The 72,089-nt window shown below is 28.7% G+C and overlaps 5 protein-coding genes across 5 annotated transcripts; all 5 read left to right on the plus strand.

Moving 5' to 3' along the window:
• Positions 1–652: 652 nt before the first annotated feature.
• Positions 653–20,814, plus strand: LOC145192129 (kinesin-like protein KIF2A). Its single transcript, XM_090085320.1, has 27 exons — positions 653–801; positions 2,074–2,168; positions 2,241–2,366; positions 2,814–2,865; positions 4,932–5,081; positions 5,193–5,268; positions 5,379–5,471; positions 5,597–5,648; positions 6,087–6,141; positions 6,631–6,686; positions 9,301–9,359; positions 9,747–9,885; positions 10,081–10,147; positions 10,381–10,469; positions 10,899–10,964; positions 11,062–11,138; positions 11,359–11,433; positions 11,572–11,636; positions 11,774–11,862; positions 12,260–12,325; positions 16,282–16,326; positions 16,473–16,540; positions 16,842–16,983; positions 17,129–17,236; positions 19,134–19,209; positions 20,513–20,575; positions 20,661–20,814. Exons 1-27 carry the CDS (start codon positions 735–737, stop codon positions 20,738–20,740), a joined length of 2,196 nt encoding a protein of 731 aa, XP_089941446.1. The 5' UTR covers positions 653–734; the 3' UTR covers positions 20,741–20,814.
• Positions 20,815–20,950: 136 nt separating this feature from the next.
• LOC145192130 (alpha-tocopherol transfer protein-like) lies at positions 20,951–22,847 on the plus strand. Its single transcript, XM_080069305.2, has 2 exons — positions 20,951–21,936; positions 22,089–22,847. The coding sequence occupies exons 1-2, from the start codon at positions 21,610–21,612 to the stop codon at positions 22,578–22,580; spliced, it is 819 nt and encodes a 272-aa protein (XP_079925431.2). The 5' UTR covers positions 20,951–21,609; the 3' UTR covers positions 22,581–22,847.
• Positions 22,848–23,210: 363 nt separating this feature from the next.
• LOC145192601 (tyrosine-protein kinase SYK-like) lies at positions 23,211–33,736 on the plus strand. Its single transcript, XM_090086556.1, has 12 exons — positions 23,211–24,048; positions 24,207–24,305; positions 24,425–24,565; positions 25,408–25,903; positions 26,124–26,174; positions 26,513–26,653; positions 28,481–28,587; positions 30,330–30,518; positions 30,699–30,848; positions 31,030–31,170; positions 31,959–32,071; positions 33,485–33,736. The coding sequence occupies exons 1-12, from the start codon at positions 23,884–23,886 to the stop codon at positions 33,567–33,569; spliced, it is 1,878 nt and encodes a 625-aa protein (XP_089942682.1). The 5' UTR covers positions 23,211–23,883; the 3' UTR covers positions 33,570–33,736.
• A 668-nt stretch (positions 33,737–34,404) lies between these two features.
• Positions 34,405–47,137, plus strand: LOC145192234 (calcium homeostasis endoplasmic reticulum protein-like). The gene is made up of 19 exons (XM_090086566.1): positions 34,405–34,493; positions 34,774–34,938; positions 35,854–35,972; positions 38,812–38,907; positions 38,995–39,071; positions 39,261–39,498; positions 39,705–39,864; positions 41,725–41,804; positions 41,889–42,027; positions 42,104–42,354; positions 44,141–44,274; positions 44,400–44,621; positions 44,776–44,808; positions 44,900–44,944; positions 45,066–45,158; positions 45,563–45,636; positions 45,736–45,827; positions 46,630–46,699; positions 46,818–47,137. Exons 1-19 carry the CDS (start codon positions 34,466–34,468, stop codon positions 46,838–46,840), a joined length of 2,139 nt encoding a protein of 712 aa, XP_089942692.1. The 5' UTR covers positions 34,405–34,465; the 3' UTR covers positions 46,841–47,137.
• Positions 47,138–70,714: 23,577 nt separating this feature from the next.
• LOC149894824 (uncharacterized) lies at positions 70,715–72,062 on the plus strand. The gene is made up of 2 exons (XM_090066826.1): positions 70,715–71,462; positions 71,579–72,062. The coding sequence occupies exons 1-2, from the start codon at positions 71,424–71,426 to the stop codon at positions 72,011–72,013; spliced, it is 474 nt and encodes a 157-aa protein (XP_089922952.1). The 5' UTR covers positions 70,715–71,423; the 3' UTR covers positions 72,014–72,062.
• The last annotated feature ends 27 nt before the right edge of the window (positions 72,063–72,089 follow it).

Raw genomic sequence — 72,089 nt, forward strand, 5'->3', positions numbered from 1 at the left:
AGTTTTTTAATGCTTAAAAAGTACGTTAGAGAAATCTAAAAAACTTCTTTCTTTTGTTGCATGTTTCTTTGCATTTTGTGAGTTGTTGAAGAAAAAAAAATATATTTAAACATTTTGTTATTGCTAATTTTATAGATATTAACAACAAAAAAAGAATAAAAAAAATTAAGTAGTTTACCATTAGACTACATGAATTTCTTTTTTTTACCTAATTTTTTCTTGTTAATTAACTTTATATCAATCATTCATACCATACTTTTTAAGTAGCTATTTTTGTTGCTCCTAAAATTGTATGTAAAGTGCAGTCAACATAATTATTTAGAAATATTTAAACCTAAATTTTAGATTTGAGAATGAGTTACCTTTAGGATTTGCACAACAAACTTAACATGCATCATGTATTAATAATAAAGTATTCAATATTATATTAATATTAAGGTAGCATATTCTACTGAAATTATGTTTTCATGATTTAATGAATAAATTGATTCACCCATGTGTTCTAAAATTTGTTGCAGAATATTACTAAATAAGTATAAGGTTATGTTTAACTTAATATTAATTTAGCAATATTATGCCTTAAATAAGTTCCACATTTAATCTGAGCAGAGATTCCCAAGTTCTACTAGTTAGAGATTTTTTAAAACTATTTTATAAATGAAATTAATGTTAAAGTTATCATACTAGAAAAAAGAAAAGCAGCACATTACCTTTAACTTCAAAGTTGTAAATTTATGAATGGGAAATTGAACAGAATGAAGCTTGAGGTTGGTGCACAGGTTGATATTCAACGCTCTGATGGTGAGAGTTCCTCTAACTGAAAATTTTAAATTTTATTAAAGTTCAATACAAAATGGTGTCATCTTTTATCACTGATTAATGATTAAAACCCTTTTTTTTTTTTTTTTTTTTTTTTGCAGTTTAACTAGCTAACATAAAATGTATACAAACAGCATTTAAAAATAAATCTTAATAGTAACTTTTAACATAGAAATACATTTTTAATTTGATTTTTCCCACTATCTTTATCATATTGGAATAAGATTTTATGAATCATAATCGTTAGTAAAGTTATGTAACGAAAAAAAAAAAAAAAAGAAAGATGAAATAAAAGTCTAAAAATCTGTAAATAATTACAAAAATTATTTTAATTGGTTTCACATCATTATAGTCCTATTACTTCTTAGAGTAATTTCAAACTTTTAAAAATTCAAATTCTGAATCAAAATCTGTGACTACCTGTAAAATAACTGCCAAGTTTAATATAAGAAAACTCTTGTGCTTTATTGTTAAAAAGACTTTCTAGTTGTCTTTGCAATTTAATTTTTTTACATTTTTTTTCATTTAAATTTCTTAAAGTTCCAAGTTTTGCTTAAATTTAAAATGATTTCTCATAGCATACAACCAAGTACTTCTTTTTTTTTTTTTTTTTTTTTTATTATATCTTTAAAAGTAATTCTCTTTATAAATTTGCATTTTTTGTTATCACTATCCAATGTTTCTGTAAACGCTTATAAACATTAGAAAATATATTTCCAACTGTCATATTGCCATTATCTAGCCACGTTTTAGCTAAATAGCTTTGAAGAAAACTACTTAATAGCTTTGTTCTTGTCTAAAATTCAGATGAAGAAAAACATGGTGTTTGAATAATAAGATGCTTTTCAAAGGAAAAACAAAACTGATTAACTGTTTCATTCAAGTAAACTTTCATTAATTTTAATGTTTTGCTTAGTTTGAACCCTCCATAATGTTAAATAATATGGGAATCAATCAATATTCTGTTTCTGCTAATAAAAAAATTTAATATGAATATATTTCCTAAAATCAGTAAAGCACTAACAAAGGTCTATAATCATAGGTTTTTTTTTCATGTACTTTTCAAAGCAAGTATCATAAGTTTCATTGAATTTGTAACTTACACTAGGTTAAATTGGCTATTATATTATATTATATATTTATTAATATTAATTTTAATATTAATGTTAATATTAATGAATGATAATGATAATAATATTACTGAATTTGATTTTAGCTCAAACTGTCTTCTAAAATTTAAATTCAAAATTATAGGGCGAATACATTCAGCCAGTGTGAGTGGAGTTGATCTTGATGCACAGAATGTGACTGTTGAGTGGTTTGAAAATGGTGAAACTAAGGGAAAGGAGGTATTTATCTTCCATTATTTTTTAAATTAAAACTATATTTAAAAAAATTGAAAGTTGTATTATTTTATGAAGGTCAACCTGGATCAAATTTATGCTTTAAATCCACAATACCAAGATGTTCCATTCTCTCAAGCAAAGATCAGTCAGCGAAATCGTGTTGCTGCTAAGCGTCAATCTTTGCCACAACCTCCTGCAATAGTAAGTTTGATATCTTTCTATCTATTGTTTGTAAATATTTTAGAAATACTTTTGCATGTAAATATATTTTAGTTAAAATATTTGCACAAGTTTATCAAACTCTCTTTCATACAGTGATACAAAATAAGATTTTTTTTTTTTATCTTTGATTATACTGTATCTTACCACATAATTTTAATATTAATCACAAAAAAAGTATTTACCTTTTAATCAAGTATGTATTTATAAGAAGTTACTACTTAATATAAATTAATACTTAATTATAAGCTTATTCCCTTTTTAAATTTCCTCAAAATTCTGTTGAGGAAGTTTAAAAAGAAAATAAGTTAATGATTGAGTTCTTTTTGAAGAGAAAGTTGGAAATTTATGCATAATTATTAATGAAGAAATTCTTAGTCATTTTAATCAAAAAAGATTTTAATGACTTTAAGCAAAAATTACATTTAGAGTGATAATGATCCAACGCCTTTTGCAACACCTGCAATCAAGCCAGCAAGAAGTATGTTTGTATACACATATATATATATTTTTCTGCTTTCATTTTTATAAACCATATATAAAATAGTTATAATATATAAATTTAGTTGCATTAAAGACGGGAAATAAGCATTTCTAATATATCAGATGTCACAGATACCAAGTTGAATCAGCTTGATATTTTCTAACTGCATCATCACTATCATCTAATATCAGTCAGAGGAGTCATATCTGTTAATATGTGTATTTTAAATAAAGATGTATAATTACTCTACTATATTCTAATATGCAACTACATAATCTAATAGGTGAACTTGTTTTCGATGAAACAGGTGTGAAAAAAAACCCAGCTGAATGCAGTTATTTTTAAAGCTCTTTAACCATAAAATGTTAGAAATGAAAAAAGCTAATAGAAGATCCAAATGTTTTAACATGCTTGACAATATTCTGTGAACTTATCATGCATTGTTGTATCATTCTAGAAAGGCAAGTCTACTTGATCAAAAGAATACTGTTGCTTTTGTAAAGAAAGATCTGATGATTGATTGATGAAAATAGGGAAGAAAAGCAGGTAATATGATGATTGATGGAAATAGGGAAGAAAAGCAGGTAATAACCAAAATGACCCTTTAGAGGCAGTTAAATTGAGGCCTAATGATGCTTATTTCTCCACCATAATTTGATGTTTATGCATGATAAACAAGGAAATCAGGAATTGGGAAATTCTTTCTGCTCTCATATTGCAGCACATGTAACTGTTTTATGAAGTGTTAAAGAGAACCACTTATCAGTATGTAGTTTTGGATAAACTTTTAACTCATCTTTTGGAAAATGAATTAGAGAAATCACATCAATGATGTGGAGAATCAGTTGAACAAGTTTTGTAAAACAAAACTGTTTAAAAGCATCTTCTATCAACTCATTTTAAAATTAGCTGAAGTAATTTGGATGAATATTCTGATTTGTTGGATAAAAAATGCAACAGATGTATTTTACAGATATTAGTTTACCTGATTTGAAAACATATACGATAAAACAAATGTATCATTTTTTTTTGCATAACTATTTCAGCCTATGTAAAGAGAATAGGGAGATTTTAGTTGGTACAATCTCTGATGCCCTTATTAGACTCACCACCCATTTTTGATTTATATACTTTAAAATCATTAAAAAAACAGCGTACTCTTGTGAAAATGTTAAAACTTATGTTTTGATTTATTATGCATTATATGGTCTGCAATTTTGTTGCTATTTACTTTGTAAAAATTGAGTCAAAATCCAATTGGACGCGAATTAACAAAAAGTTAAGGTATTTAAAACACATTTGCTTCTTCAAAACGTAACCTACCATAAAAAATTTGAATTTTACATTTTCATTACTACTTAAAATTTTTCAAGTAACAAATACATGTAGCAAGTAAATGTCTGGTTTTTGCAGCTTAGTACAATGGCTATATTTTTTAATCTGTTTGTAACCCTCGGAAGCTATTGCTTCAATTTCCTTACTAAATAAATTACTTATTAACACATATTTCCTCCTTCAATCAAATTCAAAATCAGTTATAAACCTTCGCTTTTCATTTTAATTGCCATTTTGCTCTTGTTGCTTTTCAAGATGATTGAAATTCACTCAATAAGCTACTTAAGTATTTTTATTTCCACCGTCTACTGTTGACTGTACAGTTTAATAGAGATCTATCAAATTTTTTATGTATCAGATCTGCTTATATTTTATAAAAAGGTAATTTGATAATAATTGGCATCTTCAGATTCTTTTGCTCTTTTTTTTCCCCTACAAAACAGTTATAGAAATTGATAACTTCAATTAAATGAATTGAAAAGTACATATACATTAATATGCTGAATCAAACGTTAAATTGCTGAATCCAAAGATTAAAGTTGGTAGTTTATGGCATTGAATTATTTTTTTTCCCATTTATTGCAATCAAATTTTTTATAATTCTTATGTACTTTTTTAATACTTTTACATGTAAAATTGATCATGTAACTACGAACAAAACAGGATTAAATGAAGTTGAGAAATATGCTAACAACTTTCATTTCTATAAAATTATTTTATTCTTTAAGATCTCAGATCAAAATCTATGGTACCAGCTGCTGCAAAAGTTTCTCAAAATGGTTTTAATCAACAACAACAGCAACAGCAACAGCAAGCTATAAATGAAGAAGTTGAAGAAATAAGTGCTTACGAGAAAGAAAACCAAAAGTCATCTCTGAGTGTGTTTTTTTGTTTCATGCTTATCATCCATCATAGAGATATTTTGTTGATACTTAAAAGCTTGCAATATGTTAGAATCTTTTTTGTTAAATTGTTTTTATTATTTAAAGTTAATGCTGCAAAAAACCGGCGATCAAATTGTGTTAAGGAAGTAGAAAGGCTGAAAAAAAACAGAGAAGACCGAAGGTATGACATCAATCAAAACATTTAATAATCACACTATAAATAAACTATAAATCAATCAACATGCCTAAACTACATTTTAAATATTTTGTACTTTTTTTCTCTTATCTAAGAGCACGTCAATCAGAAGTCAGAAATGAACAAGAAAAAGTGAAAATGGAGCTTGATCCAGGCAATCCAAATTGGTTATTTCTAAAAATGATCCGGTAAGTTTTTATTGTTATTTTAAAATTTATTATTTTTTAATAAATAGCTAAAATAGAAAACCTTCTTAGATGAATAGTTAAAATCTTCAAAGTGTTATCAACTTACTTACATTTTGTACTTTAAGGGAATACCAGGCAACTTTGGGAGAACAAACTCAGATGAGTATGTCAGACAACGTGAGTTTTTAAGTAAATACAAAAAATGTTATCAAGTTTGTAAAAATTATTTTATTGATTGTCCCATAACCCTATTTATATAGAAAATTGTAATGATGTTGTGCTTACACAAATTTTACGAAAGAAATTGACAAGTTATATATTGCATTACATATAAATACACTTCATCTTAAAATAATTCATTTGACCACTATAAATTTGCTACTATAACTCAAATAATACTGAGTTTTGTTAAAGAAAATGTTTATTTGAATAACTTCACAAAGTTATCCTCATGATATTTTCCTGCATTGAAATGATGTAGGCATTTAATCCCATCCATACAACAAATAGGGTGTCATTTTTTTTAGAGATTCAGTTGAACTATTCAAAAATATTATACTGGTAATTTTCTTTTATGATTAAAATTGAGTGGTTTTAACATCTTTTGTTTTTTAGATTGTTGATCACCAAATTTGTGTATGTGTCCGTAAGAGACCCTTAAATAAAAAAGGTGATCCATTTTTTTTTTTTATTTTTGCAAAATACAGAGTATATTGTTATAATCATTATCTTTCTTCCTGCATGGCCTTTTTTTAAGACAGCTCAACTTCAATTGAAGTATTAGCTTGGGACCTGCAAATATTCAAGTTTCAATTTGAAATTGAATCAAAATTTTTATTCGATTTGATTTGAAATGTTTCCTAAAATGCTGAAACATTAATATGGGTGAAAATCAACAATGATCTGCTTTTTGAAACTGCTATATGATAGTAATGTAAAACATGGTTTGTCCAGTATTGTTTTTTTTTTGTATGCTACAGTTGTTTTTAAATAAAATTTGCTTCAATGACCAAAAAGTTACATGATTCAAAGTTTGACTTGATTCTGAAATTTTTAGTGGGATTTGATTTAGTAATCTATTTGAAAAAAAATCATGATTTGCAGGTCCCTAGAATTTGCAGTTTACAAATTATCTAATTATTCTTCATTTTCATTTCAGAAATTGCAAAAAAAGAAATTGACATTGTAACTTGTCCTAATAAGGAAACTACTGTGGTAAGTTTTCAAAAACTCTAAAGAGCCAGCTGAAATTAAATAGACCAGTTGTATGTACTTGCCAAATATTGACAATAATCAAACCTAAGTGAATAGCTGAGTAAAAAAAGGATAATATTTACCAACATCTAATTTTCGGAAAATCTATACAACATACTAGTTAGTATTTAACCTTCAAACTCCTAAAATTTGAAATCATAATGATTTTTTTTATGTATAAAACTTACAAAGTGCCAGAATATTATTATTTTTTGACCCAATCTAAAAATAGAATCTTAAAATAAACTTCATTACTTAATTTTGTTAAGAATAAGACTAATACAAAATTTTTATAAAGCACTGTCTTGTTTTGGTTTAAATACTATAAATTTTAAAATAGCAAATAGTAATTAAACTAAATGACTGTTAGGGTTCTTAAATCTTAATATCCATCTTCATCACAACAAAGTTGCTCCACTAAAAGTTGACTGGTTCAAGATTTTGTTATAGAATCATTGGTATTCTAGTGAGATGTCTTGTCTAACTTTTGATATGTGCTGAAGTTTGTTGAGGTTGTCTGTAACTTTATCTTGATAGATTTTGGCTTCTGAGAACAGCATTCTTTTGTTTTATTTTTTTGGCTGTCTTAGGTACATTTATTTTACGAAGTGTCTTCGTAGAGCGCAATGCGCTCTACATAGTCATAAGCTGCTCAGAGCGCAATATTGTACACGCATGCGCAATCATTTTATTATAACAGTGCGATTTATATTTCACAATAAAGCTGGTTAGATAGGCGGTTAGGGATAGGGATAGGGATAGGAATGGGGATAGGGATGGGGATAGGGATGGGGACAGGGTTAACATCAACAAGATTAAAAAAAAAAAAAAAAATTTAGCGCATGCGTACAAAGTATTGTGCTCCGAGTAGCATATGGCTGCATAGAGCGTATTGCGCTTCAAGTAGCAACAGCCTTTATTTTATCACATTAAGTTTTTGCCAAAAGCATTCCAGTCACTGTGTGATTTCTACTTGGGCCACCACATGCATCACTAAAAACATCAAATATCATCTTGAAAAAATCAAAAAGAAAGCTACAAACTTCATTTGGACCCTTTTTGGCTGTCCATTCAGTATATTTATAGAATACAGATATTTATTTTCCAATGTCATGAGAATTGAATGCATACAACCATAACTTATGTAAATAGAACATTTCCTGGACTGGAAGGGGAAGTTTTGCATATAATCAAATATTATAGCCATTACATCACTTCTGATTTTAAAAATCTCAGAAACTTCTTTGCTCAATTTTTGTGAACTACTAACTCTGCAGCTGAAACTCTTTGCCAAATTGTTTAGTGTTGGAGATTTAATTTTAGTGTAAAGCTCTTCACAAGTTGAAAAAGCTGCAGCTAAAAATATTTTTAAAAATATTCATATTTTAGGATGAAAAAGGATACAGGTAGTTACAATTACATATATAGATAACCATGTCAATGAAAAGGGCATTTTTTTTACTGTCAGACCTATAAATAAATAAGTGTAAGATGTACTTCTTTGTAGGGGAAAGATGAAATACAATCATGAATCAGACAGATTATTTCATGTTCATTTTGAAGACAACCACCATAAACTGTGAATTATAGAATTTTTTTCCGGTCAGCGTAAACTGTAAAGGTTAATGTAGTTTCTATAAAATACTATCTTTTATATGCTCATTTAATGAATTTGCCATATCTTTTTTCTACTCAGCCATTCTATTTTTAAATCAAAACACACGTTAAACATGGTGTAGACTCCTATTTAGTTGATACATTTAATGGAGGACAGAACGTGTAGAACATTTACTAAGAACTTAAGTATGTAAAATATGATAAAGTAAAAATGAACATGTTAGAAGTATTCCTACATAAAACTATATGCTTATATAAAACTATAGGCCTATGTAAAATGAGGTTATGTTTTTAATATTATTTTTTTAATAGCATGAAGGAAATACAATGATAAATAATGAATATAAACTAATAAGTATAACTAATAAACAAAAACTAAAAACATTATCAGTTAAAAAATGGCTTTGGCTATAAGCTAAGTTATATTATAAGTAAAATACCTCTGAAAGTATGATGCTAGAGATGAACTGAAACAGAATACAGAGGATTATAAGTACAGATTATTTTTAGACCAATCTCAAAATGTGATTGGTTAATTGATCTGCATCATTAATTGGTATCCTTACTTATTCCAAGGCTTAACACTGAACATGCAGCTTCAGAGATTGCTTGTGTGTATGTATACATTCATACATACATTACATTTATACATACATATACATACATAGTAAGTATATGTATATATCTTATCATAGTTACACTTTATTAGAATGTAAAATGGTAAATGAAAGTAAAATAAATCTTATTTACATCTGACATAAAGCTTTCTATATTCCAGAGCTGAAATTTGTAACGATAAAAATTCACAAGAGAGATTATGATTAAAAAATGTGGTCATGCAAATTGTGAAATCTTTACAAATTAAACCTATTTTATATCTAACAATTCTATTCATGATCATTGTAGTTAAATTTTGTTCTTTACTGTATTTAATTCTATTTACATTTTTCTCTAAAAGGTGCATGAATGTAAACTGAAAGTTGACCTGACTAAATACTTAGATAACCACAGTTTTCGGTGAGTTATCTTTTGTTTTAAAAGGTTTTGCAATTTAATTTGTTTTGAAACAGGAAACAGTTTAACATTTTCATATGGTAATAAAATGGTATTGGCCACTTCAAGTCTTTTATATTGATTTTAATAGTTTATTTGTCTCAAACAAAAATCTTTTATGAATTTACAAATTTCTTTCATGAAGTTAAAAATTTTTTCAACAAAAACTTCTGCTGTTTTTCTTTTATTACACATTACCTTTTGAAATCTAGAAAATAATTTTACAATAAAAAAGTATTAAAAGACCATAATGAAAAATCTTCTTTTCAGGAAAAAAGTTTTACAAAATAGTTTCTTCTTTTTGGGTTAGACTTGATAGATTATTTTACAACAAAAGTTTTTAATTTTAAGTTTTGATTACACATTTGATGAATCTGCTACAAATGAATTAGTCTATCGTTACACTGCCAAACCATTGGTAGACTCAATATTTCAGCAAGGAATGGCTACTTGTTTTGCTTACGGACAAACAGGAAGTGGAAAAACGCATGTAAGTTATTTTATAGATTTTTTGAAAAAATAGTTCTAAGCTAGACTAGCTGGGTTTGTTAACAGTCACTAATTTTGTGACTAACAAACCCAGTGATATAATATAAAGTTAGATCTATTTGTTCAGTTTTTTATTCATGATATAGAAGTCTGTTTCTAAAATGTAATTCTAACTTAATGAATTTTAAAATAACAGACAATGGGTGGAGATTTCACACAAGGAAAGCAGCAAGACTGTAGTACAGGGATTTATGCTTTGGCTGGTATTTAAAAAAAAATTTTTTTTTATAAAAATGATTATTTTTTTTAATTTTGCTTAATTTTTTGTTTTATATTTTTTGAATATATAGTGTGATTGAAAAAGTTGAAAAAATAAAAAATATCAAAAAATAATGATAACAATAATAATAACAGAAAAACTGTTTGATTGTTTTTACTTATAACAGTTTTGTAGGTTAAATTATTTTAGTTGGGTAATTTTTTTAATAATATTCAGCTGCTGACATCTTTAAACTGCAAAAAACCAAATATAAGCATCTTGATGTTGGTGTGTCTGCAAGTTTCTTTGAAATATATAGTGGAAAGGTGATTGTTTTTGATTTTTTTTGAATTTTTATATCATAGTAAAAGTTAAAGTGTTACTTTAATTGATTACCATAAATATTTTAGATTATTTTTTCAATTTCTTTTTTTTTTTGTTTGTTACAAATGACTACTTTTTCGTTTCTCTGGTATTTTACTTTTGTAAACTATTTTGTCTTACTAAAAAGCTTGAGAATTTTAGTACCTAAAAAAAATATACTAAAAAAAAAATTGAAATTTATGCTAGGCTTTTGTAAAAGATTTTTTAATGGTTGGAATGTAAATGTTCACAAAACTTTTTTACATGATTTCTCTGTTGTCAGATTTTAAATTTCAAATTTTAACCAAGCAAAGGAAAACTTTTTTCAAGAATCGTAGGTCATTAACTTGTTTTTTTAAATCATTTACAATTCATATTACTAATTTAACTAGGTGTTTGACTTGTTGAATAAAAGAAAAAAACTACGGGTTCTTGAGGATGGCAAAGCTCAAGTTCAGGTAATATGTAATATGTTTTAGTTTTTGTCAGTTTATTTTTAATTTATTTGTGAAACAATAATACTGCAGCTGCACAGATATTTTGTTGTTATTATAGGTGGTAAACTTGCAAGAAATCATAGTCACTAATGTGCAAGATGTTTTGAAGCTGCTTGACCAGGGAATGAAAACAAGGTGTTTGAAAATTAAGTTTTTGATTTGTTAATACTGTTTGTTGTGTATTGTTTAAGAAAGTTCATTATTCTGTTTGAACACTTTTTTGGAGGTTAAAATCAAAAAATATTTTAAACAGTGTTCTTTTTTAAAATGTTTTCTGATTGAATTACTTTTTAATTAAATACTTTCTGTTTACCTGAGTGTAGAGTAACTTTTTTTAAATTTCTTAATGATATAGAACATCTGGGACTACATCTGCTAACCAAAATTCATCTCGCTCTCACGCCATATTTCAAATTATCCTACGTAAAAGGTAACCTACAGTAATTTTAAAAAAGAAATAAAAAATAACTAACTTCATCAGCTCATTTTTTAAAGTTACTTTAGTTAGAGATATTTTTTTGATTGAATTCTTTTAAGATTTTTGTTAATACTTTTCTATTTTTATCAGGGGTCATGGTAAAGATAGTATATTTGGACCTTTATTTGGGAAATTTTCACTGATTGATCTTGCTGGTTTGTGTTTTAATTATTAATCATGTATCTTCATTTTTTAAAATATAATTAGATCTTTTATTTTCTTCTGAAAATATTGCATATATAAATTATTCTAAATAGAACATGAGTCATTAAAAAAAAATTTTTTTTTATAGGTAATGAAAGGGGTGCTGATACTATAAGTTCAGATCGACAAACACGTCTTGAGGGAGCTGAGATAAATAAAAGCTTACTTGCTCTTAAGGTTCTCATCTTTATTATGTAGAAAAGTAGTTTATAGTTAAAAAGAGAAAGTTTCCAAGGTTTGATAAAGTAGCAATGTTATAAATAAACAGTGTATGAAAACCTAATGTTTCTATACTAAATTATAAACAGCAAGTTTTATTTTTCTGTTCAAACAAATTACGCATTAAGTTAAAACAAAGTAACTCTTAAAAGTACTAAAATAATACAAAGGAATCCTAAAAGCAAAGTAACCATTAAAAGAAAACACCATACATATAATTGTTTAAAATTATACTTTTTGTATGGGAATTTTTTCCTCTGCCTGTTTATTACTGTAACTATATACACAGTTTATTAGTGAAATATTTTTGAATATATTTGCTTTATATAAACATTTTTTTGGGTTGCATTTTTAGGAATGCATTCGAGCTCTTGGAAGAAAAGGAGCTCATCTTCCTTTTCGTGCAAGCAAATTAACACAGGTACACATTTTTGTTTGAAAAAAAAACAACAACAAATATTAGGCTAATGACACCTGGTTTTAATGATAAAAGATTACTTTTCATATAATCATAAAGAGATGTGGATTTTAAAGTTAGTTAGCAATTAATGGTTCATAATTAACCATGGTTTAAAATGAAAATAAAAGTGGTACTAGGATATATTTTTCCAGGATCTTGGTCCAATCTTGAGACAAGATTTGATAGTTTTTGAGGTCTTATATTATACCAGGAAAAAAACAAGATTTTTTTAATTGTACAAAAACCAGATTTTTTAGCTTTATTTTTATACTGAATCACAAAATCATGACAAATCAAAATTGCTTTTTAAAGTAACTTTCGAGACACTTAAATCACTCACAGTTGTGCTAAGCTTTTGCTCTAATCTCTTGTTTTGTTGGCTGCCATCAATGGAGAAGTTTTATTTGCTTTAGATCAATGTGCTTCTAATAAGTTTTAAAGCCTGTTTCAGTTTGGAGAATTTTTTTAGAATCTGATTCCTATTGAAATATTTTTGTTGAAGGTCTTAGCAGAAAGGCAACTAGGATCAACAACTTTTGCATCCATCCTTTGTTTTTGTCTTTTTTGAAACAACATTGAATGTTAGTTGTTGGTTAAGCAAAGTGAGTAACCATGATCAGGGATCAATGATTTGATTGTGAATTTATGGTTGTATTATTGCTCAGTTGACTCAGGTTTTACTTTAATGACTTCAGCATCATTTTCATCACCATTATCCTTGTTGATAAAATGGTGCATTCACTAAAGTGTGATTCTTTCTTTAATAAACCTTTAGTGCTTAAAACACTTCCGCTTTTTACTGAACTAAAAAATTTCAATGAAAAGTTTTCATCACAGTTAAGATTAGCAAGAATTTACAGGATTATATAGGATGCCATGATTGTAACAGATGTGATGAAGTTGATTGGGCAATAATTGCATTTAGTACAGTTGCACCATCCATATTTTGTCTAATTCCATTTTTGTTGTAATCTTGAATATAACCAATCATTAATTTTGCTACCTCAGTAGTATTTTGGTATTTATTACTTTGATTTGCTCAAATGTGGCTGACAGGAGATTTTTGCTTTTTACAACTTCATCAAGTGTCCTTTCTTATGTTATCATTAACAAATGCTGTTCTTTTTTGTTGCTTCAACTTAAGTGTAGCTTTCTATCATATTCTGCATTAATGTATTTGTGATTTAATTTAAGCTGAGGCCAATGCCTGCAGCCAGTTTTGCAACAATTTCATCAATTAAACTGAGGTTTTCTTTGAAATTGTTTATCTTTGGCTAAGAATCAATTTTAACAGAGTATTTTATTTTCTCTGGTAAATAATGAGCTTGTCTTTAGTGTCATCAGGACAAAAGCTGTATTCCATTGTGAATTTGTCAATTCTCTAAGCTTTGCAAATGAAAATCTGAAGTTTTAAATAAGTTCCTTTTGAAAATTCTTTCCCTATTCATTGCAATTTTAATAATTTAAACACTTTGTAAAAAGTTGTTTAAAGTCTTTACAAAGAGTTCTATTAACCAATTAGAAGGTTAAATGAACTCAATGTGAGAATGAAATAAAACAAAATAAATGAACTTCTTGAGGATCTTAAACAACCTCTGACCCAGTTCTATTAACCAATTAGAAGGTTAAATGAACTCAATGTGAGAATGAAATAAACACAAAATGAATGAACTTCTTGAGGATCTAAAACAACCTCTGACCCAGTGATCATAGTGTCCATTAGAGTAAACTCTGTGCAGTAAATGAGCATGACTGCAGATATATTTTTTACTCACTGAAATCAAAATCAAATATATTTTTATGCTTAATTATCTATTTTTAATATTGAAAAATTTTTTTTTGACCACAAACTTGACATTTTAGATGTGTTAATTACCTTTTATTTTGCAATTTGGTGAGGAAAAATAAATATAATAAACAGGTTTGATTTTCAAAAGAAAATACGAAAGTTAATAGGACGTTTTTTGATGAGAATCCAAAACTCTCTCTCCGAAATCATGTTAAATTTGAAGTTCAACTTCTTTTTTTGATTTATAAAAGTTTTGTTGTACTTTTATAATCAAAGAGACTGAGGCTCCAAGACCAGCAAGATCTGGAAATATAACTTAGAATAATAATAATGAAAAGGAAAAAAGTAGTTCTATCCACACCTCAAACTCTAACGGATAACAATTCAATCAAGAAAACCAAAAAATAACAAGGGGGAGGGATTATAGTTAGTGTTAAGATTCAGGTGTAAAACAAAGTTCAAATGCATTTTAGTGAAATTTTTATTTACTGCAGGCACATTAATGCATAATGACGTTTTTAGTAAAAGTTATAAATGTAAAAACTAAAGACTGTCAACAATGATAATCATCCATGGGATTTTGGAAATATTTCAAGAACCTCTTAGTCAATTTTTATTTATTGTTTTAAAGCAAATTTATCTCCTTTTCAAATAATGTAAAGGTAGTTTAAAAAAAGTTGATTGTAAACAAAGAAAATGCATTTGCAAGTAGAAATGAGAAAATTCATTTTGAATAAGTGGCTTAAATAACATAATGTTCAAATAAATTTGCCAGCAAATTATAGGGTTATGAGGTTGCGGAAAGAAAATTGAGAAACCAAGAAAGAGGTCTGTTAAGTATAAAACTTGATGAAAAAGTGATTGGCGGGGGGATCAATACAAATTTAGAGCACTCTGTTCAGGATATCAAAAAAAAAAAAAAAACTGTTGTTCCCAAGTTCAAATTTCAAGAAGTCAATAAGAGATAAAGCTTCAAGATGTACAGAGGCAGAAATTCCCTGGAAGATCCCAACAGTAATTCAGCGAAAACTAAAAATGCAGTCAAAAACTTGTACAAGAAAAGCTTCAAGGAAATCAAAAGTGCATTATAATAGGTGATGAAACCTACTGGAAATTCAACTATCCAATGCTCCCTGGCCAGCAATTTCATACAATTTTGAAAGGTAAAAAGTCTGTTGTTTCGCTAAATGCAATTAAAGCCGAAAAAGAGGAAAGAAAGTTATGGTTTGGTAGCAAATAAAAGGCCATAAAATTATGGTTTGGCAAACCATCTGTTTTTGTTTTTTCAGTCACACTTTTATGTAAGCTGTGTAAGAAGGGCAAAATTGTGGCAGACATCAACCAATTCTGCCAAACTTGGGGTGTTTTTATGAAATTTGATGAAAGCTGTTGTTCAAAAACTCATGCGAGGTTTCTGCACTAAATTAAGAAAATATTTTGATCAGCTGGAGAATGACTATATCTAATAGTTTTATTGTATTTGGAGATAAATTTGCTTTAAAATAATCAAAAAGTTATTGAAATTGATTAGTTAGTTATTGAAATACTTCAAAATTCCCATGGATCATTATCATTCTGGACAGTCTAGAGTTAGCGGTACAAGAGAAGGCTTATGATGGCTTTTTTTTTTTTTTTTTTTTTTTTTTTTTGAAAAAAGAAATTTTATAGAGGAAAACTTTTTTAAAGGAAAGTTTTTTTTCTCTATAAATTATTTCCTTGAATCATTTTTTTTTTCTTTCATCAAGTCTTTAAAAATGAATGTTAAATCAAGATTTACACTAATTCAAAAACTGATAGGGACATTAGTTAGATTGAAAGATTTATAATTTAGATGTCCCAAGTCCTTCCATTAAGTTTTGTCTTCCAGAAAGTACTTTAGACATTCTGTTTATTGTGTTAAGCTTCTTCAAAGGTTTCATTAACTTAAGTGTTTCTTGAATTGAGAATGAAAAAGTACTAAAGAATGAAAACAGTAAACTGCCTCTTAAAACGGTTTTAAAGTTAAAAGATAGCTGCTATAAATAAAATCCTTTGTTTTTTATGTTGCAAAAATTTCCCTAATCCCTCCTCTCTAAATACTTAAAATATGAAGATAGTTTGTTAATCAAAATATTTTTGTTATTTTTAGGTTCTTCGTGATTCATTTATAGGTGAAAATGCTAAAACATGCATGGTTAGCAATTTTTATTTTGTTTAATAAACTGTAATTTAATAAACTGTAATATTTTCTAGTTGTTAAATTGTTTGCTATGGTTATGATTGTTATCACACTTTCAATTGCTGACAGATTTTGTTGTAAAAAAATCTTTCTTTTTAAAGATAGCTATGATTTCTCCTGGTTTGAGTTGCACTGAACACACCTTAAATACTCTTCGATATGCAGACAGGTGAGACCAAGAATAGACCATGGGTAAACATGGATGTGACAGAATTTTGAAAGCTTTCTCTAAAAACATTTTCTTTGGAGAACTACAACATAAATTGGGTTTCAATAATTTAAGAGAATTGTTCATAATTTTCAATCATATTAGGTTTAGTTTGGAATTTAAAATTTTTTAAATTGTTTTATAGAGTTAAGTAGACAATTTTAAGTTTTCCTGATTTTTTAGTTCTATTTGGATTAGATTGATGATTTGTTTTTTTCTTTTTGCTCAATTAAGCAATTATTTAATATTTGTTTTGACTTAGAGCTAAAGAATTGGGTCCTGATGACCAGAATGTTAAGAAAAAAGTGGTTGACTTAGATTATGAAAGTGAAGAGGAAATTCAACTCTCAAACTCCCAGTCAAAATATCGTAACTCAGAACTTGCAATGCTTTGTACAAAATCGGTAACAGTGCAAAGATATGACTATAAAATGTTAATGAATACAAGCTCGATATATCTCTCTCTCTATATATATATATATATATATATTTATCTCTATTTATTATGTTACATTATAATATTCAATTGAAAATTTGCTTCTTAAAAAGGACTCAGCTGAAAATGGAGGGGATGACTTATACAACTTCCATGAAGCTGTATCACTGCTTATGGAAACAGAGGAACAAATGATTGATGAGCATCGAACCAGCATGGAGGTAAAGTGGTTTACTTTAACTTGATAAATATATTGGCAAAGATGAAGCAACTTTTTATATGATTTTAATCTTTTATGTTTAAAAATAAGATAATTGTAAACAAGTGTAAAAGTTGACTTGATGCATTAGTTGACCTTTTACTTTTAATTGAAAGGAATACTTTTATGTTTGTTTGATGTATAAGTCAAGGCTTATTTTCAATAGGCAGCTATCTCTTATATGTTTGGATTTTTTTAAAAATAAGTAAAATATTTTTTTTGAATTTAATGGTAGCAAATCATGTTATAAAAAATCTATGCTGTTTCTATTGGTATTGTCCATAATAAAAGTCTTTAACTTTCCAAGTGTGTTCATCCTCCATGCCATCAAATATATCATTTAAATTTTTTGTTATATTTTTACAAAAAAATTTTCATACCTTTTAACAAATGAGAATTATAACCCAAAGAGCTTTTTCACCTGTTATATTTACGTTTTTTGGAGATATCATACCAATTTATCCACGTTTTTTGGCATAATTTATCCACGTTACCTATATTTTTTTAATTTGGTGTTATAAGGCAAGCAATTTCAGGTACATTCTTTGCCCTCAACTACTTTGAGTTTAAAATTTTAATCTCAGAAGATATTACAGATGTGAAATTCTAATGAATAAGAAAAAAATTGCTAGATTTATGTAGTTTCAAATCACTAACAAAAAAGTAATTTTTGGAGGATAGCAAAACTTTTGAAAAGTTTTTTATCATCAATGTCTTCTTTATGTTGATAAATTAAAGTTATTAAAAAAAAAAACATTGAGTTCTCAATTAAGTTATTTTGAACTTAACTAATTAGTTTATTATTGATATATAAAAAGGTGTTCCTTTTTAATATTGAGTAAATATTTCTCCATTTTTTACTTTTAAAAGGGAAAATCATAAGTTTGTGTGAACTTTGAAGTAATCATGTGACTAAGAAATTTCTAAAAAAGACTTTATAATCAGTTACAACTTTAAAAAATGACATCACAAACAGTAACACTTAGTAGGAAGATGAACATTGATGCTGATAGCCAAAAAAAATGCTTTGAATGTTTCATGATGCAATTAACTTTACACTCTTCAGGAGGTACTCTGTGGAAGTAGGTCATTTGGCAATTGAACATTCGTTAAAGGTAATAGAGTTGTTTGATTGAAAAATTTTAATGGTTACCTAAAATGATGGTTGACCCAAAATGACATTGACATCTTTGAAAAAAACTTTGTGCCATTAGAATCAGATCTTCCTACCATTTTCCGATTATATACTGCGTCACACTGCTAAAACCATTAAGTATTGGTCCCATAAACAAGGCATTGAAATATTGAATTAGTTTGCCTAAAACCCTGACTTAATCAAAACTTTTATCATGATTAAATAAAAAAAAAAAAAGGGCATACAATAGATTATGCAGAACTAAAGATGTCTGCTATCAAACACTTAAGCTAACACTTATCTAATAATATTTAAAAGCCATATTTCAAAACAACAATATATTTAAAAGTCTAAACAATATATCTAAAAGTCTGAGTATTTGTTGTGTTTTTTGTTTTTAGTTTTATTATTATTTTTTTTGTATTTCTTATTGGTTCAACTCATTAAAAACGTTAAATGAAACAAAAAAGTCTTATCTTTTTCGATATTCAAAAATTTTCTTAAAATTTTTTGACTTCAATTTTAATGTTGGAATTTAATAATTAACATTTCATAAATCAACTTTCTTTAAATTGTTTATTAGAAAAGTTTGTAATATTTGTTGTCATACAAAAAAAACCTTATGTAATGGTTTTTTTTTGTGGTTTTTAATTTTTGTTGTTGTTGGTTTTTAAATCCTATTGGTTATGAAATAATATTTCACAAATGATTTCTTATTTTTTAGGAAAACTACAATTTATTAGAAGAAGAAAAAAAACTTTTGGAGAGAATTGAAAATGATGTAGATTGTGACTTGGAAGGTGAGTTACTTTTTTGAATCTATGATTTCAGTGCAAATTTTTAAAAATTTGATTGTTGCTTATTTTAGTTTAAAGACATTTATTTTTTACTTTCTTAATTTTCTTATGTATAATTTTTAATTATGTATAATTTTTTTTTTACATATATTTTTTAATTGTACCACATATAAAGGTCTGTAAGTCAACCTGGTGTGTAAGTTGACCTCCTATTTTTAACTTAAAAAAGTAGTGATAATTTTGTCTACCTACATTCTTAAAAAAATATAATAATGAAAACACTAAATTTTTTTGTATTTGATAATGAAAATGTAAACTTTTTTAAAAAGTTTTTATATATTATTTTTGCTATCAAATCCATTGAAGTTGTCCTTGGCACTATTTTACATTTTCTCCGCTGAAAAGAGTGGAGAAAAGGTTTTGCTTATGAGAAATATTCCAGGATTTTCATATTAGGTGTAGCCTCTCCTTGAATGGTTTATTTCTGCAATTATCAAGCAGTTGAACAATCCTAGTAAGATCTATTATCATTGCCTATATCAGTGTTGCAATCATTTTTTAAAATTAATTTTTCAAATTCAATTAAATGAGGTTAAAAAGTATACCAAAACAGCAGTCTTTTTTTGGAAAGACAGACCACCAGGATGACAATCCCAAATTATTCTAATCCATAACTTAATACATGAATTGTCCATCCATTCTTTTCATGTATGTTAACTACTCTGCCATTCAGTAAATTTTATCTCTTATACCATGTTGTTTGTTTAAATATTTTATTTCTCCAATCTCCAACAAAACATTTGTTAAATACCTTGATTAATTGACTTATATATATTAAATAAACTTATACACTTTTGATGAGTTGAGCCGTAAGATGTCTTTTTAAGTTAGTAGAAAAATTTTAAGTCTATTAAAGTTCTATCAATTTCACTTTTCAAATCTGAAGTTGATAGAATTTCAATAGACTCTTAAAACAAGGCTTAAAAAATATACTTTTTATAAAATTCTGTGTTCTATAACAGGCCTCATTATCTTTCAGGTAGTATGGTATTTTAAAGTTTGTCATTGGTTTTTAACTAAACTGTTAGTGATAGATGATATCTCAAGAACTTATTACAACAAGTTTTATTATGTTTAAAAGTTTTCCCAAATTAAAGAGTAATTGATGAATAAATTACAATTAGATGAGCAGTTCATATCTAAGTTATCATTCAAAAGATTTTGTATGACAGCATGCAACTATCTTTGTTATTTTTTTAAATTCCTATATGATTTTTGGTAATTTTTTAAAAAAATTTTGTTTTAGAATATGTTCATCGCTTGGACATGATTCTAACAGAGAAGATTGAAAAGTTTTCAGCTCTACGCAGTAATTATTTTAAACTTAACAATTTTGTGTTCTTTTGATATTTTAATTATTCACTGAAAACTTTAATTTTTCTTTCTATTTTTAGTAAAAGTTTCTCAATTTAAAGAACAACTTTTTGAGGAGGAGAAAGCAAGTAAAAATGTCCGTCGGCTACCATTTGTGTAAAAAATCTTATTGTAACTCCGTTATTTATTTGTAAAAAGAAATTCTTTGTTAGTAAAACATTGCTAGCAAATATACATAGCTTTATTCTCTATGTTGCTGTTCAAAATTTGAAATTTTGTTAAGCTCAATTGTGCTTTACTTTTTTCCTATTTTTTCTGAAATTCAGTTTTATTTGCATTTAGTGCTTCCCTTAATTTTTTTAAAAACTTTATTAAACATCGATAAATAAAAACAACTTCTTCTATGCTGTTTTTTTTTTGTTTTTTTTTCTTTTCTTTGTTTTGTTTGATGTGAAAAAACATCTCTATATGTTGTAAAAATAGACAAAATTTTTATAGAAAGGTAAACTTACATATGCGTATATATTTCTAAACAGTTAAAAAATCACTGTATTATAAACTTTTAATAAAGTAGAAAACGTGTGCTAAGAAAACTTTAAAAAAAAGTACCTTGTAACTACGACTTCTTTTTAGGAATGATTTTTTTTTAAAGAAAATTGTGTTTGTTTTATGTTAAGCTAAACAATCTTTTCAAAAGCTTTCAAAATCTTCTCAAAATTTTGGTTGAGAAAAATATTGTATGTAATTAAAAATTGTGAAGCATCTACCTTAGAAGATGAGAAGTACCTTTTAAAATTGAACCTTTATGCAGACAAAGGGGTGTTTTTAAAATTTTGTATTGTTAAAAATATCTTTGAAATGTTTTCAAAAAATGATCTTTTTTTAAATAATCATTTTAGCATAAAAACAGTCATAGGTGGAAAAAATCTTATTTTGATTATTTCAAGCATGGTTTGTGGTAATGGTTTTTCATTTTAAAAATAGCAAGTCCTGCTCAATATTTATGAAAGTTCAACAGGAACTTAAAGTATGAGTTTAGCAGTATTAAATCCTACTTTAGCAGCAAAAGCATTTAAGGAATTAAATGAGAAACCTGATAATCGACTTAAAAAAATTAGCAAGTTGCGAGAGAAATCATTACAGCGGCCTGACTTGCCATTTGATAGAACAGATAAAGGTCTCATAATATTTCTGCGTGCAAGAAAGTTTCATGTTGCTAAAGCTTATGATCTAATGGTTAGATATCATGAGACTAAAAGAGACAATCCAGATATATTTGATAACTTTAATCCGTCTGCAGAAAAGTTAACTTTTGAGTCAGGATGGAATGTCACTTTTCCTAACCGTGATTCAAATGTAAGTCTTATAACTCTTTTAACCTATATATGATATTAATAATCATGTTAAAATGATTCTTTTCTTCTCTACTTTTATTTTTTGTGTAAATTTTTAATATTAGTTTGAGTAATACTTATCATTTTCAAAGTTTGAATTTTCTTTACATAAAGGGTTGTCGAATATTGGCCATTCGCCCTGGCAACTGGAACCCAAGTGAGCGTACTATTATAAATAATTTAAGAGCCAACCTGATTGCAATGGAAATTTTAATACAGGAAGAAGAAACCCAAATAAATGGTGTAGTAATAATAATTGATTTTCGTAACTTTGGATTAACTCAAGCAGTAGCAATTCAACCAACTGTTTTTAGGCGTTACGGAGGATTTGTTTTTAATACATATCCCATTCGCATTAAGGGGATACATGTCATTGAACAACCTGCTATTTTTAATATTATATTCCCCATCATATCTTACTTCATGAAGAAAAAAGTGAAAGACCGTGTCAAGTTACATGGCTCAGATTTGGTCAGTTTCTGTAACTTTTTTAGTGCTGATATTCTACCTATAGAGTATGGTGGTACAGGACAGCCTGTTGACTTAAGTGGTTGGGTGAGGTATGTTATAAATGCGGAAGAAGAACTTGAGCATCTATGGACATAAAACATTAGAGAAAACGGTGTTTAAAAAATTAGATTTTAAACTTGAAATTTCCATTTTAAGTTTTAAAAAAAGACTTTAAAGTTTAAATATTTTAATTTTCCATTTTGTGGTACTTCATTTATTTTTAATTTTTTAAAATATTTTTATATGAATTATTTAAAGGCATTTTACTATTTTCTTATACCTTTTTTTTTTATTTATAACTTTATTACTTTTTTGTAACTTTTAATTTATAAGAGTTTTTTTATTCAATTTTTTATTCCAACAACATGCATAACTAATTTTAGTTATTTTTTTTTTTTCTATTAAAACATTTCTTTTTATATTTAATTTTTTTGAAACATTGAAAGGTTTAAATTTACAAAGTTCAAAGCTTTCAAACAAATCAAAACAAATTAAATCAAAAAACCTTTTAAATCAATATTCTTTAAACTTTAAAAAAGTTCAAATGATATCATTCAAAGGTATTCTTTAAATATAGCTCAAAGATATTTGTAAGTAAAGTTCAAAGAGTATCTGTTTATACAGTTTTTCTGATGCAATGGCTTATGAAGCACTCTGTTATTTTTAGCTTGTTTTTATATTTATGTGATGTATTCTATTTCACTATTTATACTTGGACATTTGAGCATAAAAATGTTTTTAACTTTTGTGTAGATAATATTAGTATTAATGTTAATACTATTTAATGATTTGCTGTGTAAATATTTTTTATTTATTTGTATTAATCTAATGTTTCTTTCAAGTAACTTTCAAAATCTCTCAAAAAGAAGTTGAATATTGAATGTTTTTACTTCCTGAGCTTTAATTATTAATATGTAAAGCATTCTCATGCTTTGCAATTCTATTTGCATTACTAGTAAAGTAATGGTCCTCTGTTGTTTCTTTTTTATTCACTCAAACACTTAATTCTTCTGTTTGAAAAATAACCTTTTTGAAATGTTCTGATGGCAAATATCTTTAAGTATGGCTCCTTTTTCCACACTTAAGTTGCAAAGTTAACATTATTTTATAGGTTATGATTTAAGCTTGAGCAGTTAAAAAATTATAGTAGTTTATTGTATTTGTTAATAGTCTGTAAGCAGTTTTCAACAGTTTTGACAATAGATGATTTAGCAGTAATGATCTGCCTGATAACAATTTATATGATATTAGCTAATTATATCTAATTTAGCTATATGCTGCAGCTGTAATATTTTATTACTATCAAATCTTTTTTTCTGATAATACATCTTTCTACAACTTTTTTTTTCTGTTTTTTGATTTAAAAGTTTTGCATGATGGTCTTAACTTAATATTAAAAATGGCCGATCCATCACTTTTGCGTTGGTTTCATGGCAGAATAACAAGAGATATAGCAGAAAAATGTCTTGAAACAAGCACATCGATGGCTGATGGGACATATCTACTACGTGAAAGTGCTTCTGAAATAGGAAGTTATGTGTTATCGGTCTGCAAAGATAAAAAAGTATTTTTCAGTGGTTTTGATTGATTTTGACTAAATTATGTTTTAAGAAATATTTTATGTAACCCAAATGTAACATTGAGTTGCATAAAATATTTCTTTTTTCTTAAGTAGACTAGATTATGAAGAAACAACTTTATATCTAGTGTTACTATTAACAGGTTGTTCATTATGCGATTCAAAAGCAACCTAGTGGAATGGTTGGAATAGCAGATGGACCTCAATTTCCTGGACCTGTAGAACTTGTTAATCACCATAAAGTAATCATTTACCAAAAGTTCTTTCTGCATTTTTTTTTTTTCTCCTCAATTTTTTAAAAAAAGTTCTTTTTTACATAAAACAAACTTAATTGAATACAATTGTTTTGTTTATATTTTAGACTTCATTAGGTGGTTTAATGACAAAATTAACAATTGCTTGTGAACGCCCTGCTGGAGTAAAAGCAACTGCATACAAAGATATTAGCCATGATGATTTAGATGAAGCAACAAGAACTGTATTGCGTGCTGAAGGTGTTGTAGTATGTAAAAAGTTTTTTTGTTAAAATTGATTAGCAATTATCATATATTTTAAATAGTGAAAAAAATAGTTACTTGTAAACATACATATACAAACAAACAAACATCTTATATCTGGTGTACTTGATATCTATAACATTTTAGTAGCTGGAAGAATATATTCAGTTAATTTTCTTACTATCTCAAACTTTTCCCCAGACTTTCAGAAGTTACCTGGATAAATGGATGTCTAATGAAAAGGTGATAGGGTCTCCAACCCAATTAAGCATGGGGAAGGTTCTGTTCTAGTTTGGGGTTGTATTTCTTCATCTGAAGTAGGTGATTTAATCAGAATTGATGGGAAATTGACAGGAGAACACTATGTGAAAATTTTAAGAAATCATGCAATACTATCTGGAATTAAACTAATTGGTAATAATTTCATTCTACAACAAGACAATGATCCTAAGCATTGTTTCCAAGTGGCTGAAAAATATTTACAGGACATGTATGAGAAGGGAGTTCTCAAAGAAATGAACTGGCCTCCTCAAAGTCCAGATTTGAACATTATTGAACATGATTGGGACTATTCAGATAAAAAAAAGCTGAATATAACCCTAGAAATGTCCAACATTTGATTGAAAAACAATCTGCACTTAACATATAAAAAAAAGATATGATATTTGAAAGTCTAATATGCTAATATTAATACTGTTAAATGAGAAATAAATATCTTGATAATCACTTACATAAAAACCAGAATACTAATAAAGTACATCTATCAAATTTATACATAGCTCCTCTCTTATTATTTGTATTTAAATGTTCAGCTTTTCCTCAAAATCTTTTTGATGATTTTCTTTAGAATGAAGAAGCTGTTAGAAAATTCAAAGTCAAAATTGAATATGTAGTTGGAAATATTTTACATAGACAACAGCCATGGTTCCATGGCGTTATTCCTCGTAATGAAGCTGATCGTCGTCTGGAAAGTCTTGGATGTGAAAATGGGATGTTCTTAATTAGAGAAAGAGGGTCACCTCGTGGAAGCTATGTACTTGGTTTATGTTATCAAGGGAAGGTATATCATTATCTATTTGAATGCAACAATCATGGTCAATTATCTATAAAGTCTGGAAGGTGTTTTGACAATCTTATGGCAGTTGTGAACTTTTATTCTCAAAAAAGTGAAGGGTTGTTTTGTACTTTGAAAAAAGCTTGTGAACTTACATGGTTTGAATTCCGACCAAGCACTGAGCTTTATAAAAATATTTTATTGCATCCAGAAATTCAAGCAGAACTTAGAAAAACATTACAATTATATGAGGATGAATTAAAAAAGTACAGGAGGTTGTCACGAGTTGGTAAGAAACATGAAGAAAAAATGTTATTTGTTATTACTAACATCTGATGATTTTGTTGTTTTTGATATGATATAAACATGAAATATGAAAAAGTATTAAAAAAAAAAGAAAAAAAAAAAAAAAAAAGAATGATAATAAGTAAAAATCTTTTTCCTTTTATGCTTGTTTCTCTTTTCATTTTCACTATATGGAATCTGAATTATTGTATTTACTCTTAAAGAAAAACCACCAGTACCATCTAGACCAGCTGCATTGACAGCAAAACCTCCAGGTATGCTTTTATCTGTATCATTTAACAATAGAAAAAAGCAATTTTTCTTTTTATAGTTGCGTACTTGTGTTTTGTCATAATAACTACATTGAAAACTAAAAATCTTTTTGATTTCTATACTTTTAAGAAGTGATTCAGTAATCAAATTGCATACGTTGAAGAAATTCAGTAACAATTATTTAGGCTAAAAAATGTTCAGTTAGACAGAAAATATCAATAACATGCTTTTAAAAAGGTGGTTATAAAAAATCCATTCTTGATCATAACAAATAATATTCTCTGAACATAATTTTTAATGTGTCCCTCTGTATGTTATCTAAGCAAAATATCTCTTTAAGATGTAAAAGAAGCCTGGAAATATGAAAAGATTTATGATGCTGTACGTATAGTTGGAATGGAAGGATTTAATAATCCATTCCAAACTCAAGAGAGAGAAATCGAACTTGATCCAAAGCGGCTTCAATTAGAACATGAGTTAGGTAACTTTCTTTTACTTTGGTAAACTGTATGAATATGTAGAATATCTATTATGTAAAAACAACTAGTTGTTGCATATCTATTAAGAACATTGAAACTGAAATCTATTTAATTCAAAGGTCAACAATTAGAATACACCTCATTAAAAGTAATTGGTGGATAGTAAATATGTAAATTAGAATTATAAAACAAATTTTGTGCCTGTGTACAATAATAATAGTTGTTGTTGTTGTTGTTGTTGTTGTTGTTGTTGTTGTTGTTGTTGTTGTTGTTGTTGTTGTTGTTGTTGTTGTTGTTGTTGTTATTATTATTATTATTATTATTATTAAATACACCTTGACTTGAAGAGCAATTATAGATAATAAAAATGCATATGAAATTTTATTAAATTAGTAAGAGGAAAAGAATTTATTTTAAAAGTTATGAACTATCTGTTACATTCTAAATGAATGCAACTAAATAAAAAAATTCATTTTGTTTTACTTGCTTGTTCAAACTTGTTTTAATTAACATAATTAAGGCAAAGAACATTTTATGTTTTGTAATAATGCAAAATCCTAATGTCAGGAACTGTATTCTCAACTGCATTAAAAAAAATCCAATACTTTTAAATTTTTTTAAATTTGTCTGAAAAGACTGTATATCTTGTTTAGGAAAGTGTAAATCAAGACTTTGAGCCATTTAAGAATTGGTGAAAAAAGTAATCTGGACATATACACAAAGTTGACTTATACAAGAAAGTTGACTTACTATTTCAGAGGACTTGAACATCCAGTCAACTTAAATACCAAGGATTATCAAAAAAAAATAAATATATATATATATATATCATTGTACTTTTTCATTAAATATTTTAAACTTAAAATCAAAACTAAAAGAGAATGCTTTTGGTTTCACTTCTTTGACATGAAGTAAAATAATATCTCTGGTTTTAATAAGTAATATAAAATAACTGTTTTTACAAATATTTAATTGAATTCAAGAAAATTTTTGCTTTCATTTTAGAAATGTTCCATAAGGACACAGTTAGACAAAAATATTAATCTATGGAAAACACTGAGACTTAAATATGAATGATAAAACATTAAGCAGCTTTTTTCATAAAAATAGGAAACCATTTCCTTAAGTAGATGAAGTGTTATTTTATGATATTCCACACCACTCGGCACATACCATCAAAAAGTTTAACAGTATAATATACAAGTTTATTATATGACCCAGTTTCTCACATAAAAAATGCTCTTCAGCTATGATTTCTACAAATTTCGTCAGGTAAATGACATTTTGCACATTTTGAAATTGACTCACTCAAAAATTAATCTCTTTTTTGCTCATTTAGTTACACAAATTCAAAGTCAAATTTGACAGTCTGACTTCAAATTAAGTTTAAACTTGAATTGTTTGGTTCTTGCATTTTGACTCATCTAAAATAATTTTAAGTAGTACATATGTTATAACCTAGTATGGAATTTTTTACATTTTTTGAAAAGGTGTTTTTTAGAATTAATGAGAATTGCTGTTGAGCAGTTGCTTCTAACCCTGTAAATAAATGAGTATTTATGTCAAGTCTTCTTCTTTTATCCCTTATAATTACTGCTAAGTTTGTATTAAATGCAATTAGCAGTCAACTTTGTGCCCTTATCTAGAAGAACCTTTTTTTAAAAAAATCTGTTTTTGTTATTACAGAACACTGTTTAAAAAAGGGCGTGTATCATAATTCTAAATTTTTGTATAGCAATTAAATTTTTAATTTTCAATTTAATTTGAACTTCTTGTTGTTGCAAAAATTTGATAAATTTCTTATTTCTTTATTTTTATATCTTTCTTAGGTCATGGAAATTTTGGTTCAGTTCGAAAAGGAGTTTACACATTAAAGAACAAAACCATAGCTGTAGCTGTAAAAACACTTAAAGAAGAAGATATTCCTGGTCAGAAGGTAAAAATATGTTATTTCCAGTCAGTATATAAGAATAAGATCTCTGTCCAAAAGGTAAGAATGGAATATATTCCCTGTCAGAAAGCATGAAGAGAAAATTCCCAGTTTGAAGAAAAGAACATGATAAAAATATTTTTTTCTGTTTTGGAGCTTTTAAGTAAAGTTTGAAAACAAAAAAAAACAAAAAAAAAGAATTTACCATTAGTAATAAATTTACCAATTTTTAGTTAAGAGAAAACTGAAATATTTGTATTATTTCTATTATACAGGGTGCGGCAGCGTTTTGCGAACTTTTTAGAACATTTTTTAAAATGAGTTTTTAAAGCACTAAAAAATTGTATTCATGGAGTATTAATAGAAGAAAAGTTGAAGATAAATACTTTTCCCACCTTAACATTCAATTAGGCTTCCTTTTTTTTTGACCACTGCCTCAAGCCTAGGGCAGAAGGACTGGCAGGTGACACTTGAGTGGGCCTTTTTGCAAGCCTTACTCTCAAGTATGCTCCACATACTGTAGTCATGGGGATTCAGGTCAGGGCTGGATGGTGGCCAAAAGTGTTTGAGCCAGAAATTAGCCATATTGTCCTGAAGATATTGTTGAGCTTTTCCGGATCCATGACAAGGTGTATTGCCCTGTTAAAAGATGTAATTGTTTTCTGGGAATGTCTTCTTCAGCCATGACACCACATAGCGTTTTAGTAAGCTAATATACACATCAGAAGTAACTTTTTCTTTCTCTTTGATGGAGATTGGTGGACATTTCTCTCCGTTAGGAGCAATAATTCCTATCATCATGATGGACTGAGGGTGCTTGGTGTGACACACAGGTGGTGCTTTGTCACTCATCTGCACAATGAATCTGTCATTACACCTATCTATCACACAGTCAACACTAAAAAGTTTTTTATTTGAGAAAACGTTAACTGCTGACAAAGCATGGCTTTTTAGCTGATTCAGAAGTTTCTTTGATCGCTCCAATTGTAAAGATTTTAGTCTTTCTGTCAAAAGTTGACATGAAGGTCGGGTCACACTGGGTTTTCCAAGTGTTTTTAGAGTTCTTCTGACTGTCCTCTCATCAATATTGAACAATTTTGCTGTCTTTCTAATGGATACAATAGAATTCTTTTCAACATGCTTTTTAAGCTTTTCTGTAATCTTTCTATAAACTTTTTTGTTCACTGAAGATGGCATTTTGGCTCTCTCAGCACTGTCACGTTTTTTCACTTTGTAAACTGTAGTTTTAGACACTCCAGAAACACTAATCACTTCTCGTGCAGGTAAACCCGCGTGAATCAAATTTAAAGCTTCGGTTCTTTTGGTTTCCATTGTAAAACTTTTAACTAAAATGTTTTTTATTCACAATTTTATCAAAATCTAAGATGGTCATTGAACATTAACCAACAAAACCAAATTGCGGAAGTATTTTTTTTCCATCACAAAACCTAGCCAAAAATTAGTTCGCGAATCGCTGCCGCACCCTGTATTATACTATATTTATCAAATTATATATTATATTATACTATATTACAAAATGTTGCGTTAAATTATATTAAACTATATTATATTTATAGTAATATATTATATTAGAAAAATATAATATAATAGAAAAAACAAAAAAGTAAAAATAAAGCTAAAAAAGCATAATGATATATTTTATAAGAAATAAGATAATAAATTAAAAAAAAAAAGTTTGTTTCATTAAATGCTAAGATAACCTAACTTTTTTTAAACATGATTTTTAGTCTGATATTGTTAAAGAAGCAGATATTATGGCCAAGCTTGATCATCCTAATATTGTTAGACTAATTGGAGTCACCCAGTTTCCTGGATTTATGATTGTTATGGAGTTGGCTCCACAAGGTCCATTACATAAATATTTAAAAAAGCACAAAGATATGTCTGTTCTTAACATTCTTGTTCTTATGTTGCAGGTGATTTTTTTTTTGTTTGCTAATTCTGATAAAAAGGGTATAAAGTTCTTAAAAACTATATTTTAAAAAACTATTCTTTTATAATTACCATAAAATCTTAGGAGTTGTAAAAGTTATTACTTCATTATTATGAAACTTTTCCAAAGACACTAAAGATACTAAAATTGCTCATTATACCAGGTGGATGAAGGCATGAATTATCTTGAGAACCAACACTTTGTTCATCGTGATTTAGCTGCTAGAAATGTGTTGGTTGTTTCCGAAAACTTCGTCAAAATATCAGATTTCGGAATGTCTAGAGCAATGGGTGCTGGAAATGAATATTATAGGGTATCAATTATTATGATTTATTGCATGACAATATTGCTGTTTAGTTTTGTGTTAATATCTTTATGAGTGCAATTTTGTTATATTATGAGAGATACTTTTGTGTGGAATGGGGATTGTCAAAAAGTATATATTTTTTAACATAGTTTGGTTTTTATACTCAAATCCATGCATTTTATTTCAGGCTGAAAGAGCTGGTAAGTGGCCTTTGAAATGGTATGCTCCAGAATGCATTTATTATCATAAGTTTTCAAGTAAAGGAGATGTTTGGAGTTATGGAATAACAATGTGGGAATCAGTTTCTTATGGAGGTAAACCTTACCAGGTGAGATGTTATTATTCATACAAATAAAAATTAAAAATGTTAACAAAACTTTAACATTGAAAATGTTAAGTCAAAGAATCATTGAAAAATTCAGCGCTGATAATTACACCGAAATTATCTGTGCTGAATTTTTTATGAAAATTAACAACACCAAAATTATCTGTGCTGAATTTTTCATCTTTACATTTTTAATGTTAAGTCCCTTGGTAAGAAGTTAAACCCCTTGGTAAGAAGTTTTAATTAGTCTGTTTTTAAGTGAGGAATTAATTTTAGCAACTGTTTCTGAATTTAAAAATAGTTAATAAAAACTTGAAATTTTCCTAATAACATGTTTATTTGTATTTGTATTGTCATGTTTTCTGGGTCCATTTTTTCTCTCTCAAAAACGTATTTTTGCAATCACTAAAACTATTTTTACAGCTGCTATTGAAGACAAAAGATGACAAAAAATGCTAATGTTACCAAATATACTCTTAAATCTAAGTTATGAAACTGTTAACTGATTCATTTTTTGAGATAAAAAATTTAAATAGTTGAAAAACTTTAAAATCAATTCTAAAAATCTAACTCCATGTTTTCTTAAGTTTTTTTTTTAATTTTTTTTATTATATAAAACAGAGTTAGAAATTTGATAGTAATAAGTTTTTTAATTAATTTTTTGTTGTTGTTGATTTTCATAAATCAAATTAGAAGTGCAGATCTAGCTTTAACTCATGTGTATCTTAATATCTCTTTTGCAAAATAACATGATATTCAAATATTTCTACTTGTTTTCTTAATACATTTAGGGCATGAGAGGACCAGTTATTGTAGAGAGACTAGAAAGTGGATATCGCCTTGAAAAGCCTGATAATTGTCCAGAAGCAGTTTATACTCTAATGAAAAAATGTTGGGAGTACAAGTATGAAAAATCTTTTTCTAATAAAAAATCTTTTTCTATTTACTATAATTTTAAAACGCATATTAAACAAACCAATCAATTAGTTTTGTTTTAGTTGAATTTTACTTGAATTTCACAAATAATTAGAAACCTTGATGTTTAGTTTCTAGACATATTTCAAAGGGTTCATTCATTTTATTTGCTGCTATGAATTCTAAACTCAAAAAACTTGCTCAATCAAAAACTTGCTTTCAAAGCTGATTGATGGGAGAGAAATGCATTCAATAACTGAAAAATTCTTTTACATTTGTAATAAAATAGTCAAGAATTTAGCTTTTAATTAGTTTTAACTTTTTTTATGCATTGATCTTCATGTTTACATTATAATCCTCTGAAGCAATTTTTAAATGTTATTCTTTTCTTGTTCTAAAGTAACTCCCACGAAAATGTTACCTTAAACTATGGCTGACTCTACTACAGGCCTAACAATTGTGCAGCCAAAAACAAAATTGACCGAATTGAGAAATTCAGGATAGTATTTACAATTTAGTCTCATGAGACTAGTTTTGGGTTTAGTTATATAAAAATTAAATAAGTTTAAACAACTGCTACTATTCTTTGATGCAAGCATTTTTATCTAGGATTTATCTTGGATGTCAACTACATATCAAAACAAAACAAAACAGTAGAAAAATGTTGTTAAGCTAATGTTGTTAACTAATAAGCAAGTGAAAAACTAACAAATAGAGAAATATTTTTTCAAATTTGAATTATATCTTTCTTTACAAAAAGTGAGATAAGAATGTATTTTGCATTCTGCTCTGCATTTTTTTTAGTGTAAGCAAAACAAATAATTATCTGTGATCTGAAGGTGATCACAAATGATACTGATTGCGTATTATAAATTATATTTTGAAGATCAATATCGTTTACATTTGTTACTTTTAAATCAACATGTTACTAATAAATTTTTTACTCTTTTCATACAAGTTAAAGCCGTTAAAATAAATAAATTAGTTTTTAATAGTTGCCATAAGTGTGCTTTATATGGCACGCTTAGGGTAATTTGGCACATAAAAACACCCCAACACCACAACCACACATAATTATTGGATCGGCATGTCCCTTCATATGTCAAATTACAACAAAATAATTTTGAGATAAGTTTCTTCTGATCAAAATGTTTTCAAGAATATATGATTTTCATAAAAAACCAAAATTAACTTATTTCAGGGTATTTTCTTAGTTCAATTTTTTGTAAACTTCTGAAAATTATTTCATAGCATTTTTCAGATTTGAGATTTTAATTTTTCAGCTTAAGTTTTAAATTTTCAAACTTTCAAAACTTGTAATTGGCTGGTAAGACTTAATAAAAATAGACATAGGGAGGGCTACACTCGGTCTCACTTTAATTTTTTATTTGTATTTTGTTAGTCCTGATGATCGGCCATCATTTATGGAGATTGGCATCAGTTTATCACAATATATTCAAAATGAACGTGTCAAAAAAAAGTATTAATTTAGTATTTACAAATTATTGTATTGTATTCTGTTAACTTATTATTTTTCTAACTTTTTTGATTGTAACTTACTGAGAAATTCTTATAATTATTTTCTTATGTCATTAAATAACTTTTATGCACACTCAATACTTTTTATCTAATATTTTTGTAACAAGAGTTCCACTTTATCTCACGTTTTACAATACCAATCAAAAACAAGTTACTTTGTCTTTTTTTTTTATAAAGAAGTTTCTCCTTTTATAAAGAATGTGTTTCTGTCCGTTTACGCAACTCCTAATATTTTTTATGAAGGCTTAAAGAGTATTTTTTAAAATATTCTAATCGATTTGTTTTCAAGTATTTTTTATTCTATTTTTGTTTTATATATTGTTTAAATTTGATTTTTAACAGAATGATTTTTGTCTATTTTTTTAACTTTTGTATAAAGAGACTGATTTTTTTTTTATCAAAGATTTTCTGAATGCTGGGTATGGTTTTCTCTTTTTTTTTTTTTTTTTTTGTATGTGGCTTTTTCTAATACCAGAATTGTTTAACTCTTAAAAATACTTTAGTAATAAAGCTACTATCTCTTAAAAATGCTTCTTTCATATAATTATTTACTGAAGTAGAAGAATATTATGAAATCTAATTTTCACGAGTATTATTTTGTTTATTTACACTCAGTCTTTAAAGAAATATACGTTAAAGTATTTTAATTAAAGTGTTTTTTTTTGTGCAATCTTTGGGATGTTTGCAAATTTCCTAACATTGCTTTGTTGTTGAAATAACAGTTTTGTTTTGTCATTTACACAGGGAAAATTCGTTTAAAAACTATTTCTGATGCGCAATTATTTTAGATATAAAAAAAAAACTTTATTTTAACTCAACACTCAGCAATCTAGTATAAAAACTTATGATGTCTGCAATGAAAATTCCTGATGGTATGATTATATTATTTGGGATTACTTAGTTTTAATTATATTACATTATTTGGGGTTAATTAATTTTAATAGCAAGGTTATATTGTTTTGAATTACATGGTTTGGTAATTAGATTAGGTCCTCATGCTACTTTTAATTCATTTTTGTTTTGTGTTTTGTTTTTTTATTCTAGATTTTAATGTAAATTAAAGTAGTAAATAAATAGGCGTAAACATTTTTCATTTGTTAAGGAAAAAAAAAAAGAGATTTCTATTAGTAATCAGTTATTTTGATTTTACAGATGAAGAGCAAAGAAACATCATTGACAAACTTGCAAACTTTGTTGCTCGCAATGGTCCTAAATTTGAAGAGCTTACCAAGAGTAAACAAAAAGACAATCCAAAATTTGCCTTCTTATTTGGAGGAGATTATCACAGTTACTATTGCTGGAAAGTTGGCTTGGAAAGTTAGTTTTCAAACTACATTTCTTGAGTTATTATTGTGTATAAGTTGAAGATAGAGTAGTTTGGAAATATCCTTTGTATGAAATATGCAATTATAGTTTATTTGATATTATATTTTTACTCTTTAAGTTATACTTAGCAAGCAATTTAAAGTCTTAACTTGTAACGTTGATTTAAGTTTTTAACTATAAAAAAACTGTGTAAAAATTTAATTTCAGAAATTTAAAAGTTATCATCATACTACTAAGATCAGACATAGTTTTAACCTGCAGCGTGGCTGTCTAACCTTGATTTACCTGTTATTGATATCAAAACTTTTCATACAAGGTTGACAAGGTTGCCACAGGCCCTGAAAAGTCTGGATAAGTCTTCTTATTTTATGATATTTTGAAAAGTTTGACAGGAAATTCTGGAAAGGTTGTGGAGTTTTTTAAATAGAGTTCTCTTGTTGAGGCTCCTCTACTTTGAAAACTTTTACTCCAATTCTCTTACTTCAAATGTCCTAAATTTGAATGATAATATTTTTCAAATAGTTGATTATCAGTTTAGGAACTTTTGGTTTGGCAATTCAACCAAATTAATCTGATTCTTCAATTTAAATAATCTGGTAATTCAAATAAATTAATCTGATATAAAATTATTTTTATTTTTTCTATTGATTGTCATTCAAGTAAAGTCCATGGAAAGTTCTTAAATTAGATAGAAAATGTCCTGGAGTTTGTTTTTGATTTTTGCTGTAGCAGCCTTGTCAGAACCCTTTTGAAATTCATTCCTAAATATAAATTCTATTTACAAGAGTCACTAAATTTTACTTGTAGTTTTATAAAAATATTTAAATTCTGCCTTTTAGTCTTGAAAATATTGTATTAATCTTATTTTAAATCAAAAGTTCTATAAAAATGTCTTAATTTCAATAGCCACACAGTGTGAAGCACAAAAGCGTTTGAATCAACAACAAGAGCAACCGCCTCCTCCTCCTGTTTTCCAACAACAGCTACCTCCACTTCCTCCACAGTTTACCATGCAGCCTCCTGAGGTATTAAGTCATAAATTTATCCTTAAGGCAAAAGCTCACAAGAGAAAAAAAGCTTTTTAGAAATGTCTATTGTGAATTGAAAATAATTTATTTGCAATAGACATGTTTTCTCAGAATTTTAAGAATGTCCTTCTAAAAGTTTTTTTTTTTTTCATTTTTATCTTTGGCAAATTAAAAAAGTTTGTGATGGCAATCATTATAGTAGGTCATATGATAAGCACATGGTTAAAAGACTTTTCATTGGCAGAAAATGTCTCTCTAAAGTTCTCTTGTACTAAATTTCCGAAAAAAGTTAAAACTGTTTTCTTCATTTACTACTTAGAATTGATGATGTATTTATATGAGTAAAATCTTGTTATAAAAAATTATTTGATTGCATTCTTATTGCATTAACAGTTTTCTAGCTAAGAGTAGAAAGTTACAGCTTTTAGTACAAAAATAGGAAGAAAAAAAGGATGCAAAAATAGGTTTTTTTACAACACTTTTAATCAATGTTGATCTTTACAGCAAAGAATAAATTGCTGTAAATTTCAGGTACTTATGCTATAAATTGAATAATCCTAAAATATGAAGTAACCAACTGAATCATCAGTTTTGTTTCTTAGAACAGTCCCTTTGAGCTCATTAAATATATGAGTGAACTCTGCTGTATATTGGTTAATTTGCAAGGATGTGCAAGAACTCTGTATAGAAAGTGTCACATCATTTTCTGTTTTACCAGTGATTGATAGCATTACTCCATGCAACAGACCACCTTTGTTTCAAGTGGATGGCACCTGCATCCACTCGAAAACCATTATTTATTGACAGAAGAGTCCTTGAATTAAGTATGAACTTAGTATTGTAGCATTTAATGATGGAAATAATTAAGCCATATATATTAAGGAAGTAAGCCAAATATATTTATAAAGGAAACTAAGTATCATGGGTTAATTAGGAAGTAAGCCAAATATATTTATAAAGGAAACTAAGTATCATGGGTAAATTAGGAAGAAAGCCATATAATAATCAATACATTACATAAGTTGATAATTTTAATAAATTTAATGAATTTTAATAAATTTTATTAAGTATTTAATAAAGTTTTAACATATTTAATGACCAATCCCTGCCAAATCTTTATATTTTGAGCACATGAGAACTTTCAGAAAATTTTAATTTTTCCATACTTAGCAAGATAATCTTTCGCAAAAGATCGAAGCAGTTTCCATCATTAAAGTGTACCACTGATAAGGGGATTTTATACTGATTAAAATTTTCCTTGAACTTTTTGAAACAATTAGATTTAAATAGCAGATTTTAGTCTATAACTTCTAAGAAAATTTACTAAGAAAAAAATTTACTTATTGGTGGTTTTGTTGTTGAGCTCTTTAAATAATAAATTTTGTAGAGCTGTTTTAATAAAACAACTTTCTAAAGCTCTTTTTTTGAATATTAAAATACATATCCATCTTTACAATTAATAACTTTAAAATTTTTTATGGGAAATATGAAACACTTTTTAACAAACAAAAGTTTTAATCAGTTTTGCAAGAGGATAGTTCTTTTTGCTCCTTTAAGCATGTCTATTTGCTTTTATACAAAAAAAAAACCTGCTTTAGATTTTTATCAAGAAAATTATAACTCTTACAAATATGGTGTTTTTTTGTTATTTTTATATTTTGTTTCATTTCAATGAAATACATTCACCAATAACACATATGGTCGAAATATTATCATCCCTACAAAGATGATGCCATCCAAAATTGCTTTTGTGCCCATATGAAAAAGTACTTTTTTCATATATGCCAAATTGCTTAAAAAATACATCTCTGTATTCTTGACAGGTTTAAAAAGGATGTGCAATATACTCGATAAACTTAAATTTCTGCCTTAAATTTAGTCAACAATTAACAATTTGTTAACAACAATGAACCTTTTGTTAAACATTTTAGTCAAATTGTCTCAGAAAAATAACCCAGTATTACAAGACCTTGACTTCTACCTATTAATCAAACTTTTACACTAAGATATTACTGTTTCAGAGTTTGTTAAATCAGAGAAAATTAGTCTTTTTAATCATGCTCACTGTTTAAAACTGGCAATAAGATTGATGTCTATTACTTCAATATACTAGCCTCAGCTGCCAGCTTAACAAACATGATAACTTATACTGTTCACTTGTTTTCCCACAAAGATCAGTAGGTTGGTACCTTTTCAAACATCTACAAGAGATAAACCTGATGACATTATTATTATTTGGATCAACTACCCATTTCTTGTAAGACAAGTGGTACGATAATAAAAGTTGTCAGTTGTACCAAATGTCTTTGGAACAATTCTATGACAAATGCTGTGATTATAGAGCTTTGTCTGCCATTGTCTTAGTTTGTTACTATTCCAGATATTATTCAAAAATTACAATGTCATTGATTTGTTCAATTTTGTCTTTCTGATTTTTTACATTTTTATGGTGATCATAAGTCTATAGCGAACAACCTTAAATACTCACTTTAATGGTTTATTAGTTTTTAGTTTGTTTTTGAGGTTTTTTGTCTTACAGGTTATTGTCTTTAGGATTTTTGACAGGGGTTTTGTCTTGAGGCCATTTTTTTTGTTTACCTTATTTTACAAGTTAATTTATGTAAGTAAAAGTAAAACGTTTTTCACAATTTTTTCATATAAATGTTTGTATAACTTTAACAAGAAAAAAAACATGGCCATATTTACGTTTTTATAAATCTTAATCTAAAATCTTTATTATTTCAAAAGACTGTTTCATGTGCAGAGTATTTCTTTCTTTTACAACATCATTTTTTATGTATGAGAGCGATAGATGGATAAGATTTTTCTTTTTTAGATAATGGCTCCTTCACCTAGAAAGGAGTTTGATTTAGAGGAATTCAGAGTCTTATTGCAAAAGTTAATCTTAGCTTGCACAAAAGATAATATTCAGGTATAAAATTCATCTGAGTTACTTTTAAGTATTTATTACTATATTCTTATACAATTTTTTGTTCTGAGCTAATAAATAACTTGATAGAATGGTAAAACATGGATTGTGGATAATTGCAAGAACCCTGAACAGTTCACAGCGACTGCAAGATTCTTGCTACACAGGTACTTTACCTTTTTTAATTAAGGTTACGAACAAAATCTATGACAAAGCATATTTTCTTATTTCAAGAGCAATCTATTTTGTTGTTATTATCCCAAGCTGTTTTTCTAATTATGATGCGGTTTTATTTCTTACAAATCTTTTTAGTTTCTTTTGTTAATTTGTATTTCTAAAAAAGATATTTTTTCTAGAATGCTTGAAGAATCTCTGCCTTTCCAACAAAAGTTGCATATTGTATACCTCACTAATGATCTTTTGCATCACAGCAGGAAAAAAGATGTCCCTCAGTTACAAGAGGGCTTACAAAACTACATTTTACCAATTGTAGCTGTCGTTCATAATGGAGAGGCTACAGATAATCAACAAAAACTTGCTAAGGTTGTCAAGATATGGGAAACGCAAAGATTCTTCAGTCCAGATATCTTGGAGGTAACTTTTGCTGATCAATTTTTAAAACTTGTTTGTTTTTAAATATTACTTTTGAATGTTGTTAAGTTTTAAAACCTAATGTTGGTAGTGCCCATCAGCAATAAGTTTTAAAACTTAACAATAATTTTCTTTCTTTTTTTTTTTTTTATATTAAGGATTATTCTGCTAAATAATGTTGCTTGTTTCTTACTTTATGAAAACTTTAGAAATTAAGTATGAGTGATAAGTTGTATGACACCCAATTAGATGTGATTGAAAAAGAAAGGGAATTTATGAGGGCTGAAAAAGATAAAAAAAGAAGAGAGCAGCAAGAACAAAGGCAGAGAGAGGAAGAGAAAAAGCCCATAGAAGAACCAGTGAACCAAAGTAAGTCTTTTCAAATAAAATCATTATTTAGTCTTTATTTATCATTATTTATCTTTTGTTTTGGGTTCAAAGCTGTATGTAAAAAATATATTTTTCTTTTGTAAATTTTTAGGAATAGTTATGAAATATATGAAGAGAGGAGAAATTTTGAAACAGACTTTGCTAGAAATACATGTTTTCTTTACACAGAAACTACTAAACACATGCTCTTTTTTTTTTTTCAATGTTCAATCTCTAAGTAAAGAATGATGCCTAATTTGTTTTAAGCTGCAACTTTTATCCTTTACTTTTATTCATTAATTTCATTACTTATCTACCCATACTATCCATTCTTTTCAATTTTCATCCTACCCATAGAAACAAATTATCATTAGAAAGGCTTTATTTATGCAGAAAAAAACAACTGATTTTAAGATTTAAGATGGTGCTCATCAGCTTCTAAAAGTAACATCTGGATGTTATTTTTTTTAGCATGGGAATTTCCTTAGATAGTTGCTATGATCTCTAATTTTTCCGCTATTTTTGTGCAAATTTTGTTTGACAATGACCTATTATTTCTCAATGTGCAATTTGGTTGCTTCATGCTGTTCACTTTAAATTTCATTGTTAATTTAGCATAATGGCAGCTTGCTAGATTTGTCCAGAATGTAAAATGATTATTAAGCCTTTGCATTGATAAGTTGTTTTTACAGAGCATCTTCTGTTACAAATTAGCATTTAAAGATGATCAAGTGCTAATAGCCTGCTGGATGACAAAATTTTTACCATATTTATCTTTTACTATCTATTTGTACTTAAAGTAAACATTGTCATCAAATGTAAAATTGATGGAATCTGTTTGAAGTCATTTAACAAATTTTCATCATCCATAAATAATTGCTCAAGTTCTTGTTTTACAGTCAGAGAATTCTTTGGCCCCCGAGAATCAGTTTTCTTATTGTACTTTTTGGTTCTTTTTAAATGTTTGATCACATGATTCAACCTATAACCAGCTTTAATGCATGTTTTTCTTTTTTTTTTTCAACTCAAATAGCTCTATTTCAATCAGAGAGCTAAGGGTTCACCAAGAGAAAAACACTCTGGATTTCTACTAACATATGTACAAACATATATCCTCTAGTGCAGTTGCATTTCATAACCTTTTTGTATTCTGAATGCAGCAATTTCATTATTACACACAGAAATGTTGGCAAATAAAAACTCTTGTCTAAACTAGAAAATGCATAAATGCTTATTCATATTTGTTAAAGTTAATGTGGAGCAGTGTGGTAAGTTTTCCAAATTCAGTTGTTGAAAATCATCCTTTAGGCAAGAAAAAATGCCCTGCAGCATCAATCAGCATGTTGGAATTGCTACAACTACAAGCAACTTGAAAAGCTGAAGCAGGAACACATACATAAGTGCAAGAGCTTTTCATACAGGCTGAGGAACAACTTCACCATTGAGTGATCTAAAAACTTTTTTTTCTGATGAGAAAATTTTTAATGTAGTTAAGATGTACAAGAGACAGAATGGCAGAATATGAGAATTGTCATGTGCAGAAGCGGACACTAGCAGTTCACCCCATCTGGAAATACATCACTTATTTTCAGAAGATCATTTTCATTTTCCAAACATTATATGACATATGCTCTAGACATTTATAATTTCAAAAAAATTGTGAATGTATGTAAGAACTACTAGAAATTATTAATTTTTCAAAGTTAATAATTTCTAGTAGTTCTTATATACATGAAATATATATGAAGTGTATATGAATTTTATGATTTAAAATATAAATAAGAGTATAAAGTTTTCTAATGCAGGTAGTTATTTTCCTAGTTTTTATTTTATAAACATAAATTTCAAACCTTAATGTAGGCTACAACATGTATGACCATCCTCAAGCACAGGACTATCCTCCTCCCCCTATTCCTGGACACTTTCAACAGTTTCAGCAGGTAAGCTTATAAAAGGTATGTATTTTAAATTCTGTCTTAAATTTCATACTGCTAAATTTAAAGTATCTATTTTTATAATATCAGTTTAACCAATGGCATCAACCACCACCACCACCAGTTGCACAGCAAGATCCGTATCATTTTTATGGTTCAAATTATACACCTTCAGTTCGCCCTCCAGCACCGTTTCCACCACCTCCCAGATTTCCATTACCTGAGCCAGGTATAGGCTTGAGTCTTTTTATATTATTTTTTATCTTTTGTTTTGTTGGTCTAAATTAATTTTTTTTTTCTAATAGGAAATTTTGATCAACCACCACCTGCATTCCCCCCTTTTGATATCCCACCCCAATTCCAAAACCCTGAAATCCAAACATTTGATTACAGTCATCAACGGGCTCCACCCGGTCAAGTACCAACTCCTATGACATTTGACTATGAGCATGGCAGAGCTCATCATCCACCAGAACAAGAGGTTTTGCATGATCCAACTATACCAATGGCACCCTATTATGATCTCCCAGCTGGACTTATGGTACCACTTATAAAGGTACAATTTTTTTTTTGTAGTGTAATGACATAGTTTAATGTGGAAAGTTTTTTTTTGTTAGAAGTTAAAATATGATAATGAATTTACTTCCTACATTCCCCAATAGCCTGTGTACCAAATATTAGTGAAAGTAGAAGTGCCATAAATAAGTTTTCAGTCTAATAAATTTTAATATTATAATTTTGTAGTGGATTTACAGTTTGATTAATGAAAACTGGAGAAAAACAAAGCAGCCACACTTTTTGGTTTTTTGTAAATTTTTTTTTTCTCTTAAAGCTTTATTAAACTTTTTATAAGGCTGGTATGAAAGCTTAATAAGTTCTTAAATTTCACTTTTTGTGATCTTTTTCCCCAACAAATATAATTATACAATTACTATATTTATAAGAGAAGTAAAACCATGACTGCTATTAATAATCTTAAAAAGATGAATTCTGACTAGCATACTCCACTATTTTATTACAATGTTCTCAAGCTCCTCAAGTATTGACTACAGGGGATGTAATTTCAGTGGGTAAAAGTCAGTTGATTCGTTCAAAACTTCTAAGTTCAAAACTCAATAATAGTGAAGATAACTTTCTTTTTTTATAACTTGGTGTCGTAACTTTTAAATTCTGTGAACTCAACAAAGTTTTATTCAAAAGGCTTTTTGTACTTCAACATTTTTTTTTCACATGCAAGAATATTGCTGATCATATTGCAGCATTTTTCTCACCTAAAAAGGCTAAGAAAAAGTATTGGAAAACTAATATTATTAACAAGTAATAATTTGTAACTACTTAGATATTTTCTAAACAAACAAGCTGCCTGATCGCTGATTTTTTACTTATCTAATGTAATTTTACCTGATCTTTAATCTGATGCATGTAATTTAAGTTAACTAACGTATTTCATTATACTTTGAGCTATGAAAGTTAGTCATATGTATATATAGTTGTGAGCATTAGAAAACTTCTTAGGGGAATTTTTTTTTAGTTAGTTGTGATAAATATTTCCGAAAGAATTTTTAGAGTCAGTGACCCTTATAGACAATAAATATGCTCTATATCACCCATCTTTAACCCTTTAAGAATCAACTTTTTTCAAAGAAAACTTTTTCCTTTTTTTTGCTGAATGTTTTATTTAGTAAACTATATTTTTACGTAATATTTACAATAAAAACAGACTTAAAGAATAATAACTATAAAAATAAAGGTTTTAATTTATTATATTACTATTTTTATATAGTTTAGGTATATTTTATATATAAAGATTGAAAGTAAAATAAAATTAAAATTTTTCTTTAATATGATATTTTTTAAAGCAGTGTGCAGCACACAACCCTACTTGACACAATTTGTACATATACTGACTCTCTCTTTTTTTTTTTTCTTTTTCCTGAACTTTTAGACTTTCCACTAGTTTTGATTGAAGTTCCAGATTTGTTTTCAAGGCAAAAATCTCATTTTAAAAGCATAACTTTTCCTCTTTGGGTAGCCACCTTATCACCTTTCTTCGATTTATTTGTATTTATAAAGTCCTTGAGTTACCCTAGAAAAAGTGAAGTATTTACATATTCCTTTTGCTTGAGATTGTAATTATTAGTTATGCAAAAAGTTTTGACATTCGAATTAACTCGAGTGTGCTCATTTCTGCAGGTTACCTTGCTCGAGTTAATTTGAGTATCTGCGTTAAGGGATTAATATTCGCTCACTAAAAGAGTGTAATTTGTTAATGTATCTTTGCACTTTTTTTTTTTTTTTGTGTCTCTGAACTTTTTTTTTACTATTTTCACTTTTGTTGTCAGATATGGGATTGTGAATATAATCCAATAGACCCAAAAGATCTTCGATTGCCTATACCACAACCTCCAAGTGAGAGATTGCTGGCAGCAATTGAAGCATTTTACAGTCCACCTTCTCATGAAAGACCTAGAGACAGGTTTGTCTGCTGAAAATATCTTTATAGTTTTAATTGCTTTGTTTCATTAAGAGTACTCCTAACAATTGCTATTATGTTTGTTGCGAGTATTTTCAACGATGCTAATTGTTTATGTTTTGTAATAGTCAAGGATGGGAGAAGAATGGGCTTTTTGAATTTTATAAAGCCAAGCTTAAGTATATAAAAGATAAAGAACGCAATCTTTCAACAATCGAACGCTCTCTATCGCCACCTTCCAGTCGATCTCCATCACCTGAATCTACTGGAAGTCCCCTGGTGAAAGAGAGGCGAAAAAGCAGAACTCCTAGTCCAAAACGTTCTCGTAGTCGGAGTAGAGAGAGGCAAAGGTATAGCTTTGTCTCTTCATAAGAAAATCAATAATAAGTTCAGTTTTTTCTGTTTGAGTTGTTTGTTAATCTTTAAATGTATTTTAAATATGACATTTCTTATCTTGTAAAATAATTAAAAAAATCTCTATTCCCTAAATTAATATTCTATTAGGTCAGCAAGTCCAAACGAACGGTCTCAGAATAAGTATGACTTCTGTTTGTTTATTGTTGTGTATTCACTGCGTGTTTGCGTTTTCACTTTTTGAAATTCTAAGTTTCTTTGATTTATCCTTCAGTCGACGAAGTGCTTCAAGAAGTCGTTCCAGGAGTCCAGTACGAAGGTATTCATGTTTTAAATAGTTGCCAAGTACAAAAACAATTTTGCTTCTTTAATTTTTTCAAATTTTAAGCTATAAAATTTCAAATTGTTTAAGGTCGTTATCTTTTTAATTTTAATTTCAGATCTCGAAGTCGGTCTTACTCCCGATCGAAATCACGATCACCACCTCGCAGGAGCCCAGTTAAAAGAAGTCCTACACCACCTGAGAGTTTTGTGTGAGTGATTGTAAAAGTTTTTGAAAATTCTTTAAACAGATTTCATATATATACTTCAAGCTTATTGTAACGAAGATCGGTTTTATAAATCGCTCATATCTTTTAAATACCATTTTAGTGTTTTATCATGCTATATCATTTGTGCCGAAGATTTTCAAAATATTTTATAAACAAAAAGATTTAATTAACAAAATGGATGTTGTTTGCTCATAATAGTTAAATCAAAGAAAGTAATTTTTGCTCGTTCAAGTTTGACGCAGAATATTTTTTTTACTCCACTTAACTTTTTTTTTATTCTTTTCCTATTTCTAAAACAATCAGTTGATATTTTATTCTAGATTTGTATTTTTTTTAAAAAAAAAAAAAAAAAAAGCGAAATATACTTCAGCACAATTACTTTTTAGTGGATTCACTACAAGGCCTATGGAGTCGAGAATCGATGACTCAAATGTTGGTCATCAGATGTTAATGAAAATGGGTACGTAGTTTTTCTTCATAAGTTTTATAAAAATCACCAAAGAAGAATTTTTTCTGTTGACTGCTTATTTGTATTTTTATTCGAAACGATCCTTTTTAGGTTGGGGAGGCCAAGGCTTAGGAAAAAAGGAAACTGGAATTGTTAATCCTATTAAAGGAGGTGAAATCAGGGATAGACAGGATAAATTCAAGGTATATAACTGTGATTTACCATTATTTTTTCAATTACCTAAATAATTTCCTAAGTGTGTTTTATGCTTTAAAATTCATGTGATATATTGTTAAAATGTTAAAGAAAATCAATATCTACATAAAAAATGATTGAATTCTAAATTGTTACTAAAATAAATGAAAAGAGCCATATCTGGTGCACGGTTCACACCATCTTGTTGGAAAATATTAGTCACAAACCTGCTTACAATAATAAAAATAGACTGATTTGTGTTCTGCAGTTTACTTCGTGGTTAATTGATAATTAATAATAAATTCAATTTAGGTTTTTAACTATTGGGACAGTGCAAAAGTTCGTGCCGTTTGACTTCTAATAAAGGCTTATTGATAAATTTCAAAGAAAAACAACATGAAACATTTAATCGTAATAGTTCACTTCAACGTCGAAGACTTCCTGCCACTTTTCCGGAAACTTTTCGATTCCATGACGGTTAAAGTCGGCATTCATTGAGTAAGAAAATTCTTGCAGTGCTTCGCGTATTTTCTTCGAATCGTTAACCCTTCAAAAAGTGCGCTTATACTGTCGTGGAATCGAAAAGTTGCCGGCAGCAGATCATCATCGACGTTGAAGAGTGAGGGGAGGGGGGGGAGACAGGACTATTATGGCAAAGTTGTTTTTGTTTGAAATTTATCAACGAGCATTCATAAAATGTCAAAGGGCGAAAACTTCTGCAACAACTCAAAAGTTCTAGAATGTTAGCGAATAAGTGTTGTAATAGTGCTTAGAAAAAGAGTGGCTTCTTTACTGTTATAAATTTTTTAGGGTATTGGGTCGGATATGAACGATCCTTTCGAGAATTTTAGGAAAAATAAAAGTTATTCATACAGCAGACGTAAGTTCACTTTATTCAAAATTTCAGCAAATTTTATCTTTAAATTACGTGTTTTTTTGGTTAAAAAATTATAAACGTGTTTTTTAAATAATAAAAGATTTTTTTTTTTTAACTTTAGCAAGATCAAGTTCCAAAAAGTAAATCAAACGCGATTAAAAATCTTTGTTTTGTTAAAGAACCCATCCACGGTACAGTAGTTGTGAAAACGTCAAATATGTGGGATATTTTGCATTTCAATACGGTTTTAACAACCCGAAGTGTGCAACAGAAAATTGATAGATTAAGTCTCTTTAATGAAGGCTGCAGTCACGTGATTAAACAAGTTGTATATTTGTAAGGGTTTAACTCCTCTGCTACGAATTCGTCATCAGTTGAATGACGGTACCTATAATGTATATTTCTGAAGTCATATCCAAGTAAAACGAAAATTTTACTGAACCTTTAATCATTGATTATTGCTACAATTGCAAATTCTTTTGAGTAACTATCAACGTTGATATGCATGCTGGGATTGATTTTGATATCTCAATGCTTAAATAGCATTTTAATAAGTTCGGCTTTTTTTCTTAAACGTCTATAAGCTGTAAGCAAGCAACTTGTTATGCGACTGTACCCCAATATAAATCGCTGGATCTTCGCTATTGAAATAAGTTACTAAAATTTCAAAGTAATTATGACCCTTTTATGCGCTATTTAGCCGCCTTTTACACTGGGACACGATTGTTGTGCTTGAGCAGCAGCTTGTTTTTTTTTTTTTTTTTTTTTTTGTTTACACTAAGAAAGCACAGGGGGTACAAATTTACTACGTAATGTAAGTCATCAAAGTCAATCTTTTGTAAGAGGTAAACATTTAATTAAAAAAATATTAATCGTGCATTTTTTCACCGGAAACAATTACACGTGTGATTATAAAGAAATAAGAGGAATTCAAAATATATGCTTTTAATAAAACTTTTAGTTATCACGAATTGTTATCAAAACGTACAGTTGGAGCTTGTTCAAGTCACTGATCTCTATAATAACTGGATAGCGCAACTCCGAGCAAAACTTCTAATTTTTTAACGCCAAAATCGCCATATTGGAAAGCCCCAAAAATTTAAATCCCGTGAGCTTTACGTTCTGTTTCTCGACTAATCGCTTTAAATACACAGTATCAGTTTTCAGCGTTCTGGGGCTTTCCAATATGGCGATTTTGGCGTCAATTTTGATATTAGACATGCGCTATCCAGTTATTATAGAGATCAGTGTTTCAAGTACAATTTTTTTCAAAATTAATAATTCAAAGTGACACCGCAAAATGTCTTCCAATGACCTATACAGATTTCTTCTTAAAGTGTTGTTCCATGTGTCTACCACTGATCTCAAAATGTAACTGGATAGCGTTTTCTATTCTTTTTTTTGTTTTTTATCTTATTTTTTTTCAAAAAAAAATTGAAGGCAAAATTGGCCTCCGAAGATGGAGGCGATCAGAGCTCTAAGAGGTGATCGATGTATATTTTATAAAGCTCTACAGAAATATGAAAGAAAATGATTGAACAGAGCTTTGAAAGAAAAACTGTACTATGAAATAAATTTTTAAAACGTTTAAAGAACTGAAATGATTTTTTTAAAAGATTAGACAATTCGCGAGGTTAGAATTATTTTGTTCTATCTCCAATTTTAAAAGTTAGGAGAAAATGAGTTATTAATTTTAGCTAATAATAATAACTTTTAAAATACGCTTTATTTTTTGATTTTTTTTCTAAATAAATTGCTTAAACATAAATTATTTAAAGATAAGTTATTATTTCTTTAAAAATAAAAGCTAAAACTTTAAACAATTTTTACTTTAAGAAAAAATCAAAAACTTTCTCCCAACATTTAAACTCGGAGATAGAACAAAATAATTCTAACCTCGCGAATTATAGAAATTATTAATTTAAATATTAAAGTTCAAAATATTCGATAAACTTTTCAAGTGCAGTTTACGATTAAACCAATATTTATGTATAATTTATGTACCTTTTAGTTCTTAGTAACCCAATGCAGTGTGCTAGAAGGTTGATAACATAACTGCGTCGTAAGCGGCAGTGGTGTCTACATACAATTTTGACAAATTTTACATTTTCAATTTTTGTAGCAAGATACCAAATATGTACATGCTGGATGAACTGAGTGCTGTGAGCACATACAACCCACAAACAGGGGTTCCTTCTAGGGTTACTTAATACATGAATGTAATTGATGGATATAATAGTTAATAAAAGCATTAAATACAAAAAACAATTTCTTTAATATTATATGCTATTTTACTTATACTATTCTTGTATTATTCCAACTCTCAATAATTTAATCAGTTGTTTTTGACCTGTTTATTCAAAATAATTTTAAAAATTATTAAGGGAATTTTTTGATAACATACATTTTGTATGTTATCAAAAAATATATGATACATATAAATTTATACCCTTAAATGTTAATTTTCCCTTAAAGTTTAAGGATAATCACTCCTAGTTTAAGATAAGAATTCATGTAAAAACACCTTAAAAAAAGTTCATAACCTACTAATTTAATGAACAAACTTCTCATATGTTTGACTCAGATATAACTGATAACCATGTAACCATATATATATATATATATATATATATATATATATATATATATATATATATATATATATATATATATATATATATATATATAACAAGTATTTATGTATAAAAACTCTACACAACCAAGTAATTCTAGAAGGAACCTCTTAGTTGTGTGTACTCACAGCGCTCAGCTAATAATTCATGCAGTATTTATAGCTTTGTAGTACCTATCTGAAAAACTAATGCATAAAAAATATTTTATCTTAAAAACAAACTCAGCTGCCTACCATACTGTTGTGTTATTAACCTTCTAGCACACAGCATTGGGTAGTTAAGAACTAAAAGGTACATAAATTATATGACAATTGCTAATTATTTGAAAGTTGAGACTTCTGCACATGCAAACAAATACTTTTTCTTCACTACTATTAAACAAACCAAATTTAAACAAACTAAAATTAAAATTTGTACTTACTTTTACAGAGGGTTTTTAATTTACTATATTTATTCTAAAAAACGAAAAACAGAAAGTTAATATGCAACAAGTTATTGTAAGAATATGCTTTGTTAAACAAAAAATATTTATATTTGATATTTATGTAAATATGTAATATTCCGTTATTTTTATGAAAAAATCTTATTCTAAACAAAAAAAAAAAAGATTTTTATTTAAAACTTGTATATTTATCAATACTTGAGCTTAAGAAATAAAACTTTATTGTCATCAGTTTCTTAATTTTCATATAGTCATTTGTTAGTTCCGCCGCCGTCTTGGGAGACCAAAACTGGCTTCAAAAAATTTCCCGTATTCTCTATCCAGATATATTTTGAGGTCAGTGGTGTCTTCTTAAGTAAATGAATATAAGGATGCGCACACGTGCGTATTCGGCAGCAGAACTATTCAAAGTCAAAAACTAACCATATAAAAAATATCTAATATTTCAAAAAAATCGTATTTTAATGAAGTTTATTAATTTATTCAGGAATAAAAATTGAGAACTAAACATCTACAATGGAGATTAGAATCATATAGGAAGATCATGCTGCAGCTGTGGATTGCGAATGGCGATAATAGTAGCCAGCGAGTAGTTAAGTTTGGGGTAATTTCTATCAAATTGACAAAGATATTTTGAAAAAAAGTACCTTTGATAAAGTTAAGGAGTCGGTTTAATTGCTATTCATAAAGTTCAAGAGGATCTGGACAGAAGCACACTGTATATATGATCGTTTAATTTGTAGCCATCGCAAGTTTATGAAAACAAAGTTACATCCTCTATCAAAAGTATGAAACAGCTACCATCAATATCTAAACTAAAACTAACAATCACTCAAAGCCATTCCTTGCCTTATCTGCGACAAAAGGTTTAGATCAATGATGGAACAAGCTGATAAGGTTACTTTTGCAGCTGCATTAGCAATCAAAGTCATAAGTAAAAATGCTTCGGATATCAAACAGTATAAAGGACCAAAGTCTCCACTGAGAGCAGTAGAAGTTAAGAAACCCTACAAACAGGCGATAAAAATTGTAGCACCGAAACCCTTGTCTCCTGACAAAGTATTAGCAATAATATTAGACCAAGGTATGACTGTATACCTTTGTTTTTTTTTAATATTTTTAATAGCTAAAATAAAAAAAAGCAAATACTTTGGTGATATAATAAAGTACTCCAAGTAAACCAAATATGTATACTTTTATTGAAATCAAACCTCAAAGAATGAGTGAGAAAATTAAGTTTCAAGATTTTTTATTCTACAGACAAGATAAATAAAGCATAGATAAGGAAATATCACATTGTTATACATATTATTCACAACTTATAACTGTTATAACTATAAGTATACTACAAAAAGCAAAATAGGACACAACAAGAATAATATTGACTTGAGAAAATTCGCTAAAGATAAATTTAAGTTATGTTAATAAAGCTCTATTTTTATTTTGTTTTTCATTTCATTAAACATTGAAAAATGGCTCCAGCTTCAACATGAAGAAAGTCAAAGAGTTGCTTGCTTTCTATGCATAAAAAAAAGCAAATAGGAGAGATCACAGCTCACTTTTAAACAAAGATTTTTGGAAGTCCTTCAAGCATCAATTGATTTTAGTGATACCAGAGTTCCGTCTGGGATTTGAAAACTTGTAGCTGGCTCTATAGCCTAAAATCTTCTAACAACTTCACCATCATCACTAAAAGAAACAATTCTTTTCAGTCAACCAAGTTGGGGTCACCCATTTTCTGTTCAGATTGGATCTTCATCAAAGCCAAAAGAAGTGGCTCCTTGTTTAACTGCAAAGGATCTAGTGCAACTAAAAGTCAATACAGGAACTTCGAACTAAAAAAATGATGGAACTTGCCTCAATATTGAATGATGCTTCAGCTCACGGAATTGTCGAGCCTAATTTTCCTCAAAAGTTTCATAAAATCAACAACAACGTTTCTGACCATTTTAACATTTCTTAATTTTAAATGGATTTGAATGAAAAACAGTTGTGCATTGTAATAGCTTGAAAGAAATGATTGAAATCAGAAATGTCAGTCCAAGCTATATATTCAAGTTAGACACTGATGGTGAATGTGGCTTTCTGAAGGTGAGTTTGTCCTTGTTAAGGAACCAATAGATTCAGGTCCTCCAACAAAATACCTTTTGCAAAAAATGTTTTGAAAATATCAGGTGTTAAAAAAAAACTTCTTGTAACAATGTGTCAAAACCTCCCTGAAAATTATGATAATGTCAAATCACTGTTAATTCGATGCTCCCAATTCATATTTTGAAAGATACAGAAATCATTTTTGAAAACCCTTGTTTGAAAAACCTTCTTCAACTCGAAATTGTCGGCCTATTTTAAAAGAAACATTCGAAAACAAAACAAAAAACAGCATTTAGAGACACAAAATTAATCTCTTACATCCCATAACAGTTGACTTTAGACGGGAAAAAAACTTTTGGTGTTCCATCAATCAATTTTTACTCTAATAGACGGTAAAACCTGTAGTGTAATCACTGAGACATTTTCTCAAGCATGCGTCATTTGTATAGCCAATCCAATTGACATGAATAATATTGATACTTGCCAGAGGAAATCGATCAATACAAACAACCTTGCGTTTTGACTTTCAACACTACATGCTTGGGTCACATTGAAAAAATGGCAAATAAATCTAAAAAAGTACAAAACAGAATTTGATATCAAGAAGAAGAAAATCCTATATATATATATATATATATATATATATATATATATATATATATACAGTGGTTTTCATAAACTTAGACGCACTCATATTTGAGAACAGAAATTTTTAATTTTTTAACGATAAAACAATAACGAAAAAAGATTTCGGTTTAGTTTTTTTTCTATTTATTAGATAAATACATACAGAATACAAAATTTAAAAAAAATTTACAAAAAAAATACAAATACTAAGTAATAATTAGGTACAAGTACATAGTGTTAAAAAAAATAAGACAAAAAAATTATTCATAAATTTAGACGCACGATAGATTAGGAGGCGTAATTTATGAACCAATCAATACTTTGTGTATCCGCCTTTTGCTTTAACACAACTAAGAACTCTTCTAAGCATAGACTCAACAAGATTTTTGCACATCGCTTCTGGGACCCTATACCAGGTCTCCTTAAGGACGTCCTTCAGCAGGCCAAGTATGGAAACTTGAACCTTTGCCAAATCACGGTCAATCCAATCCCAAATGTTTTCAATCGGGTTCAAATCAGGTGAGTATGGAGGCCACGGTATTGTCTTGATACTATTATCGTTGAACTACTCCTTTGCATAGTATGCAGTATGTACAGTAGCACCATCTTGTTAAAGTTTCCATGGTTTATCATTAAGCATAAGCAGGTCAATTGATGGAACTAGGTTGTTTTCCAGTACTTCTACGTATATACTGGAGTTGATTCTTCTGGTGTATGTTTGGAACATACCAACACCTTTGTAATTGAAGCATGACCAGATTCCTATTGAGCCTCCTCCACTTTGTACAGTCGGTCTAATGTACCTGGCGTAATACTTTTCTTAAGCCATTCTTTTGACTGTTATGTTAGATTTGTGATTGATAAGCTCAAAGTTACTCTCATCACTCCACATAATGTTTTTCTATTGTTCTATTGTCCAATACCTTCTTTCACGACACCATTTTAGTCTCCTTTGTTTATCATATGGACGGAGGAGCGGTTTCTTCAAAGCAGAGTAGACTCCAATCTTGTATTTGATAAGTATTCGGCGAACTGTGCTTTGAGAAATAGATGTATTTCGCGTTGTATTGAATTCTGTGGTCAATTCTTTGTAACAAATTCTTGGATTAGCTCTGACAGCTCTAAAAAGGGCACTATCGTCCTTTCTGGTGGTTAACAAGGGTCTACCTGGCCTCGTTTTCTCACTGGCACAACCAGTGTGAAGAAAGTTTCACTCCGTTGTCCAAACGCATTTCTCAGAAACTCCAATTAACCTGGCGGTTTCTCTATTACTTTTGGTTCCTTCTTCGATGTGAGCAATATTTTGCCATCTTTCACCTTGAGTGATACTTCTTTTGCTCATTTTTTGTGTCTTTTTAGTGGAAAACTAACTTAACTTTTATTTATTTATTAAATAATGATTAACTAATTCCAGGTAAGTTATATTTATATAAGGTTTTTTTGACAAAATCAATTTAGGCCTATTAATAAGAAATATGGGAAAAAAACTACTAATTAACTATCAATTAACAAGATATAAGATTTTTTTGATTGCGCGTCTAAATTTATGAATAAAATGAAATCAAGCTTATCAATTAACTTTTTTGTGTTAATTGGTATAGAATGAGTAATAAACATCCTGTAAAAAAAATTAAGGTACTCTTTGATAGCGTTTCACTTCCTCTATCAAATTATATATCAAACATAGCGGTAGCACTTTTATTTTATTTTTATTTAAGTATTTTCTTACATATATGTAAAAAAAATGAGTGCGTCTAAATTTATGAAAAACACTGTAAGTATATATATATATAATATATATATATATATATATATATATATATATATATATATATATATATATATATATATATATATATATATATATATATATATATATATATATATATATATATATAAACTTTACTACTATGATTAGGGTAATGATAGTTCTAAAGGTTTCTTTTTTCCGTTGAGTAAACTTGTGTAAACGAGAATATGAACGCAAAGTGGGATACTTTAGAATAAATAAATCCTTTTGTAAAGTTACACAAGTCACAGTAAATTTACAAATATAGTTCTTGTCATTTTTTTGATAGTTGATCTTCAAAAATTGTGCTGGTCACAAATGCGAGTAATAATCATTTCCTCTGTTTCGTAGGACTTGAAATTTAGCACTAACATTTTTCAACTAAAGGAACAAACACGAATGTTTTTTAGAATTACATTACAAGCGAGGATTATTCTTTAAAAAAAGCGCACAGTAGAAAACATTTTTTATAAATCGTAATCCTTCAAATAGCCGTTTGATAGAAACCTTTCGTTATTGACAATGAATGGCTCAAGCAAGTATGAAAAGTGAGAAATTTAAATCTGTTTTTGGTTTTTACATAAGTAAGACAGAAACATAAACCAGAAAATCTTCTTCTCTTTGTCTAACAAATAAATCTTTGCTAAACGTTTTGTATGGGATTTGTCCATGCAGAATCAATGAGCCCATAAAAGAAATTTACGTTTAGCAGTTTTAAAAAGTTTATCAACTTTACGAATTTATTAAATTTAAGTGATTATATGATACAAAATGCAGACCAGTTTTATTGAAATACTTTGATGGTGTATAGTCTTGGGTCAAAGTAAACTATTTAGGAGTGGGATCCAAAACGGCTCGAGGGCCTCCATCTGTAGTTGGCTCAGCACTGTTTTAAAGGTAACTTTTTTTTGTTAATATTTAAAGTTTCTAGGTTTAGTTGAATGGCTGAGTAAAAAAAACGTCCAATTATATTCAAAAAAAGGGGAAAAGTAATCTGAGATTTTTGCCATTTTGTTGCTGAATGGTAAGCATCTGCGTCTCGTTATTTTTTTTATTCGAGACGAGACGAGACAATGATATCCGGGATACAATTTTTAAAATCCGAAAGAAAATTTATTGTCCCGGTTTTTAACTTTATTCCGGGACAGTTTATTCGTCAATTTTTTCCGGGACATTATTTGTCTCGTTATGCTTGTTCCGGTTCATTTCAGAGAAAACGATTCCGAGACGCAGACCCTTACTGAATGGCAATTTCATTAAATAAGCGTTCGATTATCCTTTTCGATACTATTATCTCAAGTACTTATCTCAAGTACTTATCTCAAGTACTTATCTCAAGTACTTATCAAAATAAAGAACAAACAGTTCAGAGAATTTTATAACTCGTCTAGAAAATTTGACTAACTTGCAAAACTGCACGGTCGATCTGGAGGCCGTTTCATAAAAATGATCAGCCTGATATCAATACTGATAATTATCGCCGATTCTTAATCTTTGTGTTCTTAATATTTGCTGATTTTTTCACTTAAACTTTTTAGAAATTGATTTTTTATCCGAAGTAAGCGTTCCTTTCATAAAACCTAATTTATCGACGTCGATAAAGATCGGTCTGACAATTTTTTTTGAAATGGCGCCTCTTGTCTTTGATATTAACTTAAGAAGTTTTACTTCACACGGAAAACCTTATAAACTTTTACCTGTTTTTAGAGCGGGAATTCTTTTTCTATCGTGACCCGCCATGTTTAATTTTTATGGTGCTTTGCGAAAAGTTCAGTGAAGTTCAGAACCACACTTCCGCACTTCAAAATGTAAAGTTTTTTCGAAACCCAACGGTTGCGTCGATCATAATTGACCAAGAATTCACGGTTCACTTCCAAAAACAGATCAAAAAGATACAAAAAAAAAAAACAAAAAAAAACAACAACATTTTAACAGAGCGCACAAAATCTTTTTTAACCTTAAAAATAAAGACTACAGCTGACCCACAGTTGTCCAGTTTTTTTACTTTGGAAATAAAATGTTATTTTGTGTTTGGAGACTTTGCGAAACCAAGAACACTTGTAAGCTATTCGCACATCCAGTTGAGATTACACATAAACTATTCGCACATCCAGTTAAGATTATACATAAAGTTGAGATTTGAGGTTAGGACTAGACTTGAGCTTAGGCTTGAGAATTGTTAGCAAAACGCCATGCCAGGGTTTGAATAGTTTTTTTTCAGAGGATCTTTTCCTAGAATTTCTACTGGCCCTAAAATCCCTCCTCCTTCTACAGACATAATCCTTCACGTTGTTTTTTTTGTTTCTTTAAAACAAAAAACTTCACGATGAACCCAATATCTTCATAATTATTCGATGTAATAAAAATATTTACACTTAAAGATTACATAACACTCATCCTTAGATTGGTTTACCCTTGAATTTGTCTTTTTTCTCAAACACCTGACGCCTTAGTCATCAACCCTAATATTGAAATTTTTGCCTCAATATTACTATGGCAAAGTGGACATGGGGCCTCATTTTTTTCGATTAACCATTTACGTATACATCTTCTGTGGTAACCATGGTTACAATTTAAAGTAATTGACGTATGCTCTTCGTCTAAGTTTTCAAAACAAATTGCACAAACATCGTTTTTTGTTATTGATTCGGAACCGTAATTCTGATTCCATTTTTGTACATTATTCACGGAAACAAACTCACTCTCGGTCAATGTTTTTGAACAAACGAGGTAGCAAAAAATGCAGTCATAGGAATAATAACTTGTCTGCTCGGAATCCTCCAGCTCCACAAAAGTGGCATTCCTTCTTTTAAACGAGAGCGCGAAACAGCAACATATGTACGGTGCAATCACTACCATCGTGAGTAAAAAAAATACCACGAGAACCACTATCAACACGATCGTTTCTTCACGCATTTTCCCAAATCTTAATTTATAGCTTTAATCTTTTGGAAAAAAACATTTAAAATGTTGGAACATTTAAATTGCAAATTAAATTGTGCGTTCAGCGGGAGTGTTGCAACTTGCTTTGCCGCTAGTTTGCCTTTTACTTTTAGAAACGGATCTAGAGTTAAGGAGATTTTCTATCAGAGCTTAGAGATTATGCCTTTATGAATATGCTACGCTTAAAATGGCTGTTTATTTGACCTAAAAAAATGGGAAAAGAGTTCTAATATTTCCAATATTTCCCAACATCTATGACTTAAAATAAAAAGCAATTTAAAACTTTTTCAATTTTCTTCATTGTAAAACGAAATTTACTATCTTTTTTCGTTTTAGCCAATTTCATTTGCAAAAAAAAAAAAAAAAACTTTATAAAAAAAAGATAACTTACCGTTGCAAAAGATTTCTTCCGTATTTTAACAAAAATGAGTTTCGATCTCATTAAAAATCGATTTTCTGGTCGATTTCGACTTTTAAAATGTTGCGGTTGTATGAAAAAATAAACAGTGGTCAAAGCGTTACGTAATTCGTAACCGACTAAATTGTGTTTTGAGATTAATGTTGCACTGTTTTTTAAACTGTTCGGCACCTCAATCTGGCGTAACTTTGGCACCTCAAATTGGTGCAACTGAGAGGTACCAGATTGAAATTTTTGGTTTTTGATAAGAAAAAAGTGAACATTTAGGTTAAACAGAATTTTTAACAACCAAGCAGGTTGAGCGAATGAAGATAAAATTGAACTGTATTTCCATCGAAGTTTGACTAATTACAATAACAGGTGTGCTTATTGCAATTTTAGCGCTATAATTGAGCCAATTTAGTCCCAAATTTTAAATATAAAAAAAGAAATCCTTTTTCATATAAAAGTAACCTAAAAAACAGAAAACAAATTTGTTTTTAACTTCAGTTCATTTTCTATTCGTCACAAAAAACCTATAAAACTAACAAATCTAAATTAAAATATTTCTCGCTCATGCGTAGGTTTCCATAACTGGCTAGTGTTACAATTTTAAAAGTAGTGGACTACAGAAAATTTGTTTTAGACGTGGCCTCACAACACAAGTACATGAATTCGTATTTGTGAACCCATATGCGGTATGAGTCCTTGAATCTGAAAATATGTACTCGGTTCAAAATTCAGGTTCGATCAAAAACGAGTCCAAGTACTAAAAAAACTCGTAGGTTTTTCGGAACCCGAACTTTAAAACGAATACTCGCTCACGAATCTTTTAACAAATCGTGAAAAATTTTTTAAATTAATGAATTTTATATGTAATTGCGCATATAAATGTAATTAAATTAAAAAAATTTCATTTCCCCAAACTTTTTAACTTAACTAGACTTGAAAATTCAATAATGTGGTAATTCCATGGAAAATTCCGAATCCAACTATAAATATATTCACTCTTTGTGTACGTTTGACGAGTGAAACTCCTCATCGATATAAAATTTCACGCTTCCATCTACAATTAAAATTAACCTAAATTAAATCAAATTAAATTAGATTTAAAATTTAACCTGTTTTTATTTATCTTGTATTAGTTTAATTGTTTTCTGAATATTATTATTTTTTGTTTTTGGTTTATAAAATAAATGTTTTCATCATGATATTACCGTAATATTATGTACGTTAAAAAAAGTCAGTATGTTAAAAAATTTCAAATAAATCAGGACTTAAGGAAAAAAAAATGTTAATTTTTTAAATAACTTAACTCTTATCAGTAAAAATTATTTATTGAATAGAGATTTGTATCAAAGTTAGCGTGTATAGTGTGGATTCGGGTTTAACTTTTTATATCTTTTTGAATTAAAATTGTTATTCTCTTTCTCCTTATGTATAGAAAACATGAAAAAATATTTGTATTCATTTCTAATTTTGCTCTTGTGTCCAAGAAAATGATATTTATAAACTTTACCTATTATCATAGGGAAAAAGTAGCAAATTTAAAGTTTAACATACACAAAGTAGTTTCAAAACAACATATGATGCAATACTAGCATTTATTTATTCTGGAATTACATAAAAGTGATTCAACAAAAACTTTAGAAATGATCAGTCTTTCTAAATTTACGCTTATATTGTAGGTCACTTTGACGAACAAACCCCTCAATACAGTCCCCCATCATATTTTCAGTACCAGACCCTTTGTAGCGGTGTTCAAAAATCAATGTATGCTGGTTGAAGTACTCGATCTTAACACTCTTGTATTCCTCGTTGAGCTGGAAAAAGTGAGCAAGGGGGAGAGATGGATACTGATTCCCGTTATGAAGCAGCACTACTTTAAGACTTCTACATGAGCTGTCGATAAAGAACCGCCACTCATAGGGGTTGAGAGTAATTCCAATTGCCTCAAACAGACCGGTAACATTGCAGCAAAAGCAAAGTTCATCTTGACATGTGAAAAAGCTTGAAAAACGCTTCTCTGACCTGATTTGTACACACTGTTATTTAGCAAAGTCACACACACACACACACACACACACACACACACACACACACACACACACACACACACACACACACACACACACACACACACACACACACACACACACACACACACAAATATATCAAGTGCATGAAAAATACAACACCGGCACAATTTGAGATAAAAATGTTTTGGTGGAGCCAAAAATAAAAATAAGTCGAACTTTTAAAAGTTTATTATAAAAGAACTCTTTATGAATTTAAAACGTCAAATGTTTTTATGGTGTGAAAAATTTAAGTTCAAACGTAAAATTTGTTATTTTTTTGAAAAATAAGTTTAACGAATTTAATCGAATTTTAATTCTGCGCATGCGCTTCTTAAAAGGTTAAAACAAAATAATATATGAGGTATCGCCAAATTTTTTTTGGTATCTTGTAACTTTGTCGGTCAAAATATAAAAAATTGTTTTAAAATAATTTTTTAAATGACTGATAAGGGAATTTGCACTTTATTAATTATTTCTCGTTAACAAAGGAAAGCTCCGATGCATTATGTACATTGTGTTTAATCGTTTGAGAACTGGTCTTCTCATATTTCGTTTACCATCCAAGTCTTTCAAGTTAAACTTTGGCTGGTTCAACCATAATATTTATCTCCACTGATTTTCCGCCATATTTCTGTCAGCCCTGGGGAACTACAAACATGCTTTTGGTTCTTTGCCAATATATATGGTTTTTTTTCTGCACGACAGCAATACAAACAAATCCTGCATCATCCAAGCATTCCCGTGCAGTATTTTGTAAAATATGGAGTTCCAATTTACAAATTGTAAGCAAATAGATTGCAATATATTGCAAGCAAGTAGATTTCTCTTTCAACTGTTTAATACTATTACGATTAGTATTACACTTTGTTCGTCCACCTAAATGCCTAGTTTTAACAATTCCTTTGGTTTTTTATCTATTAACTTTTATACCATTTTATCACCTTTCAGCTTTAGTTTTACTGAAAGTTTCTACAAAACTGTCTTTAGTTTCTACTAAATTTTCCACATTTTATAGCATTTTATGCAATATTAAAGAGTAACTATAAAAAAATGACGTCTCCAAGCAAGCACACAATGTTGAAACAACGTTGAAATAACGTTGATCAACGTCGATCAGCGTTATTTCAACGTTGTTTCAACGTTGTGTGCTTGCTGGGCTTCCTTAAATAAAATCAAAGTTTGAAATAATTAATGATTAAATTGTTGGTCCACGATATTAAACGATATTAAAATAAAAGTTTATCTCGTGAAGATTATAAAAGTTCAAATTGCTTTGTAATTATTTTAAAGTTTTTAAGGTCCCTTAATTTCGGAGTACGGTGTACGTTTCTAGACTGTAAAACGCTTTAATCAAATTGGTAAGGAAGCGTTTTAAACTTGATTGAGGAAATAATTACACGATGAAACTTGAAAATGACATTTTTAAAATGTCATTTAAAATGTAAGTAAATGCAGCATTAAAAAATAAAAGATTTTTTTTTAAAGCAGAATTAAGAATTCAAATAAATAGCTAAGAATAAGATTTAAGACGAGTTTGTAATCAGTGATTCAGAACATCTAATTATAAAGAAAAGAAAAAGATCTTGTTTATACGCAACGCAATATATATATATATATATATATATATATATATATATATATATATATATATATATATATATATATATATATATATATTTTTTCGACCAAAGATGAAATCAGTCCTATATCAAGTTTTCTCTTGTCGCTTTAAGCAGTTTTCTTACTAAGACCAACTTCTTTGGCAATCTCTTTGGAAGTTTTGATATCAAGTTTTAACAGGGTTTTAACTTCATCTCTTTTTTTCAGACTTTTTTTCAGGTCAGGGACTTTTCCCATAGCTAAATACAACCGAAAAAAAATTTACAAGTTTGGAAACTCTTTTTTTAAATAAATTTCCAATTCTTACCAGTAATTGTTGTAATGCCTGATTGTATTACCTGTTTACCTCATGTTGTTTAGATCAACCTGTTTACCTCATGTTGTTTAGATCAACATCAGGTAAACAAGATATGGTAAACTATAAACAAGATTTAACAAAATAAAAACGGTTTGAGAAAAAGCAGATTGGTGAAAGCAAGCTGCCATCTATTGCAAATGAGGAATTGGATGAGACGATGTCAAAAAATAATTTTGAGCCATTTTTCTTCCAAAACTTTTGAAGGCAAGAAAACTGTTATGGAAGTTTTAATTTTTGGATTATCTGAAGAAACCAAATTTTTCGAAATCTGTTTCATTTCTAAATAAACATTTTATATAAATAATGAAAATTGATTTCAAAATCCTAATCTTTTTGCCTTTTAATAAAATAATTACGAGCAGGGGTTGTAAAAATATAAAGACACGCCAAAAAAAAAGACAATCAAAATTCATAGAAGATGAATTTAAAAAAGGTGAAATGTCACCTTATCTAAAACGAGAATAGCCATGCCACCTAAAAAAGATGACATGGCTGTTCGTGTGCAGTATTAGGCTAGGAGTAGCTATAAATCCTATTACTGTGAAATACCCATGGAACTCTCCGATTGAGAAAAGCTCCTTAGGTATTTCACAGTAATAGCATTTATAGCAACTCTTCCCTTGAAATAAAGTATACAAGCATTTCTATGGTTTACATTCAGGTCCGTGAACGTAACCATTAGAAATGCATGTATATATTATTTCAAGTTTTTTTCTTTTACAGTTGCTCAATTGTCGGAATCATCTAGAACGAACAAATAGACAAGAAAATTGAATGCCAAATAAAGAGAACTCCATTGGTTGTTTGAAAGTGTGTTAAAGATGCGAGTTAAGAAAAATAATTGATTTGTTATTGGTTCTTTTTAAGTTGATAAATTTAAATAGCTTAAAAATAATTGTAAAATATTGCCATGGCTTCAGGTTTAAGGATTAGAAATAATTGTAGCATTAATAGAACTTTATAACTCGTTTTTCCCTTCCAGAGGGAATTGATTTTCCCCGAGTTTTCACTTTCCATAGGGAATATTGTTTCCAAGACTTTTTCCTTTCCAATGGAAATGGTTTTAAAGAACATTTCCCATCAAACTGGAATAAAGTTTCTGAGTTTTTCCCGTGGAAATGGGAACGAGTTTCAAAGAGTTTATCCCTTTCAATGAGAGTGAAGTTTCTAAGAGTTTTTCCCTATCAAATGGAAAAACCTTTCTGAATCCTTCCCTTTCAAATGGAAAAATTTTTCCAAGAGTTTTTCCCTTCCAACGAGAGTAGAGTTTCTAAGAATTTTTCCCATCCAATGAGAGTAGAGTTTCTAAGAGTTTATCCCATTTAATGAGAGTAAAGTTTCTAAGAGTTTATCCTATCCAATGAGAGTTGAGCTTCTAACAGTTTTTCCCTTCTGAAAGAAATAGGGTATCTAAATGTTTTTCCCTTCAAAATGGAAGAAAATTTCTTAGAGTTTTTCCCTTCCAAATGGAAACGAGTTAAGAAGAGTTTATCCCTTCCAGTAGTAAAAGCTTTTAAAAAAAACAACATTTTGATGATGTCACAAAACGTGTCATAAACATCTTCGTGCTTAGTGAGACATGTTAAAATTACAGAAAGTTAAAAACTAATTGAACCTTAAAAATAGTTTGACATCTTTTTGAATTCATGCAAATAGGGCTTTAATTCAAGTGTTTTTCATTTCATACTCTCCCTTATAAAATGTTTACTATAAATATAAAACACACCCTTATTATCGAAATAAATTCAGCAGTCGTAACGACAAAAAAGAAGCAAAGAACTTTAAAAAGCTTTTCATATCATCTTGATAAATTAATTCTAAATGATGTATCCATTAATTATTTCATTTTCTTTTTTTGGCATGACAGAAAACCTGTAAGGCTGATGACACTTGAAAACTTATTATTTGTAAATTATGATAATTATATAAAACGTTATCATTATTTTACAAGCAATATGCGTACTTTAAATAGAAGAATGTCTTCATCAAATTGATTAAATTTGATTCTTGACTTTCGTTTGAAATATATTTTGAAATCTGCTTATCAAAAGATTCTTGCTGATAAGTGAAATGATGCAAAACTTGTTGATGAGATGCAAAACATTATTAGAAGCTTATCAGCGGGATTATTGCAGCTGGAACATAATTGCTCCCAATTGTCTGTTACTATATTATTCAATGTTGAAAAAAATCCCCATCAAACGAAACTGTCTCTGACGAAATCGACAGTAATTTCAGGGAGGAGTTTTGTCAAGTGCCTCACATACCATGTGAAAAAAACCACTTGTGAAGACGTTGTTTTTTTCTTATCGTTGTATTCGTTTGTTGAAGTAGAAAAACTGATTGGGATTCTTAAGTACTTTTTAGAATTTTTTTTTTTTAATTTCCAATTTATGCACAGTAACTATTGCTGCATTAATTTGTCGCATAAAAAGAATTCCACTCAATTTATTCTTGAAATCAAACTTTGAACCAAAAAAGTCGTTCTCCTTTTTTTTTTTTACTGAGTGAAAGACAAAGAATAAGACGATCTAATCGATTGGCAAAAAAGTCCTCATGCAGATCAAAGGTTATGACAACTCACAAATAAGCAAAAATATTACGTAGAACTATCACAGTTGAAAACATGCGTTTCGATTGGCGCTTTATACTGGCGAAAATAATCGAAGGTTCGACAAACATGAGGAAGCCCCGTTAAATCAACGTAATCCAATCAAAGTCATTGGAATCGAAAAATCAAATCGTTATTGTTGTCTTTATTAAGAATCTTTTATCCCTTTTAAAAAACAATAATCAATATTGCTAAATCACATCATTACTATTAACAATAAAATACTTGTTATTTCTATAAATTAGATAAAGATTATTGCATTTAATCTAAAAACGATATTGCTTTAAAACTGCATTTGTATCAAGTTAAAGCAAAAAATGCCATGAATTTTGCTTTAGAGAACTCAAAATACTTCTTGACGATACAGAAACTTAGAGAAAAAAAATAATTAAAAAAAACAAAAAACAAATTGCAATCATAAAAAAATGCATCGGGAAACTTTGTTACTAACTAAATGATCATCATGATCAAATGATAGCCTATTATAAATTGATTGCAATCCCCAAATCACAAGAATAAATCTTTATCAAATGTTAAATAAACCTTTTTGACGTTTTGGAAGTATTTTATTCTAATATCGAACTTCTTTTCTCATCTCGGTTTTTGAACAGGCTCAATTTCTATTAAAATATATTTGCTTGCAGGCTATGACGCCAATTTTGGTACAAACTCCGAAGTGAAACTAATTTGGTACAAACAGTGAAATGAAATTGTTCAAAGAAAGTTGCTTTCAGAGCTCAATGCCAAATTAGTCCTCTTTAAGTCCTCGGTCCGTAAGGAAGCGAAACTCAAAAAAATTGCAATCGTTAGCAAGCGTTTTTTTACTTATATAATCTTGAATGCATTGATTAAATCTTCCACAGTTGTTTTATATAACAAAATTCTCTTTCGTTTTCCGAGCTTTTGATATTTTATTTTCGCTAACTTTTGAGAAAAACTCTATCGTCATCAAATTTGATAATTTTAATCACTTTTATATTTTGGTTTAATTTATCAAAACTACCTCACAAAAACTCCTCGAAAGATTTTTTGTGAGGTAATTTTGATAATTAAAAACGGAAACTAGAAACCTCTGTCCGAGTTAGCTCTCGTTGCCTATAAAAACAACACGAACGCCATTTACTTAACCAAAGAAAACACGAAACTTAGCCCAAGCGCAAATTACAGACAAAGACTAAATGGATTTGAAAAGCTTCATCATTTCTCTAATGATCACGGTATGTTTCTCTTTGCCAGCTTTCTAAGAACCAAATTTCTAATTCTCTATTCTATTTTCTTCGATTTTTCTATTTTGTTTTGAATCCAACAGTAAAACTAGTTAACTGATTTAAACTACACTCTTAAGATAAATGCATTTAACAACGCCCTTCCTGTTTACGAAGCTTGCAACCAACTAAGCACTTTAGAAGACCCAGCAAGGTTGCTTAAGATTCTTAGAGACAACTATTACATCGTAAAGCCATTCGAACCATCAGCTGCTGACGAGATACCAGTTGAAACAAAAGATTCCACCATCAGACTCGAGGAAAAGGTAGATGGCGGCAAAAAGAGAGCTTGCGCAACAGTTGCAACTTATAGTGACGATCCCACTAGAATTCCCCAAAGAATATACGAGGTGACGTTGGTAAACGCCGAAGACAAAGAAAAGTACGGTTGTCGCAAGGTCAGAAAACAAATCTATTATTTACGGCTTGAAAACGACTGTCACGAACACTTGCACGTGAGAATGTATGTGATAAAAAGAAAAACGATAACCGTAGCCTATGAAGCAGCAGTTTGAGTTACTACGATTTCAGTTTGAGTATTTATGATATTTATTTTTTTGTTAAACTGAGTATTTATTGTTAAAAAGTATTTAGATATTTGTTTAATAGAGTTATGAAGAAATAAATATTTTACTCATAAAAAAAAGAAAAATGTTTTCAGAATTTCAGCATGAAAAATTTCAGTTTAAGTGATGTATAAAAACAGTTTTATGAATTGCTGCCCTTAAACTTCAATAGGTAGTCAATACCTGATTTGACATTTTGAAAATGGATCAAATTAACAAAAGATGTCTCATTGCACCGATAAACAAAATGTTTAGTTGTCTCTTTTGTTGCTTCTTTACATTAAAATGAATTGGATTTAATTGGAAGTTTTCAATTGAAAACAAAGCAAACCAAACAAAAAGCCACTTCTGGTTTTCAAAATTTATCAACGCATGTGATTGGAAAACAGTTTCTTTCATGCTATCGTGAGTTCATGCAAGAGTATAATTGATTAAAAAACTTTTTGATGCATTTAAACCTTTATATGACATTTAATTTTACTATACAGGTGAATATTAACGTTCAATACTTTGGCGTGTAGACTTAAATTCTGAAGCTCTAACAATATTTTGACCGAAGGGTGATTATTTCAAATGCCTATTTCTAACTTTTACTTACTAGATGATTTATGTGGTCTTCAGGGTTATTTATTGATTAATGCTGCAGCGGCATGCTCGGTATCACTACAATTCTGATTACTAAAGTGATCTGTCTTGTGAAAGTTTTTGAAAGGTCTATTACCAAAACTACATTTGAAAGCTCCTTCTGGTCGGGAACCACAAGATCACAACATATGCAAAACTACTCAACCGGTTATTGACCATCCACTCATCTTAAAGTCGGTTTAAGCATGCTTAACCAAACTAGGACTCCATCGGACATTTATTCCAACATAGGCGGTTGTTGATCCCGAACATTTTACTTTCTCGGGGAATTTAAAGACATTCCCTACCTTTTTTTTATTTCTTTAAATATTATCTAGTAAAGGTATTTGCAAGCAACTTAACTGCAGTTTTGAATTTTCTTTAGTCGCATATAATAGCTTCTTAAGAAAACTATTGTTTCATAAATGACAGCGCACAGTGTGAAATCTGGTGGTCGAAAATAAAAAAATCAATTTGGCTAAAAGTTTTATTAAGAAGACATTGGATAAGGAAAATCCGAAAAATGAATGTTTTAGTTATTCTTTTTTAGAGAGATTTAGTGATTAAGTCAAAAAATCGTACAGCGCATCTTAAGCACTTGTTATTAAAAAAGTATTTGTATGGTAATGAATAAAACCTTCCCCACACTTCTATATATCGTTAGAACATCAGTTAAACGTAGTTTTTAATAATCACCATCAAAAAATACTTTCTTGTGGGCGCAATTTTCAAATTCCCTGGTTAAATCAAAAATTTTGAAAAAAGCATCTTAAACTTTATCTTTATTGGGCATTTAGAAATTTGTTTAGAATTTTATTTTATTGAAGGCGCAATCGAATCTTTGACATGTTTACTAACTCCTGCTAGAGTTTCAATTTCTCATTTCTTCACGCTTTCGAGAGAATTATTATTAAAGAGCAAAATTTTAAAGAATCTCGTTGCGTTAGGAAATGTTTCCCCAATGCGTTTATCTACGCTTTTTATTGAGAGGTATGTCTGGAACGTGTATAAAAAACTTCAGTGCCATTCTCCCATACTCTTCAATAACCATGGTATCGTATCATTAGTTTTTATTATAGAACTAATGACTATCAATAGAAATGAGTATTTGCTGTGCTTAACATTTTAGCTCGTCGAGTTAAAAGCACACATAATTGCGCTAAATCACGTTTCCTGATTTACGCATAAGAAAGTTTATTTACCCTCCGATTTTATTTAAATATCTTATATCACTTTTCACTATTACATAAATGTAGAACTCACTGACGTGGAAAATAACTTGCATAGTGTACACCAGAAAATTAAATTTTGAATATATTTTATTTTTATATTTATGTATGCATGTATGCATGTATGTATGTATATATGTATGTATGTATGTATATATGTATGTATGTATGTATGTATGTATGTATGTATGTATGTATGTATGTATGTATGTATGTATGTATGTATGTATGTATGTATGTATGTATGTATGTATGTATGTATGTATGTATGTATGTATGTATGTATGTATGTATGTATGTATGTATGTATGTATGTATGTATGTATGTATGTATGTATGTATGTATGTATGTATGTATGTATGTATGTATGTATGTATGTATGTATGTATGTATGTATGTATGTATGTATGTATGTATGTATGTATGTATGTATGTATGTATGTATGTATGTATGTATGTATGTATGTATGTATGTATGTATGTATGTATGTATGTATGTATGTATGTATGTATGTATGTATGTATGTATGTATGTATGTATGTATGTATGTATGTATGTATGTATGTATGTATGTATGTATGTATGTATGTATGTATGTATGTATGTATGTATGTATGTATGTATGTATGTATGTATGTATGTATGTATGTATGTATGTATGTATGTATGTATGTATGTATGTATGTATGTATGTATGTACCATAAATGTCTATTATTCTAATAAAAATAACAAGGATTGTTTATTAAAAATTTCTAGGAGGTGAAAAAGCTATTGGTTGATTTTAGTTTTGCGTGATTTGTTCAATTACTTTATTCTTTAGAGGTTACATTAGTAGAAAGGTTCATGGAAGCTGAGTAAGACCTTCAGTTAGAGTTTAAATAACAGTTATAAGTCTAACACTAAACAATGTCGTAAATTTTTACTTACTGATATACAACTGTTGATTTTCAGCATAAAAGAAAACTCGGTTTCTTCTTTTGTTTTTAAAATTTAACTAGAAAAAAAAAATATTGGTTTTGAGCTTATTCAACCTTTAATTATTATCATACGCCTGATCATGAAAACTATGGCATCTTTAGTAAATTTCCAAGCATTTATGTCATGCCAGATCCAATTAACATCTTTAGAGCTCCATTAGTTCCCAAAAAAACAATTTAAAACATGATAAAAAAGAGAGCTCTTGGTTTAAGTGCTTATCTTTTCATGCTCTCTCTTGTAAAGTGTTCGTTATAGATACTAACCCCCTCCCCCCTTACCCCACTTGCTGAAGCAATAAAATCAACAGTCAAAACGGTTCGAATAGAGAATGTTCAAAGAACTTTTAAAATTTTTCAAACTATCTTAATAAATTAATTCTAAATGATTTATATGCGTTATTGTTATTGTTTTTTTGCATAACAAAAAACCTGTGAGACTGTTGACACTTGAAAACCTATTATTGTAATAATTTCTTAAATTATGATAATTTTAAAATATCATTATAACTTTACAAGCAATATACATATTAAAAATAGAACAAGGTCTTCATCCAATCGATGAACTTTGTTTCTTGAGTTTCGTTTGAAATATCTTTTAAAATCTGCTGATCAATCGCATTTTGGTGATAAGTGCAATGGATGCAAAACTTTTTTAGGAGTTTTTCAGCGGCTTTGCAGCAGCAGGAACATAATCGTTCCCAATTATCTGTTACTTTAGCATTTAATGTAAAGAAAAAAAAAAAACCTTCAAAAGAAACTGACGAAACTGTCAGAAATTACAAGGAGGAGTTTTGTTTATTTGCTCTCATACCACTTGTGAAACTTTTTTTTTTTTTTTCCAATTTTTTCTTTTTTTTCTGATCGTTGTATTCGTTAGGCAAAAGTAGAAAAAATAAAGGGGTTTTAAAGTGTTTTAAAAAATAATTATATATTTTTTGATTTTCAACTTATCTCCCCTTGATCTATATAGCCTCAATGAGCGATTTCGTAAACTCCTTTGACCATCTTCTTCTTCTTTGCCGTGGAATTTATTGTTGCATTACTTCGTCGTATAAAAATATTTACACTCAGTTTCTTCTTTAAAAGCATGAAATGAAAGTTTTGAACCAAAAAAATTATTTTTTTTTACTAAGTGAGAGACAAAGAAAAAATGGCTGCTATCGATTAGCATAAAAGTTCTCATGCTGATCAAGGTTAATGACACTCCACAAATGTGCAAAAATATTAAGTAGAACTATTAAGCGTCAGTGTATCGTTTCATTTCCGTATCGTTATCATTCCGATATGATTTTGGAAAAAAAAAAAATTATCGGAATGACGCTATACACAGGCGAAAATAATCGAAGGTTCGACAAACTTGAGGAAGCCCCGTTAAATCAACGTAATCCTATCAAAGTCATTGGAATCGAAAAATCATATCGTTATTGTTGTCTTTATTAAGAATCTTTTATCCTTTTAAAAAAACAATAATCAATATTGCTAAATCACATCATTACTATTAACAATAAAATACTTGTTATTTCTATAAATTAGATAAAGATTATTGCTTTTAAACTAAAAACGATATTGCTTTACACAGATTAATAGCTGCTAAAACTGCATTTGTATCAAGTTAAAGCAAAGAATGCAATGAATTTTGCTTCAGAGAACTCAAAATACTTCTTGACGACAAAGAAACTTGGAGAAAAAGACAAAAAAAAAAATAAAAAAATAAAAGAGGAATTCTGGAACTGCAATTATAAAAAAGTGCATTGGATAACTTTGGCCTATTAAAAGTTGATTGCACTCCCCAAATATCAAGAATAAATCTTTATCAAATGTTAAATAAACTTTTTTAGACTGCGTTGACGTTTTGGAAGTTTTTTATTCTGATTTCAAAAATATTTTCTCATCTCGGTTTTTGAACAGGCTCAATTTCTTCTGAAACCTTATTGCTTGCAGGCTATGACGGCAATTTTGTTACAAACTCCAAAGTTAAACCATTCGGTGCAAACAGCGAAACAAAACCGTTCAAAGAATGTTGCTTTCAGAGCTCAATGCCAAATTAGTCCTCTTTTAGTCCTCGGTCCGTAAGGAAGCGAAACTCAAAAAAATTGCAATCGTTAGCAAGCATTTTTATACTTACATAATCTTGAATGCATCGATTAAATCTTCCACAGTTGTTTTATATAACAAAATTCTCTTTCGTTTTCCGAGCTTTTGATATTTTATTTTCGCTAACTTTTAAGAAAAACTCTATCGTCATCAAATTTTATAATTTTAATCACTTTCAAATTTTGGTTTGATTTATCAAAACTAACTCACAAAAAATCCTCGAAAGATTTTTTGTGAGGTAATTTTGATAATTAAGAATGGAAACCAGAAACCTCTGTCCAAGTTGGCTCTTGTTGCCTATAAAAGCAACACAAACGCCATTTACTTAACCAAAGAAAACACGACACTTAGCCCAAGCGCAAATTACAGACAAACACAAAATGGATTTGGAAAGCTTCATCATTTCTTTAACGATCACGGTAAGTTTCTCTTTGCCAGCTTTCTAAGAACCAAATTTCAAATTTTCTTCGATTTTTCTATTTTGTTTTGAATCCAACAGTAAAACTAGTTAACTGATTTAAACTACACTCTTAAGATAAACGCATTCAACAACGCCCTTCCTGTTTACGAAGCTTGTAACCAACCAAGCACTTTAGAAGACCCAGCAAGGTTGCTTAAGATTCTTAGAGACAACTATTACATCGTAAAGCCATTCGAACCATCAGCTGCTGACGAGATACCAGTTGAAACAAAAGATTCCACCATCAGACTCGAGGGAAAGGTAGATGGCGGCAAAAAGAGAGCTTGCGCAACAGTTGCAACTTATAGTGACGATCCCACTAGAATTCCCCAAAGAATATACGAGGTGACGTTGGTAAACGCCGATGACAAAGAAAAGTACGGTTGTCGCAAGGTCAAAAAACAAATCTATTATTTACGGCTAGAAAACGACTGTCACGAGCACTTGCACGTGAGAATGTATGTGATAAAAAGAAAAACGATAACCGTAGCCTATGAAGCAGCACTTTGAGTTATTACAATTTCAATTTGAGTATTTATGATATTTATTTTTTTGTTAAGCTAAGTATTTATTGTTAAAAAGTATT

Source organism: Hydra viridissima, unplaced genomic scaffold (assembly GCF_058129835.1).
Source record: "Hydra viridissima isolate aposymbiotic clone 2 unplaced genomic scaffold, HvirCarnegie_v1 scaffold_1, whole genome shotgun sequence".
NCBI lineage: Eukaryota > Metazoa > Cnidaria > Hydrozoa > Anthoathecata > Hydridae > Hydra > Hydra viridissima.

Coding starts and splice junctions, on each gene's coding strand:
- LOC145192129 (XM_090085320.1), top strand. CDS start 735: ATGAATGGGAAATTGAACAGAATGAAGCTTGAGGTTGGTGCACAGGTT. Junction 5,269..5,378: donor AAAAACAGAGAAGACCGAAG/GTATGACATCAA, acceptor CTCTTATCTAAG/AGCACGTCAATCAGAAGTCA. Junction 11,637..11,773: donor TTCACTGATTGATCTTGCTG/GTTTGTGTTTTA, acceptor TTTTTTTTATAG/GTAATGAAAGGGGTGCTGAT.
- LOC145192130 (XM_080069305.2), top strand. CDS start 21,610: ATGAGTTTAGCAGTATTAAATCCTACTTTAGCAGCAAAAGCATTTAAG. Junction 21,937..22,088: donor TTCCTAACCGTGATTCAAAT/GTAAGTCTTATA, acceptor CTTTACATAAAG/GGTTGTCGAATATTGGCCAT.
- LOC145192601 (XM_090086556.1), top strand. CDS start 23,884: ATGGCCGATCCATCACTTTTGCGTTGGTTTCATGGCAGAATAACAAGA. Junction 24,306..24,424: donor AACTTGTTAATCACCATAAA/GTAATCATTTAC, acceptor TTTATATTTTAG/ACTTCATTAGGTGGTTTAAT. Junction 30,519..30,698: donor TTCTTGTTCTTATGTTGCAG/GTGATTTTTTTT, acceptor TCATTATACCAG/GTGGATGAAGGCATGAATTA.
- LOC145192234 (XM_090086566.1), top strand. CDS start 34,466: ATGATGTCTGCAATGAAAATTCCTGATG. Junction 34,494..34,773: donor TGCAATGAAAATTCCTGATG/GTATGATTATAT, acceptor TTGATTTTACAG/ATGAAGAGCAAAGAAACATC. Junction 38,908..38,994: donor GCACAAAAGATAATATTCAG/GTATAAAATTCA, acceptor ATAACTTGATAG/AATGGTAAAACATGGATTGT.
- LOC149894824 (XM_090066826.1), top strand. CDS start 71,424: ATGGATTTGGAAAGCTTCATCATTTCTTTAACGATCACG. Junction 71,463..71,578: donor TCATTTCTTTAACGATCACG/GTAAGTTTCTCT, acceptor TACACTCTTAAG/ATAAACGCATTCAACAACGC.